We start from the raw sequence: 72,089 nt of genomic DNA on the forward strand, positions 1-72,089 counted from the left end.
TATGTTTTCGGATGTGAATCCTTGCAAGGTGATTCATGTTAATGAAAATTCATGTAATTTAAATCCCAAGTTTGTTCCTATGGAACCAATTTGCAAGAATGTGAATACGAATGTAGTTCAAGCTGCATACTTGAGACAAAAGTCAAAAAGAACTGTAACTTATTCACAAGCGGCTAAACCACATTTGGATTCATTAAACATTAAAACTTCTTGTGAAATTAAAGAGGTGCCCAAGACTGAGGCCTGGGCTGCCTTTTTTAACTGATCATTTTTAATCAATGTGCAGAGTTCATCTAAGACTATTTTTGGTGAAAACTAGATAATGGATAGTGGATGCTCTCGTCAGATTACCGGCGACATTAACCTCTTATCAAATGTCCATCATATACAAGGAGGGAATGTCGCTTTTGCGGGTAATTCGAGTGGAATGATTACTAAAGAAGGAGATGTGTCAAATGGGTGCATCACTTTTGAGAAGGTTAATTATTATGACAAAGTGGTTCACAATTTGTTGAGCGTGTCAAAAATTTGAGATAAGAAATACACAACCGTATTTAATGATAAGGAGTGTTTAATACATTAACTGGAATATGTCATTCCCGAAGATATGGTAGGTATGCGATCTCCTCGATCAAACGATATTTATGTGTTAAATATGACTTCTAAGGTATCTACTTCTATGGATACATGTTTTGTCTCTAAGGAAACAGAGAAAGACCTGAATCTGTGGCACATGCGCATGTGTCATATTCACGTCCGAAAGATGAATTATCTTATTGCTGATGAATTGGTTAATGGTGTTTCCTTGAAACATTTTAAACTAAACGATCACTGTGTTGCTTGAAAAATGGGCAAATAGAAGAAGTTAAACCCTTCTAAGTTAATCTATATCATTGATACTCCACTGGAACGATTTCATATGGATTTGTTTGGTCCTATGAATCGTGCGAGTATTGCTGGTGATTGGTATTGTCTAGTTGTCACTAATGACTATTCAAGATATTATTGGGTGGTATTTATGAGTTCAAATGATCAAAGACCTATTCTGGTTCAAAATCTAATCACGAAGATCGAATCACTATATAAACTGAAAGTGAGACGTATTAGAAGTCATAACAGTACAGAGTTCAAAAATAATGTATTGGATTTCATTGGCATTCAGAAAGGAATTCATCGAGAATACAGTGCTTCATATGTACCTCAACAGAATGGTGTTGCAGAAAAAAATAATCGAACACTGATTGAAGCGGCACGAACAATGCTCGTAGATTCTAAGCATCCTTTTCAATTCTAGAACGAGACTGTGAATACTGCTTGCTACATGCTTAATCATGTTTTGACTGTGAAGAAGCTACAAAAGACAAGCTATGAACAAGAGAAAGCCTAATTTAAAGTATTTGGAGCCTTTTTGGTGTCCTTGTACTATGTTGAAGAAAGAAGCGGGAATATTCGGAAAAAAACAATTGAAGGTTATTTCTTGGGTTATGCATCACCTAAGGAACGTGTATTTAACTTTACTCCGGGTTGTGTAGAGTAGTGTTACCATGTCGATTGTCAACGATACACCACACCTCCTGCTGGTAAAAGACGTGATTGGATCTTCGACTATGAGAGTTTATTTAACTCATTCACTCAAATAGTTGATCAACCAGATGAGGACTTGGCACGTGCTTATTTAGAAGATCAATTTTTACCTCCAAGATCATTTGGTACTATTTATGATGATGCTCCACAATATAATCTTCCAGTAACATCTGATGTGATTTCTATCTCGTCAGATGATGGTCATTTTGTTGATTCATCCTCAGCTCCATTTCCTAAAACACATGAGACTGGTGAATCATCTCATGATGATGAGGAGAATCTAACTAATTTAACTGACAATGTTTTTGTGTCTGAGAATCCAACTGTTCGGATTTATACTTATCATCCATAGGACAACATATTGTGTGCGTATGCCGATATGCAATCCTCGGGAATCATGAATCTCGCAAAATACACTAGCTTTCAATCTCAAGTGGAACCAACGAATGTTCGTATGGCACTTGAGGATCCATTATGGGTAAAAGCAATGCAGGAAGAGTTGCAACATTTTAATCGACTGGGTGTAAGGGATCTTATTGACAAACCACTTAGAGTTAAGAAACTAATTCCGACGAAATGGGTATTTAAGTGCAAGAAAGGCGATCGTGGGGTTATCGTAAGAAACAAAGCACGATTAGTTGTTCAAGGTTTTCATCAGCAAGAAGGCATAGATTACACGGAAGTATATACTCTAGTTACTCGATTGGAGGCTATACGTATATTTTTAATTTATGCGGCTTTCAAAAACATTAAGGTTTATCAAATGGATGTCAAGAGTGCATTTATCAATGAGGAACTACATGAAGAAGTGTCTGTTTTGCAGCCTCCTGGTTTTTATGATCCAGATTATCTGGACCGTGTTTATCGATTGAACAAGTCCATGTATGGTCTACACCAAGCCCTGAGATCTTGGTACGGCACACTTACTCGCCATCTTACCGATAATGAATTCAAGCGAGGAACTATGGACTACACTCTCTTTTACAAGAACGTTGGTGATGATCTTCTCCTTGTCCAAATATATGTCGATGACATCATATTTGTTTCAACAAACGAAAAGCTATGTAAGGAATATGAGAAGTTGATGCAGCCGAAGTTTGAAATGAGCTAGATGGGGGAGATGAATTTCTTCTCAGGGTTGTAGGTTCATCAGTCTGATATGGGAATCTTCGTTTACCAGAGGAAATATGTGAACGATGTCATGAGCTGATTCAAGATAACTGCCGGAAAAATCCCTTCGACGCCTCTTCCCGTGGATCACAATTTGTCACCGAACGAATTGGAGGATACCATAGATCCAACCCTTTACCGAGCAATGATTGGTTCATTAATGTATTTAACTGCTTCTCGTCCTGACATAATGTTTGCAGTTTGTTTTTGTGCCAGGTACAAATCAAGTCCCCGAGTGACTCATCTGGCGGCGGTTAAACGTATACTTCACTATCTAAGGGTAATCCTGACACCGGGTTATGGTATCCCAAGGATGATAGTTTTGAATTCACTGTGTTTTCCAATTCTGATTATAGAGGATGCAAGATCAATTTCAAATCGACTACAGCGGGTTGTCAATTTCTAGAAAGCCAGCTTGTTTCCTGGCATTGTAAAAAGTAGACAACGGTCTCAACTTCAACCGCAGAAGCAGAGTATGTGGAAGCCTTGAGTTTCTATTCACAGGTTCTTTAGATCCAACAACACTAGTGGGATTACGGTTTAAAGTTTCTTATTTCTCCCATCTTTATTGATAACTCTTCTTCTATAATTATCACCAAAAATCTTGTGCATCACACAAAGACTAAGCATATCGAAATTCAATATCATTTTACACGTGATTGCTTTGAAATAAATTAATTTATATTGAGAAAGTGGACACTGATTTTCAAAAAGCCGGTCTGTTTACCAAAGCATTTGATAAAAAAATGTTTTAACTTTATGCTTGGTTTAAATGGGTTAAAAACTCTTGCTGAGATCCTTAAACAAGGATAACTATTTATTGTATTTTGTTTATTTTTCTTTCATTTATTTTTATGATTTGGGTTTTGGGGGTGAAAATGAAAAAAACAAAAATATTGTGATTTTTTTTGTATAGAGAAATTCCAAAAACATTAACAATTTGGAAATTCAAAAAGATTGTTTTATGTATGTACAGAAAAATGTGAAAATCCAAAAAGATTGTGTTTTTGTATATACAGAGAAAAACCAAAAATATTTTTGTACTATTTCGTTTAAATTATGCCAATTACTCAAATTTGAAGGACATATACGTGTATATGTTTGGTCCTGATATTTATTTATAGATGTTCGGGATAGCCATTTACCTGATTATGGAAAGTAGCCGGGGTGACTATTTTGTGTTTTATTTAATTCTCTCACTGAAAATTATGTCGGTTATTTAAGTTTGTGGAACATGCTTTCATGTTTTGGTCCTGTTATCTACTTGTAGATTTAGTATAGGATAGCCATTAATCTATAGACTGAAAGTGACTAGGGCGATTGAATTTATTTTTATGCTCCTCAAAAATGATTTTTGTACCAAAAAGAGAAAATGATAGTACATTGATCATCTAGTCCCATATCCAAAAAGAAATAATCTTAAAAGGCTGCGTGCTTAATTGCATTGGTGCATTGGTATGTTTTAAACAAGCTGTTAGGGTAAAGTATGTGATATAAACTTAAAGAAATGCCAAATTGAAATGAGGGTTAGTCTCTTCCAAAACTCTCGGTAATGACGGCAGAAATGTAATAGCCTATCATACTCAAGCCTTATGTCTATCCGATCACCAAAAGCAAAAGGTTTGAATAAAAAGCATCCAGGTTCTGGACACTATGAGTCTTTATGTTTCTTAATCATCTGGGTATTCATAAGCATGAATATTTCAAAGCTTTTAGAGCAAGCCCAAAGTCATTAAACTTGATCACTGCTGTACATCGTACAAATTGAATTACTGACTTGATCAATATACACTGTTAGTCATACATTGTTCCTCCCTTTCGTGCATTTCAATACCAACAAGAAACGGACCCCAGGGTACACAATGTATGTAAACCTATAGATGGACTCGTGCATACTCATCACAGTAAAGGACTCTTGGTGCATCAATCAATAATATCTATTAAAATTCTAAATTTTGATCGGAAATATAATGTTTTAAATCAAGTTGGGGTGATATGGTAAAAATCTAATTAAGCTTGAATCGAGATTAGAGGCTGATAGTTTCTGATATTCTGTGCTTTAATTAAACATTTAATCATATCACAAAAATGCTTGAATGATTGTTATAAGATTTAAAATGACCGACTTAACGCCAGTCATAATCACGCTGAAATATAAAACTGCGATGGAAAGGCAATTTGGTCAATATGATTCTCTGCTTAAACTCACAAAAACATGTATCGCTTTCGTAAAATAGATTTTATTTGGATTAAAATCATTCAAAAATACAAAAATATTTTGTTTTCTACTTTATTTTTGCTTTTCGGGTTTAAATGTAAATATTAGAAAAGACAAAGAAAAATACCAAACAGATTTTCATTTTTATTTATTTCATTTAAATATTATTTAATTCATTTTATTTTAAGTTAAGTGTCTTGAACACAAAACTCGTTTTTGGTATTGCATCTTACTCCGTCGGATAAGATTTGTAAGGTAAAGTTCATCGAGACACGGGTTCGATGCTGCTGGTGGTTCCTCCGACACCGACTATGATGCCTACTCATCCATTGGACGTCTCATTTATAAGAATCAGCCGTCCTCAGGGTCCACTGCAGCCAGTACCTCTGACGTTTCATTCTTTGACTCCAGCCAATCAGATGGACATGCTCTTAAGTTTGATTCTTCATGTATTCTATGCGGGTGACCTTGAACGTTCCTAGTACAAAAAAGCTAACTTGTGCCCCACGTACAAGTATCTACTACATGTGCTTATACACTGCCTTGGATGAGGATATGGTGGATACGACGAGTGCCTGACCATGTTGTAATCGGCATTCTTCGCTCTGATTTTGAATAAACCGTTCAATTTCTCTAAGTTGATATTATATCATTTGAAGGAAAACTTCTTGGTCAAAAACCGACGCTGTAAATTCCTTATGTATCCACGATTCATACAGCTGATCATTCAGGGTCTTATTCCTGATTTGGAGATTGATTTGACGTTGAGAGACGATGTGCTGAAGTTGGAGAATACGAATGCTGACACAATAAAGAGGATGAAGTCGAATAGACAGGAGACGCCGAGGACTAAACGTTTGATTGGTCATTTATCAAATCCGGCGTATGAATTTCCTTCTAATGATCGTTGGATCCACGAGGATTCGGATTCCGAGCGAGAAGAGGGACCAGGTGGGAATGACGATGGAGATGATGGAGATGAAGGTGGTGATGGTGGAAATGGAGGTGATCCACGATGTACTGACGTTGTTGCAGGAACTTCACATGCTGCACAACGAAAGCGTAAGGGCAAGGCGTTAGCAACTGAACAACCGCCCAAGCGTCATGTGACTCATGGATCTGGTGTTGAGATCAGTCCACGTGAGCCAAGTTCATCTGCTCCTCAAAGTTCGACATTGTCGCTTACTACTAGTACCCCGGAACTCACTTTGACGACCACGCTCACATCTGATCCAAAGCCTGTCATGATTCCACAATCTGTCTTATCTACTTTGCCAAGGCCTACTGCTGCTGGTAGTTCCTCCGACACCGACTATGATGACTACTCATCCTTTTGACGTCTCATTTATAAGAATCAGCCGTCCTTAGTGTCCACTGCAGCCAGTACCTCCGACGTTTCATTCTTTGACTCCATCCAATCAGATGGACATGCTCTTAAGTTTGATTCTTCTATATGAGAATCAAATGGCGACCGATCGTCAAGCTCAAGAGCAAATGGTTATTAATCAATGTCTTATGATGGGTTACGTTTCCTATTGCCAAAAGGAAACGAAATTGCTTCGTGAGATTGCCATGGCTCAAGTGGTGAAAATCAAGGAACGGGAGGATCTCATCCTTCAGCTAACGTGCAAAGACGATGTCCTGAAAAAGCTGAAGAACAATGATGACGATCCTAACGCTCCATGAACTGGAGGTAGTGAGCCGAAACAAGCTCACAGCTCATCCTCAGGTGCTGTACTAGCGGTGGTGAATGCAGTGATAAACAATTGGTGGTTTATCTTGACTAGACCAATGCACAACCTATAGAGTCAATCAAGTGCAACACCATCCTGTTCATGGATTTCAAGAAAGGAGTAGTGATGAGCACTGCTAACATTGACGAGATTGAAGAAGGTCAGTTTGTTGATTAGTCCCTAACGCGAGAACAAATTTCATTACTATTTGGTTTAATGATGAAGAACTGGACGCTTTGGAGGCTGAGGATGACGTGGATGTGGTAAACTATGAGGAAGTGTGATTGGATACGACTATTCCTCATGGGAATATGTCGTTTATTTACGAAAATGAGGAGATTGAGATAGAGGATGTGACAGCAGAGGAATACCTCGATCTATACCAACGATCAAATGTTGATCAGGGTGTTCCTACTTTACTGAAGAACATGTTAACCTGAAGTCCATTTGGAGAAGATATCTAAGAATGAAACCAAGATGTCTGAACGAGATTCTGATCCGACTAAGGCTAATATTCTGGGTTGGTTTGAGTTCCAGAGCAAACTGGCTCGTAAGATTATCGAGGCCTATCGATACATTGACCGAGAACAACAACTGGACACTGTTACACAGGCTAAAGCAAATCAGAAGACCACATTCAAAGCCGTGTCGACTGTGATAGGTGATATTATGTCTTGGTTATATGATTCTGAATTGAAGGTCTGTATCATCAAGTGGGAGAACGGATTTCAGTACTATCAGTATATCACAGACGTTCTCTCCCTACCGTGATGGGATTTCCGTACCCTTGCTAGTCGGCCGTTCATAAATCACTGTGGAGATCGACGAGCAGAATGGTTTAACCAACATTTGATTTTCGAGGTAAACTGTGGTTTTAAGTTCTATAAGCCACAAGTCCCAACCCGTATGCGCATTGACAAGACTGATCCTCGTACGGGTTGGAGAAAACTTGTACTTAATGTTACACCGCCGAAAACGATGAAGCATGTATCGGTGAAGACGTTTCCAGAGAGTCTTCACCTATTGTTTAATCGATAGTACTATGATAATATTACCGGCGAGGCCGTCATTGTACTGGGTAAAGGTTTGAAGACTAGTTTTATTAGAGTTATCGACCCGATGTGGCTCGTTAACTTATCTAAAACCAACAATGACGTGCTGTTCGAGAACAAGATTTTGATCTAGAGCCAATAAGACTACAACCGATCTATGCAATTCCAGCGTGTCATAGGTGTGTGTCACGACAATGGCGTGCTGTTCGAGAACAAGATTGTAACTTCTTCTTATTTTTTTGTGCAGTCTGTTTACAACGTTGTGAAGGTTTTTAAATGCTACACGTGTGATGACACATGCCTATTTCATGACACCTGTCTTATTTTCCCTCTATTGGCATTATGGTCTCTAGTTACCAAGTCTCTCTCATAATCACCACCACATGTGGCCGCTAGCTCCATCTCTATTCCCGGTGACCAACCACCACACCACCATCGGTCCTCATCTTTGTTCACGATGTATGGAATCGAAAAGAAAAGAGATCTCCATCGGCCATGAACCACCGTCACAGGTTGCTTTCTTTCTGTTGCTTGAGAAATCACCAGCCACCGGTGGTGTGTCGTTGTGGCGAAAGTATTACGGTGATTTAGTGGCTCCGATTTCGTCTATTACGGCTCTAATTCTTTTGTTGTCGGGTTCGATTTTTGTCATGTCGGTGATCGGCGACTTTTTGTTTAGGTGGCGGTATTGTTGTGTCGGCAGGATGGTTGTCTCATGTTACCATCTGGGTTTTTGTTTCTTTGTTGTCTATGTTCTGATGATGTTGATGACATTACTGCTGTGCTTATAATTTGCTCGATGAAATGCCTATACTCATAAATTAATTTTTTTTATCTACTTTAGATGACGATTATGGCCTCTGTTGAAGCAATGGCGGCCTGATGAGTTTTGTTCACTGGGTTTGTGATTACATGTTGACACTACCAGAAAGCGGTGGGGGAGGTTATTGACCTACTACTGTCGTGTTTTTTTAGATTCCTTTGGTGGCAGTGGTGGTGCTATGGCCTATTGTTGCCGGAATCTGTTTCCAAACACTAGGTAGAGGTGGCGTCGTCACAGTACGTTTTAAATATTATACTTTTTTCTGTGTGGTAAAGCGCAACACACTTGTCTTTCTTTGTGGTAAAGTACCTCCTCTGTTTAGTTGACATCCCACTCCGTACATTCTGCAATAGTGCGTGTGTATTACCCGACAATGATCATGATAGCCCGCTATTTGGCATGGCAACATCGGTTGTGGCCATTATGGCATGAGCCATGCTTTATTAGTGATGGGTTGATGGCAATGATGTGCTATGTATATATTAGAAGACAACTTTATTGAGCTTTATTTATTTTACCCTTTTCTTATTTTGTTGTACACTTTTGATTGTGCGTACGAATTTCTCGGCAATGATGATGGGCCGCTACTTAGCATGGTAACTTTGGTTGCAGCCGTAGCGGCACTAAGCTGTGGTTTGTTAGTGATGGGTCATGGAAATGACAAACGATGTATTTGAGCCTCTTAGTTTTGTAAAGACTATGATGGCACGTTTCGATATTTTTTTCAAAGTTTGTATATATATTTGTTTTTTGCATTCGCGTTTTCACTAGTGTTGATATTTATTAGATGTTAATGGGAAAACGGGCTTAAAGCGAATTTGATAACGGTTTAGCTTTTGCACGGATGGTATTTTGGTAATTTCTTGAATATTATGTCTGAAACAATTACTTGGATCAGGCTGATTTTCGAAGTGTTCAATGGGGTATGTTATAAAAAATGTGTTTAATATATTGAGATAACATATGGTATGAAATATATATCATTCATGGTATTTTCAACATATGGTATGAAATATATCATTCATGGTATTTTCAATAGCAATTGGTTGTATAGCATATACAACTAACAAAATTTGTGTTTCTGCTAATTAGTGTGTGTTGTAGTTTCTTTTATGTTGTCTTTTATTGGTTGTATGTGAAATATAAAATCATTTTTTCATGTAATAGAATATGCATGTTAGTGGTTTTGCAAGTTATTATAAATAAATAGGGTGAAGTAAGTTCTAGATTTCAAGTGTTTTTCTAAATTAAAATTTTACATGTATTTGGTAATAATTTGTTATTGTTCGAATAGTTATCTCATGTTGTTCTTGATTTTCCTAAGTTGTTTGCTTGATACCAGGTGGGGTTTTGTATATTTTAATCATGTGGATTGATCAATTATTTGGTTGACTTTCAACTTAGTTCCAGTTGTTCAAATGCTTTTAGTTTTGCAGGTTTCAAGTGATTACAAATCAGGTTTTGTTTTGTGATTACAGATCAATTTCAACTTTTATTTTTTCAGGGTTTAAACTGATCATAGTTGTGTGACAATAGTGTTCAGTTGATGAACATGTTAAACTTTTAATCTACCAACAACAAGAAACCTCTTGGATTTACCTTTTAGCCAGATCGGTTAACACAATATCTATAAAACCCTAATAATGTCATTTCTCTGCTATATTCAAAGAAATGGTGTAGGGCTATGTCATTACAACGGCTACTGAGGGAGTTTAGTAGGAAAATTGTTATCTGGATTTTACTTTTCTTTTACAGGTTTTGGTTAAATCAGAGTTAAATTATTTTATTCGACCAATTTTCTTTCTATGAGACATTTTCAAGAAAAATTTTACATCATTGCACATTAGATATGACACTTAACCACAATCGAACCACTCATAAGCGAATGGGTGGTCAAAATTACCCCTCCAGAATTTATGCTTCATCTAGCACTACCAGATGAATCATAATAGACTAAAAAGTTAATATAACTTCTACTTTAACAAGTCTATTAAGGTTAACATGTAACATAAGTTGTTTTTACGTTTCGTTGTACCCGAACTGCACTATAAGGTGGGTCTTGTTTTCATTAATAGAAGCTTATGTTCTTCCTGTATCATGTGTTGGTTTTGGTTACAATTCGTAGTATTTTAAAAATCAATTTATAACAACTTATGACCATTTATCAAACTTTAGAGGCTAGATATGACAAAAAAGCGAAACTACGGGGACTATTATGTCGAATCTGAAACTGTTGGGTCAGTCAGCATCTGCAGCAGTTCGTTTATTCTCGTTTAAGCTCACTTAACTCGATTTTCAGCTCCTTTATGGTTTAATCTTTATCCTAAGTGTGTTATAATTCAAATTCAAGGTTCTGGAATATTCTTAGATGAATTCCTATCCTAAAACATCAATCTTTATCCAGAATTTACAAAGTTTTATCAATAAATTGTGTTTTATCCTATTTATTTTAGGTTTAAAGTGGGTCTATCTCTTAATTCGTGATAAACACGACCTAGATTCGTTTCCTATATAAGCAAGAGCATTAGGTCTTTCATAACTTGCATCTCAACTCTCAAATATCTTCTCCCTAACGAATTTATGTTATTTTTCAAGTATTCTTCGAGGTTGACTTTCGAAGTCAAACAAGTCTAGGTTTAATAAATGAAGTTCTACTTCTAATTTTCAGGCATGTTTATATTTTTTATGAATTGTGAGGAACACGATAACTGATCTATCTAATAGTGGCCGACATACCCTATTCATCATATTCATGAATGTTGCGGGTGCATTCGTTAGACTGAACGACATCACGAGGAACTCGTAGTGTCCATACCGCGTCCGAAACGATGTCTTAGGTATGTCTGCCTCTTTCACCTTAAGATGATGATAGCCTGATGTATGCTCTATTCGTGAGAACCAACTCGAACCTTGTAGTTGATCAAACAGATCATCAATCCTTCTACTTATTTAATGGATATGTGTTCTTCACCGTAAGCTTATTCAACTCACGATAGTATGTACACATTCTCATACTTCCATCCTTCTACTTAACAAACAACACTGGTGCGCCACACGGGGAACGACTCGGCTTAATGAAACCTTTGTCAATGATTTCTTTTAGTTGGGACATCAGTTCTTTTATCTCGGACGGCGCCGCGGTAAGGTGCTTTCGCGACGGGTTGTGCTTCTGGTATTGAGTCTATCTGAAGATTCTCAGGGAACACTTCAGGGTAGTCACGCACAACAGGAACATTTTTCACTTCTTTCGTCCCAGGCATAGCTTTGACAACATACGCCAAGTAGGCACCGCAGCCTCGCCTTAACAAACCTTCGGTTTTATCATCGAAATGACATTAAGCCCTGAGCTTTCTTTATCACCATAAATTGTCACCGTACCACAATCCAAGGTTTTTAACCTTATTATCCTACTCTTACACACTATATGAGCCTCAAAGTCAGATAGCCAGTCCATTCCCAGAACCACGTTGAACACCCTCCTAAGGTTACAACATACAGGGTAACAGGTAACTCACGTCCTTCTAATTCTATCTCTCAATCCTTAACAATTCTCATTATCCTAACCGAGGTTTCACTAGAGGTTTCTACAATGAAAGTTCAGGCACACGCCAACATTTCATTTTTGCTAACATACTAAATGGTGTAGCTACGAAACTTCTATTGGTACCTGAATCAAACAATACGGAAGCGGAAATACCATTTACTATGAACGTATCTATCACAACATCTGGTATCTGCTTGGCCTGCTTATGGGTCAGCATGTAGTCCTTGGCCTCGACTGATCGACATCCTTCTTTCTGCTTCCTCCAGCTTCACCATCAGTGCACTCCCTTGCCATATGGCTTGTCTTACCACATTTGTAACACACGGGCTTCGCATTGCATTCATTGGCATAGTGCCCCACCTTTCGACACTCATAACACACATTCGTCCCAAGCCTGCATTCTCCACCATGATCTTTCCCACACTTATGACACACATCAGAACCAATACCCCACTTTCACTCGCCACCGTGCACCTTCCCACAAGTCTAGCATGTCATTCTTTCCCACACTTTCTACTTCTTATCCCTAGGGTTCCACAACTTAGTATCTGGTCGTTAGACAGGAGCAACCCATTTCTTATCTTTCTTCTCTTCCACCACCACATCGTCCATAGCCAAGTCATCGTAAACCATCTCTGCGAGTTTCACAGTAGAATCAAAAGTAGCAGGTTTACTAGCCCTGACCAAGGTGCGAACATTATGTGGCAGCCTCCTTAATGTAACACTTGATTTGCTTGGCTTTGGTTTTCACCAAGTCGGGAACCAACCTCGACATGTGGTTGAATTCAGTAGTGTATTCATGGTGTGTCATCTTTCCGGTCTTTAAATTTAGAAACTTCATCTCAGCCCTCTCAACCTCAACGTCAGCATAGAATCGCTTCATCGCAAATTCCACCTGGTCAATCCACCTCATAGCATTAATCTCTTCTCGGGCGTTTCTCTGTTCCACAGTTTTCCACCAAATTTTAGCCTCGCCACCAAATGACTAGGTAGGATAGCCCACCGCTTGGTCAAGACGACACTCGCTGATTCGGATTACCCTGTCCATTGCGGTTATCCACTAGAGAGTAGGGATTGCATCCCCTAAACCAGTCAGCTTCAGCGGGTCGCAACTTTTGAACCACTTGTAGTTACACCCACCTCGGCCCCTCCTTCCCATATCAACTTTCATGGACCTAACCTCACTCGAGTCACCTTTCTCATTTTCGTCTTCCTTCTTACCATTCTCCCCTGTCCTCTGACCGGTTCTTGCATGGCTTTCCGCGGACTTACTAGGTTTCAGGTTCTTCCCTACAGCAGCTACAGCTTGAACAATGGAGGCCTAAACAGTTGATCCAGTTGATACCCTTCATTGTTGCCCTGATCTCGCACAATATCACTTCCTTCCTCCCTCGTGTTAGTAATTGGTTCTTCAGAATGTTCTCCGACAATATGGGGCCTACCACGCCATCCAGTATGACCTCCTTGACCAACAACCTTTCTTGCACCAACCTTTCGTATTCTATATGGAAACACAAAAATCGTTACTCAAGGAACTATTTAGTACAAGGATAGTAAGGCTAAAAGGTAATAACAGTGGCCAGGTTTGATTAGCTGATCACGTTACTTTCCGTGTCCTATACACTTCCCTTTGTGAATCCATTTGTGCTAGTTCTAGTTTTAAACAGCTAAACAATCAAATAGTTCATATAATCATACACTTCTATCTCTAGCAATTAAGCTAACATCCTTACACATTCTTACATCATATATGAAATTAATCATGTACTTTACCTTTACTTAGCTTGCTTGAGTGACACATGACTCTCTTGAACTGGCATCTTCTTTTTTTTTTCTTATCTATGTCCCATTCTTTGTTCGAGTCTAAGTATGTATGGTTGTTGGTGCATGATGTCAGTAGTTCAGTGTCGAGTGTCTGTAATCGTGTTAGTTAGATTTGAATTTTGTATGTAAGCGAAGTTACTAACAAGTTCGCTTATATGGGCGAACTTGTTAGACAAGCGAAGTTAGGGACAACTTCGCCTGAACATGCCAGGCGAAGTTGTCGTGTCTATATAAGCTAATTGTTTACGGCTTATTCGAAAATCAGAGTTTATTCGTGTATTCGAGTCAGAGAGTTTTGTATCAGTGATCATAGTATCACGTGTTTACGGTTGGAATACAACGTGTGTTTGGTTATCGTATCGTGTGTTAGCTCGTATTGTTTTCTATACTCGTAACGTCTTACGTAGGGATTCCGCACCTACGTAGAACGCGATATCTTTTGTAGATCCGGCTGGGAACCTACAATTGGTATCAGAGCTTTTGCTCAATTGTGTGGTTCGGGATTATCACGCGGGTATAGAAATCGTTCCGTTCGACTATTCGCGGGACGAGTCTTCTGAGTTTTTATGCTATACTCTCCTACTACAATCATAAACAACCCATAACACTTTCACAAACCTCGAAAAACCCAGAAATCTAATCTGCAGAAAGTTCGTGTTCATCAGGCGAAGTTGCCGTCACTGTTAGTAGGGTTTCGGCGAAGATATAAGGTTAAGCGAAGTTATCCACAACTTCGCCTACCTCTTCAAGTTCGCTTACCTCAAGCGAAGTTACCCACAACTTCGCCTACCTCCCAAGTTCGCTCAACTTAAGCGAAGTTATTCTCAAGTTCGCCAATCCGGCGAATTTAAGAAAGTGAGCGAAGTTACAAATTCACGCGAAGTTAAGTTTTAAGCGAAGTTATCCACAACTTCGCCTACAGTGCTGTTTGAAAATAAAATTTTTATTTTCGGATTTCTTTGAGTTTAGAAAAAGATGTATTCGATAAACATTACCGAACTGGTAAAGATGGAAGTAGAAGCGGGTTCGGCTACAAAGGCACCTAAGATTCTTAAGAAAACTGATTATGTGGCGTGCAAAGATCGTTTTGAACAATATGTCAAGTATCAAGATGCCAAGATGTGGGTGTGCATACAAGATGGTTACATTCCACCTACTGCTGAGTATGAGGGTCGTGATCAGATCAAGAAATACAAAGAGATGGAGGAAGAAGAAAAGAAAATGTATGAGGCAGAAAGCAAAGCTCATGCAGCAATTACAATGGCTCTTCCATAAGAGATACTTCACACCTTCCGAAAGTATAAAACTGCTAGAGAGCTTTGGGAAGCACTTGAGAACCGGTTTCAGGGCAATGTGGGAATTCGTGCCTCGAAAATTAAACTTCTAAAAACCCAATTCTCGGTCTTCAAGTATCTGAAGAATGAATCACTTGATGATATCATCACTAGATATTATCATCTGATGACTGAACTCAGCAACTATTCAATTGCTTACAAAGAATATGAGATAGTTGAAAAGCTTCTTGATGCTCTCCCACCGAAATGGGAGATGTATACTGTGTTGATGAGAGAAGACAAAGACTTTGCTGACTATGACCTGGAGACAGCAGTTAACAAGCTAAGAACGTTTGAACTGAACATGGTACGAAAGGAGACACCTACCGATCAGGTTCAAGATCCGGGTATGTATGGTGTAAAGGTTAACTCGGGAGCAAGTTCGAAAACTGAATCATCTGCTTATTACTCTAAGGGAGAGTCAGGCGCTAGCTCAACACACGAAGGACATGTATCTCTCAACATGAACGGTGATGTGTGCTTTGTAGCTGGAGGATCAAATGCTTCTCAACCTCAAGCGACCAAGAGTAGTTTTTCCCCAAGTGTGTCAAACAACAACTACTCGAAGATGCCCATGAGTGTTAAATCTGATGAACAGCAGTTTGCTCTCTATGCATCTTTTATTGCTTCGTATGAGAACTACATTCAGGGTAAGATTGTTGATCCTGCAATTTTGGATGAAGATTATGATCAGATCGATGCTGATGATCTGGAGGAGATGGATCTGCAGTGGCAGATGGCTATGATTGTCAAAAGAGTTAAGAGGTTCATGAAGAAGACTGGCAGGAAGTTTTTCGGAGAGAGGCCAGGGTTTGATAAGTCGAAGGTACGCTGTTACAACTATCAGCAGAATGGCCACTTTGCAAAAGAGTGCAAAAATGAACGTGTAGAACGCAGTCAAAACAGATCTACACAGCAGAGTGGTAGTGGTAATGACTATAGAGCCATGATTTCCAGACAGAACGAGGAGTACAACTGGAATCTGCATGTTGAAGAAGTATTTGAACAGGCCAATTTGGCAAAAATCGAAACTGCAGATAGTGAGAAGGGAACTGGCGAAAATGAAGCTTACATGGCAGATGTAGCAGACCAGCTCTCCGAGGTAAGTACCGAACTCCCTTGTACTAAGTGTGAACATCTGTCTGAACAACTGACAACTATAACTGATCAGTTTGTTAGTTTGGATGCGCAATTTAAAACTTTAAAGAAGATCATCATTTCACTAAAGCTAGAGAAAATAGTTACAAAGTAAAAATTAAAGCTAGTGAGAAAGATAATAAAAGTCTTAAAGCAAAGCTTGCTGAAAAAATTTAAGTGATTGATCTTAGCTATGAGGTTCTAGAAGAGAAAACCAAACTAATAGCTGAAAGGGAAAAACAGATAGCTGATCACCAGGTAAAAGTGGTGGAACTTAACAGGAAACTTGAACAATTCAGAAATTCCTCCGCTATACTTGATCACCTCATTAGTGATCAAGGTTCCCCAAAAAGGGGAGGAATTGGTTATCATGAAGTTCCACCACCTTTCAATCATAATTACACTTATGACCCTAGTAATCAGAAATCTGTTGATGTTGACTATGGTCAGACAGTTCCAGTTCAAGTTACTACTAAAGAACCAGAAGTTAGTAAGCCTGTTGCAAGTGTTAAGATTTCTGCTCCGAGTCCTGTCTCATCTAACTCAGACAAGTCCTCTGAGTCGTGTGAGACAAAACAAGAGGAAGTGTTACCGAAAAGTGGAGAGAAAAATAGAACACCTGAAAAGAAGTCTCCACTAAACCCGTATGTCCCACCATATGTGAGACAAACGGGCAGTAATACAGCCTCAACATCTAAGACAACTATAGATAAGAAAGTAGAACACAGGAGTTTTTTTAGATGTAATCAAATAGGACACCTTGTTGCTGATTGCCCTCTGAAGCAGAAATTCAGAGGTGTGAGGACTTCAAAATCTGAGAAAAGAACTAACGCTAATAAATACAATGGTAAAAATGAAAACCCATCAAATTTCAGAAAATGGACTAATCCAGGTTTTCAAAAAAATAGATCTCAGTTTTACACTGCTAACAACCAAACCTTAAGTAATAATTCTCTTAATTCACGAAGGTTTGGATGGCCTCATAGTCAATCCACAAGAAGGTATCCGGTTAGGACTCACAGAAATTATTATGATACTAACTTTGGACAGCCAAGGTACGGAATGTATCGACCCAAGACCAATCGGTCTTGGGTCCCCAGATTTTAATCATCTGCTTTAATCGTGCAGGAACAGTTGAACAGGGCTGCCAACAATCAATGGGTTGTGGATAGCGGCTGTTCCCGGCACATGACGGGTAATAAGAAATTGTTACACGACTTGAAACCTGTTCAAGGAGGAAGAGTGAGTTTCGCAGGAGAAAGCGGTGGAAGGATTACAGAAATAGGGACGGTGTCGAATGGAAAGATGACTTTGGAGAAAGTAAATTTTGTTGAAGAACTGAAGCACAATCTGCTGAGTGTTTCGCAGATTTGTGACAAACACTACACCGTACATTTTACAAAGAATGAAGCGATTGTGTTGTATCCTGGTTTTAAGATACCAGAGGATTGGATTGTTATGAAGGCTCCAAGAGTGAAGAATACGTATATCATGGATATGAGATCGACTGAGATGGCCACAGAAGAATCGTGTCTTCTGTCAAAAGCAACTGAATCGGAGTCCGAGTTGTGGCATCAGAGGTCGCCATGTGTCAGGAGTTTGAGGCCGTCATGAAGAAGAGATTTGAAATGAGTGCTATGGGTGAACTAACCTTCTTTTTAGGATTGCAGGTTGATCAGAGGAAAGATGGGATGTTCATTCATCAGACGAAGTATGTCCATGAAGTTCTAAAACGCTTCAAGATGGAGGACAGCACTCCATATGATACTCCAGTCTGGGTCAATCACAAATTGGGTACTGATTCAGACAACGATGCAGACGTGGACCCAACCCAATATCGGGCTATTATAGGTTCTTTAATGTACTTAACTGCTTCTAAACCCAAAAGAATCTCATTTGAAGGGTGCGAAGAGGATATTGCGGTATCTCAAAGGCAAGCCGAAGCTGGGGTTGTGGTACTCGAGAGGAGGAGACTTGGAGCTAGTCGCTTACACAGATTCTGATTATGGAGGGTGCAATCAGAGTCGGAAGTCTACAACTGGTGGATGTCAGTTTCTTGGTGGCAGACTAGTGTCGTGGCAATGCAAGAAGCAGACCTCAGTCGCAATTTCAACCTGTGAAGCAGAATACATGGCAGCATCCAACTGCTGCTCCCAGGTTCTTTGGAATCAACAACAGTTGCGCGATTATGGTCTGAATTTCTCACTTACTCCTATTTGCATTGATAACACTGCTGCTATCTCAGTAACTAACAATCCCGTGAAGCACAGTAAAACTAAACATATTGACATACGTCATCATTTTATACGGGATTGTGCTGAGAAGAAACTGATTGAGCTCGAAAAGGTTGACACGTTAGATAATTTCGCTGACTTGTTCACGAAAGCATTTGACAAAACTAGATTTCAAAACCTTGTTGAGCTGAATGGGATGATCAATCCCGAGTAACCATGCCATATGTTTGGTTAAAAAAAAAAAAAAAAAAAAAAAAAAACGTCACTATCGCTTAGAATTATGTCGGTTGCCTCAGTTTGAAGGACATGTCTTCGGATATGTTTGGTCCTCATTTCTACTTGTAGAATATGAGGATAGCCATTAACCAGATGACTGAAAGTGACCGGGGCGGTTTATGATGTGTTTTTATTCTTTCGCTGAAAATTAGTCGATCATACTTAGTTAGAAGGACACATACTAGTATGTGGTCGGTCCAGCTGATCCATTGGATCTTCGGGATAGCCGTTTACCTGAAGACTTTGATTTGGTCGGGGCGATAGAAGTTAAATTTTTTTCTTTTTATCCGGGAGATGAAATTATTTTTCAAGTCTACTACTTCGTAAGAAGTTACTTTACTATGATTAACAGAAAATTGATCCAACCTTGGAAAGTGATAGATATACTGATTCTGTGTGCTTAACTAGTGAAGTTATTAGGCCTAAAAGACATTAGAACAGTCATTGTATGACATGGTAGCTTTTTATGGTGCGTAAAAGTAGAAGTGATACTAACTAAATCTACTCGATTTTATGTGGAAACTCCTTAAGAGTTGTGCATGTCTTCATACATATCTTTCCGAATGATAGGCAGAAAAGCGATTACCCAGTCATACACGAGCCCGTGAGTGTTCTGATTCCCGTGAAGATAGAGTGTCAAGACGCTGCAGTGATCCAGATTCGGGACTTGCAGTTATTTTCTACTTGAAGTTGTGTATATACATGTTTAAAAAAAAAAAAAAAAAAAAAAAAAAAAAAACTTCTAGAGTTCATAATGTTAATGATTGTCAATCAAGACGCAAGAAGATGAATAGGAAGCAGAGTCTAAGATCGAAGAGTAATTACTACTTAATCAGACACTACGGGTCGAGGTCAATTCGGGGTGACTTGGGGAAAGCCAAATACGCCTTGAGAATAGATAGGAGGCATCATAATCTCTGAGTTGTTGCCCACTTAAGTTTTTGAGCTTAATTGAACCTAACTCGTATCACAGAAACGATGAAAACCATTTTAAGTAGATTACCTGCTTACAACCTGTTTCTTTATGTCATAATACAGCTGAACACGGATCTGTGTGACAGTCACGTAATTAGTATGATTCCTGTTCGGATCTTCTCTAAAACATGGTAGTCCCTGTCGAGACTGTAATTTGATCCCGTGTACTTTAATTTTTCAAATTTTCGTTACTTATGTAGTGGTATGATTTTATACGTGGTTACTTGGTCTTGATCGTATCATTTAACGCTTTAAAGGATGTTTTTAAAACTTTATTGAAAATTGTTAAAAGTATAGGGGTTTGTTTTGTAAATACAGGCGAACTTGTTCATAACTTCTCCTGGAATAGGCGAAGTTATCGATAACTTCGCCTGTACTAACTTTGACCCTATATAAAGAAGTTTATAGGTCAAACAGTTTCATTATTTCAAATTCAGCGAAGTTATACTCTGAAACATCAGCGAACTTATCGATATCAATCATCTGTTTTTGTTACTTCGATTCTAATCAAATTCAAGGTGTGTAGGGTTTGTTTATCATATTATCAATGTCTTTTGAGGATAATCATCGGTCGTTTCGACTCGATTCTCGACATCGTCTTTCGAAACCTTTAACACCCGATTTCAAACTTGTTTTTACGTGATAGTAAACTACATGAACGTCTAAAACTTCATAAAATCATGTATTTCGGAGTCCTCGATCTCCGAAATCATCATCTACAAGTCGTTCGTAAATCCTAACTGTTGCCGATTCGAATTCGGCGAAGTTACAGTTTAGGCGAAGTTATCCGTAACTTCGCCTGAGGTTTAACTTCGCCTGATTATTAATTTTTGAAACAGTTTATGAGGCGATGTTGTGATTAGGCGAAGTTATCAGTAACTTCGCCTGGACCATTTTACTTAACTATTATCAGACGAAGTTCAAGTTGAAGCGAAGTTGTTTCCCAACTTCGCCTCACCTTTAACTTCGCCTATACAGAATTGATCACAACTTCGCTCATGGTAACAGGCGAACTTGTGATTCGCTTTGACGTTTATCTAACTTAACCTGTTTGTTGCAGATATGGCTGCTGTTGCTGGAGCAGGTGGTGCAGGCGGTGATGACGGAGGTGATCACCAGAGACAGTTCTTCCCGGGTCATAACATGTACATTACATTAGACCCGGAGGCGAGCGGAGTTGATGATTTCCGCGAAATCATCACATTTCTTTTACGCTAGAGGATATTCCACGCGATTACAACAACTCTGCCAATATCCTTGCCCAATATTGAGGATTTCTGGCAGACCGTGGAATACGACTGTAGTGTCGAGCCCCCGGTGATGCGCGCAACAGTCAACAATCAGATTGTTCAGTTCTCTTCTGAACAAATCCGGGCGGCTTTACGATTTGGGAATGAGACAAGGGATGACCCAACAGAGTTTGTAGCTCCTTTCCGTGATGGAGTGTTTTTGAGAATGGGATACTCTGGTCCCTTGGGGGATACGCAGAGGAGGAATGGCTTTTTACTTGACCAGTGGCACTTTCTCATGCATGTCATGATTGTATGCATGTCAGGGAGAAAGGCGGGCACTGATGGCATGGGTGCGACCATGCAGTCAGCGATGACTGCTCTGACTTACAACAAGCGATTCAGCTTTAGTCAGATGGTCTTTTATGAGATTGATCGTCAAAGAAGAGCCATGGCGCGTGAGCGATTCATCATGTATCCAAGATTCCTACAAATGATCTTGAATCATGTTGCTCCAACGCTTCCTCAGCGCCGTCCGATCCGATACGTTGAGAGTGTGAACAAACGGATCTTCGCCCAATGTAGATCCTCCAGTGCGAGGAGCAAACCTGAGCTCCGTCCTCGGCATACTCCACTCTTTGGGTACTTGATCAACCCGAGGTATGTGCCTGCACGAGGGGACGAGTTTAGGGACCCGGCACCACAACAGGCAGGAGCACCTCAAGTTATACCTGCTGCACCTGTTGTGTCACCGGAGGAGAACGTGGACCTTGATGCAGAATTTGGTGTTCAAGGCTTCTTTGATATGGATCGGGTGGATCCAGAGGAGAACGTACAGGTTCCGGTTGAACGTGCTTCGACTGTGAATGTTACTAGGACAGCTGCTACGCTGGCTGGTTCTGATTCTGATGATGAAGTGGCAGAGGCAAGAAGGATTATGGTAACTCGAGAAAGACTACATGGGAAGAGAAAGAGAACTGTTGATGACAGCGAGTCTGATTATGAGGAAGAGGTACAACAGTTGATCCGGAGGTCAAGAAGGGAATGGATAGGTGCAGGATCAGGAGCCGGTGAGAGCTCTAGGGTGGTACGTTTCACTCCACCAACACTATCCGGTATGACAATGGTTCCCTCATCACTACAGGTTACAAGGCCAAGCGCTACGGGTGTTCCCGTGGTGGCTACCTCGTCTACTTTTGGCCTCCCACCCACTACCTTCCAACTTTCGACTCCTGAGATCGTTTCATTGCCGCCTCCGACCGTTACTCCATCGGAGGTCGTGGCACAATTTATAGAGTCGACTGTTGTGGCCACTGCAAGGCTATCGGTGACGATACCACCTGCGGTTACGTCTATTTCTACTTCTGAGGTCCCGGTGACATCGGAAATCCCTCCTCAGTACACTCAAGATATATCACATATGAGGTTCGATTTCGATGCAACCCTATCAGACTCTGAACGAATAGCAGCACTGGAACGGGTCGTGGCAGAGCAGTCAAGGATTAATCTTATCCAGACCCAGGCTATTCAGCGCCTAGTTGCAGAGAATCAGATGCAGTCGTCCCTGCTGGTACAACATGGTAAAATCATAGATGCTTTTAAGGAGTTCTTGGCATCTCAGGGGGAGACGAACTGTAAAGGCGATGAGTTGAGGACCAAGAGACGAAAGGATAGAGACGATGATCCCAATGCATCGAAAGATGCAGGTGGTGAGTTGCCAAGAACTGATCAAGCTCTTGGAACTTCCACAACTCAGGGGGAGTCGACAACTGCAGCTGGTGGTGATGATGTGGTGGTGGTGGACGTAGAGGAGATGGATGATGGTTTGGTTGGTGATGATGATGTACTACCGAGTGATGTGATAGAGAAGATTGGTGAAGAGATTGTGATTGATACATAGATAGAAGAGGGAGAGATAGTTGAGGAAAATATTGAGCATGACATTCCAGATGTTAAGAAAGCAGATATGAGTAAAGAGATGGCAAGTGATGAGTCTGAATGGGAAGAGCAGCCTAGATGGAAGGAAGGCTATGCTCAGTGGTTCGTCAAAACGAAGAAACCGGCGGTTCCTACAATGTTTAAGAAGAGTTACAACATTAATGGCTATGCTGAAGCGAAGAAAGGAATTATTTGCTGGATATATAATGAGCAGTTGAGGCTCTTCGTGATTAAAAGGTATGACGGTGTTCAGTACTTTAGAAGGATGTTAAGATCGTTGAATACACTGCCAGAATGTGAAGTGAAAGACTTAGCCAGATTGGTATTGATAAACAGAAGTGACGATAATATGGCTAGTCATTGGGAAAATTGTGTGGAAAGAGAGTATAAAAGAGAAGAAATTTGAGCTGTTGAAACCACAAAAGGGAAAACTTTTTGAAGACAAGGATAGAGGTTTGAGAGCTGACGGAAAGCCTTGGATGATTATGAAGTATAAACCGATCCGGTGTTTGAAAGAAGTACCGATGAAGCTAATGCCCAAGGATGTGCTTAAAGACCTGAAGTGGTGGTTTGTAGATTGTGAGACAGCTGAGGCAGTGATGGAAGACGAAGATGAACAAGAGGTTCTTAGAGTGTACGATTCGATGCACTTGGTAAACTTATCGCAAGCTGATTTGCAGGTGTTGAATGACAAGAAGATATTTTATATTCCTGCTTGGAAAGACGAAGCGAGGAAATATCATAGAGTTGTCTCGGTTTGTGTTCGAGAAGGAGTGCATGCTTGAAGATAGAAGATTGAAGATTACAAGACACGTGTTTGAAGCTAAAGAGATGAAGCTACTGCCAAGGGGGAGTCTGTTGGTGCATGATGTCAGTAGTTCAGTGTCGAGTGTCTGTAATCGTGTTAGTTAGATTTGAGTTTTGTATGTAAGCGAAGTTACTAACAAGTTCGCTTATATGGGTGAACTTGTTAGACAAGCGAAGTTAGGGACAACTTCGCCTGAACATGCCAGGCGAGGTTGTCGTGTCTATATAAGCTAATTGTTTACGGCTTATTCGAAAATCAGAGTTTATTCGTGTATTCGAGTCAGAGAGTTTTGTATCAGTGATCATAGTATCACGTGTTTACGGTTGGAATACAACGTGTGTTTGGTTATCGTATCGTGTGTTAGCTCGTATTGTTTTCTATACTCGTAACGTCTTACGTAGGGATTCCGCACCTACGTAGAACGCGATATCTCGTGTAGATCCGGCTGGGAACCTACAATGGTGCTTATTTCTCTCGAATTTATGCTCTGATACCAACTTGTAAGGTCCCGTTTCCGGTGCCCTACTTTAGCTTTAGATTTACTCATAAACACAATTTTAAATATCAGAGTTAATAAAAAACTTTTTGCAGAATAATAAAAGTCAACCATTTAATAAAAAACATCCAAATTTTGTATTTAAACATAACATAAAAAATTAAACATCATGACAATGCTTCTTCAGATGCCAGCCTCTTCAGATCATGTCATGTGTCTCCCTCAAGCCAGCTGCTTTAATCTATTTACCTGCGTGCATACAAAAAGCCAGATACGCTGAGTGAGTTCTAGTTAAACAAGTAACATACTTTACATTCATGTACTTACATATATACGTATCCGAAGATACATATAACATTCTTTACATTAATATATGTGTGCCTGAAGTTACGTATTACGTACTTAATATAATTATCATTCTTTCATATATACACTTACATTCTTTCATCCTTTCTTTATTTAACATACTTAGTACATTCATAACTATTCTCACATTATAAAGAGCATTTCGCTCTACGTACCTCGGATATTGTTACGGTTCGGTGCCCTCCATCCTCGAATATTATTAGGGTCCGGTGCCCTCCATCCTCAGATATTACTAGGGTCCGGTACCCTCCATCCTCGGATTTTATAAGGGTCCGGTGCCACTCTTTCCATGCAACCATATCATCAATCATTCATGTCATTACTTACATATTTATACATACTCTTAACATTTCCTAAACCATTCATAGATTTATTCATAACTCATTCATATATCATTTATATGTCAATCATAAAACATTAACATATCATACACTTACCACTTAAGGTAAGTGTATTAACTAATCATATCTAGTATGCACACAGCCCCGAAAACATAACGAGGAAATGGAACAAGAAACTCACATGTAAACGATTCCTTTCTGAATTTACGATAATGCCCTTCTTAAGCTATGCACGGCTAACAGGGTATCAATAAATAAGCATCACTTAACTGCTCCTAATTATATCGTATTTCTACGTAATTTCCCGTTTTAAATATTACCTTTCCTTATGAATTGGTTCCTTTGCGTATATACCGTACAAGTCCGTATTACTCGCTCATATACATATACGTCATACATAATATATGTCATCCATATATATATATACCTATATACGGCATACGTACATACACATCATTCATACATAGACGTCCTATATACATATACGGCACATTGTACATATACGGTATATATACATGGCATGCACATATACAGGTTATACATACATAGATACATACATACATACATACATAAATATATATATATACACGTTATATTCGTACATATATACACATACACGGCATACGTACATGGTGCATATACATATACGGCATACACGTTACATACATACATATACGTGGTGTACACATACACGTTACATGCATACATATACAGTATACACATAAATGTTACGTTATATACATACATACATATACGGTATACACATACATGTTACATACATACATACACGCCTTATACTTATACGGCCATGTTCATACATATACGCCTTACACTTATATGGTCTATGCATACTTATACAGCCATATAGTTATATGGTCAATACATATACACGTACATACTTATACCCCTTATATGTGCAGACCAGCTTTCCATTTCGCATTTGTAAGGTTTTTCTTCGATTCTGGCGCCGTCAGCCACCAATAAGCACCATGTTTGGCCCGAGTTTGATCTTTTATGACCCAGATAGCTTCGTGGTGTCCACATCTGAGCTAACATGACCTTTAAGCTCGTTTTTGGTTAATTAAACACCTGAATAAAGCTTGATCTAGATTCAAATGGCTCATTCGGCATCCCGAGGCTACGGCGTCGAGTTCTAAATTGTTGGGTTAGCTGAGATAAATGATTTCTTACTTTGGTTGGTCTTGGATCGATGAATAGAATAGTGTAAAGTTTTTGGCTTAAGTGTTTGTTTTTTATGGTGTAGGCTAAGATGTAGAATGATGGAGATTGAAAGGATTTAGGGTTTAATGGGTACTTATACTCCGTAAGCTCATGTACCTTAGGCCCATCTTCATCTTAAGTCCACAATTAATTCCATTTATTTTAGCCTACCATTCTTGTCACACCCCGAAAAACTTTACTTAGCAGCGGAAGTCTTATTTAAGACGTTCGAGTGGTGACAAACGCCGATTAGCCATACAATATTTAAACACACACCATTAATGTACAAGTTGGACATTTATTATTGAAAACACAAGTTTCAAGTCATCAGAGTACTTATTATAAAAAAACATTATGTCCAACTGTCGGGATCTAAAATCCCGCAATTTTCCCACGTTTTCTTCACGAAGCGCCAGTTTTTCCATTACCTGAAAAACACATTTAAAATATACGTCAACACAACGGTTGGTAAGTTTTCAATAATATAAAATATCCTTTTTCATTAAATTTCACTTTCTCCATTTCGAAAATATTTTGTCCATTCACAAACAATATCTATAGTTTACCCTGACCCCACGGGACCAAGGCCAACTTACACGAAAGTTGTTTAAAAATCATATAGTCCTCTCAACGACAAACCAAATGGACTCCTTTCTTATTACAATGATAGTTCTCGAAATAAAATTTTATTCTTCAACATTTGTGATAGTTATAAACTAGCAAGGAATATAACAAATGTAGTGCTACTAAACCGATAATCAAAGCGTACAATAATTCAAAATATTTGCCCCTAACATTTAACCAGCATGACTGGTTGGTAGGCAGGGCGTTACCCGATAGATCTATCAATATTTCTATGCCTTTTTACAGTTAATGATTATAAGACTGCGATAATCATAATTTCCCTGAATATTTATTCTAGTTAATATTTATTTTAGTCAGCCCGACCATGTTAACCAACGTCGGTCAAATCTAAAGCCCTTACAATATCACAATTGGTAAGATAATTAAAGGAGTTTTGACATAAATGTGTTTCCTCCCCGAAAACATTTATAAATCATTTAAAATATTTAAAATGGTGGGGATTTCTGAGAAACTCACCTTGACTGCAACTGTCGGTTTCATTCACTTTTCGTTTCCTATTCATTTAGTACACGCTTTTAATAATTTATTCCCACAATAATCTTAAGTTGTTCTTTAAACTTAAAGTGTTCACACCACTATTTCAGTCCTTCCAAAATTGTTTAACTTGTTTATTAGTTTTAGTGTTCAACGACCCACTGACGGCTTTGATTTGGTTAAATACATATCATATATTCACTCAAGTACATAACATCTATATCATAAGCATATATATATACATACACATATATTTTATATATCTACTTCTTATATTACTACCATATATATTTTCATACCTTATCATCAATTATGCAATTAAAACACTTAAGTACTTTCTTAAAATTTTTTATTGATTATTAAATTAATATTTAAATGTAATTATAGTAAAACCTCTTTTTCATTTCTGAATTATTTATGTCTTCCAAAAGTTTTACAATACTTATGTTAAGTTGTCATATTTTACCGGTTTGTCTGTTTAACGTTTAACGGTGAATTGTTTAATGTTTTTATGGAAAATTAATCTTTTTAAGTAAAAATATAGTTTTTATAGCTGAAGTAAATGCGTTTTATAATATAGTTTGTAAAAATATATTTGTTGTCGGTTTAGTTTAAATTTGGTAAAAATGATCATTTTTAACGTTTTCGCGTCGTATTTCGCGACGTCACTCGCTTATTGTTAAGTTTTATCATCTTGACCACTTTACACACCTTATATGGTGTAATATATATGATTTTTTATATTTTAGGGGCTGTTTTATTTCAGCTCCAAAAATCTTTGTCGGTTAGCTGTAAAAAGCCGATTTCTCGGCTAGTTAAGTAATCGACACTCATTTTAAAGCAAATAAAGAAAGTATAACATATAACACATCCAATATATTTATAATAAACATGCAAAAATATATAAATTTCCAGAATTAATATTTTGTCATAAAAATTGTATTTTATTAACTAAAAACATGTATTTATTTCATATCATAAGTTTATTATGTCAAACATTATTAACTATACTTATGATATTAAATTCTAATGATTTGTAACATTTAATAAAACTAACAAAATCAGATTTTATTTTATTCCTTTTGTAGCCTATTTATTATTTTTATTGCATATATCAAAGTGTTACTTTTCCAAGATTTGTCATTGCTTTTTATGACAACTTTTTGTATACTTTTACTTTCTTGTTTTTAAAATTATCAATATTATTTTATAAATCCATGTCAACCATTTTAAAAATAATATTAACATGTTTACTAGTAACAATTTAGATTTAAACATAAAAAACTTAAGTAGATTACATGCATATATAGTCTAGGTGTTTTCATTAACAAGAACATATATCTAAGTTATTATTATTACCAATCCTGAATTATTATCATATCATTCTCATTTTTCTCAAGATTCATATATCTATAATCAATTTAACATGCATATCATTATTTAAGCTTAAATCATCAACACATGTGTATGTAACATTAACCATTTGAAAATATACATATTCATACTCTCTCTCTAACTCACGGCTCTCTCTCTCTCTATCTCTTTGTATTCTCATATTTTAATCTCATTTTAATCCTTTAGATCTTAAAATCACCAAACCAAGCTTAACCAATATGAATATGGAAGTGATATACATGTGTGTATGCATGTATATGTGGATTCGGGTTCCACATACACACACACATAACCCACAGGTCATACATGCATACATATACACTTTGAAATCTTCCATTTTCACATAAGTTTAATGGTTTGGTTGTTTGTGTGAACCCTTTTAAGATGCAAGAACAAGTATTTTGCATCCAAAACTTAAAGAATGAAACTAGGGTTTCGGATTTACCTTAGGGTTATAGAGAGAGGTACAAGAAAATAAGATGGATGGTCTCTTGGTGTATGCTCAAGGCTTGAATCTTCCTAACTTTGTTTCTAACCCATCTTTCTTGATTTGATGCTAGGGTTTTGATTGTTATTTGGATAATAATATGAAAATGAAAGAGAGAGAAGGGGTGGGGGTGGGGTTCGGCCGCAAGAAGGCGGAAGGGAGGGAGAGAAAGGTGTGGTGGTCTATGTTGGAAGATGGAGTATTAATATGGTGATAATGTTGGGACAAGTGGAAGTATAGGTTTAGGTGTTGTGCAAGCATGTATGTAGAGTGATGAGAAAGCAAACCAAGAGTTAGGGTAGTGTGAAGGGTGGACGGCTAGGGGGGGGTGTTGTGTAAATATCTTTTTTTTTAATTAATTAACAACAAGTATTTTATTTACCCGTTTGATCTTATTTTATAAAATACAATTAGTTAGGATTAGTTTTATGTAAAATCAATCACATATCTGAATTCTTTGTAAAATTAGCTTCGAAACCATATAAAGATGTAAATTTTTGGAGTTGACTGGTTTCGGGTCCTTACGGTGAGCAGTATTGGCTTCTACTCACTTATTTTCTAAATTTCGCATATCGAACATTCTAAAATTATACTTATGACCTAATATTTATATATTTACTGTATTTATATTATTTTAGATCATTCCCGACGTTTAGGAATTTATTTGAACTTTTAACCTTACTCGGGTCGCTGTTTGTGTCAGTTTTGAGTAGTATTCAATACGCGCCAAAACTTAACTTTTTGAACACAATAAAATATAATATTCATATTCTTAGTGTCATAAGACTAAAATATTATTATTTTATTTTCCATAATACGATATTACACAATAAACACGGATTACATTAGCATAGGATTAGTCTTAAAAAGCTCGGGTGTCACATTCTCCCCTCCTTTAAGAAATTTCGTCCCGAAATTTAGTAGGTAGCACTAGCGTCGGACACAACAGGGAACAAGTGAGGGTATTTTCTTTCTATTTGATCTTGACGCTCCCAGGTGAATTCCGGGCCCAACCTGGAATTCCAACGTCCTTTAACCAGTTTAATTCGGTTTCGTCTTAGTTTTTGAATTTTCCAATCCATAACCTCAACGGGTTCTTCGAAGAACCGAAGCTTATCATCTACTCGAACATCACCCACATAGATGATTAGGGATTCTCCAGACAAGCATTTCTTTAGGTTTGACACGTGAAACACGTCGTGTATTCCACTGAGTTCCTGGGGTAGTTCGAGTCGATATGCGACAAGACCAACTCGACCAATGAATCTAAAGGGACCAATATAACGAGGGCTTAGTTTTCCTTTCTTTCCAAATATAACAACTCCTTTCCACGGTGACACTTTTAACAAAACTCGATCTCCAACTTGGAATTCTAACGGCTATCTGCGATTGTCGCCGTAGCTCTTTTGTCGATCAGCAGCTTCCTTCAAACATTCCTTGACCTAAAGAATTTCAGGTCCAGTCAGCTGTTTTTCTCCAACTTCTGCCCAACAAAGTGGGGATCGACATTTTCTCTCGTATAAAGCTTAAAATGGTGCAGCTTTAATACTAGAGTGGTAGCTATTATTGTAAGAAAACTCAGCCAAAGGCAGGTGAGTATCCCAACATTGGCCGAAAGCGAGAACACAAGCACGTAGCATGTCTTCTAAAGTCTGAATCGTTCTTTCACTTTGACCGTCCGTCTGCGGGTGATAGGCAGTACTCATATCTAGAAGAGTTCCTAAGGATTCATGCAATGATTGCCAAAAGCGTGAGACAAAACGACCATCCTTATCAGAGATGATTGAAACAAGTATACCATGTTTTGCTACAATTTCCTTAAGGTAAAGTCTAGTTAGGTTTTCCATACTATCTTTTTCTCGGATCGGAACAAAGTGTGCTGACTTAGTCAACCTATCCACAATTACCGAAATAGCATCGTGGTTTTTGGGTGTCGATGGCAATTTGGTTACAAAGTCCATTGTGATATTATCCCATTTCCATTGAGGAATCTCAGGTTGTTGAAGCAATCCAGGTGGCTTCTAGTGTTCAGCTTTAACTTTTGAACATGTTAGGCATTTGCTGACATAAACGGCTATGTCTCCTTTTATGTTTGGCCACCAATAGAGTTCTTGGAGATCTTTGTACATCTTTGTCAAACTTGTGTGAATCGAATATCTAGACTTGTGCACTTCGTCTAGAACCAATTTTCTCAAGTTCCCATATCTAGGCACCCAAACTCGATTGATGAGATACGAAGTACCATCAGATTTGGTGACAAATTCACCTTCCAGGCCTCTCAATTTCTCAGCTCTTATATATCTAGGTTTTAGGGATTCGCGTTATGCATCATGTATTCGAGTCATGAGACTTGTCTGTATCATTAGACCTAGTGCTCGAACGTGTAATGGCTTTTCTCTTTCTTTTCTACTTAACGCATCTGCACGACATTTTCTTTTCCTGGGTGGTAGCGAATATCGCAGTCATAATCGTTAATCAATTCGATCCGACGTCTTTGTCTCATATTGAGATCTTTCTGATCGAAGATGTGCAGGAGGCTTTTGTGATCAGTGAAAATCGTACACTTGGTACCTTATAGGTAGTGTCTCCATATTTTAAGTGAAAAAATAACATCTCCCAATTCCAAATCATGAGTCGTGTAATTTTTCATGCACTTTAAGTTGTCGGGAGGCATATTCTATCACTTTATCTCTTTGCATAAGCACGCATCCAAGACCTAATCGTGAAGAATCGCAGTAAACAACAAATCCGTCTGTTCCTTCTGGAAGGGATAGAATAGGTGCACAGTACAACTTTTGCTTAAGCAACTGAAATGCCTCTTCTTGTTTCTTGGTCTAATCGTACTTTTTATCTCTCTGAGTCAATTGCGTTAAAGGTTGCGCTATTGATGAGAAATTCTCGATGAATCTCCTATAATACCCAGCTAGACCCAAGAATTGTCGCACTTCAGTTGGAGACTTTGGTGCTTCCCAATTCTTAATAGCCACGATCTTCGAAGGATCAACGTGTATTCCTTTCTCATTGACAACGTGTCCAAGAAAGTGAACTTCTCTAATCCAGAAATCGCACTTCGAAAATTTTTCATATATATTTTCTTTCTTTAGCAGTTCCAAAATCAATCTTAGGTGTTTTCCATGCTCTTCCTTGATTCGCGAGTAGATAAGTATATCATCGATGAATACTATCACAAATTTGTCCAAGTATGGCTTGCAAACCCTATTCATCAAGTCCATGAATATAGCAGGAGCATCTGTCATTCCTAATGGTATGACAAGAAATTCGTAGTGGCCATAGCATGTTCTGAACGCTGTTTCGGGAATATCTCCTTCTGCTACTCTGAGTTGATGGTATCCAGAACGTAAATCGATTTTTGAATAATAGTTGGATCCTTGCAACTGATCAAACAGATCATCAATCCTCGGTAGTGGGTACCGATTCTTAATAGTTAGTTTCTTCAGTTCCCGGTAATCGATACACATACGGAATGATCCATCCTTCTTTTTAACAAACAGTACTGGAGCTCCCCAAGGTGAAAAGCTAGGTCTAACAAAGCCTTTATCCAGTATTTCTTGAAGTTGATTGGACAGTTCTTGCATTTCTGACGGTGCTAATCTGTACGGAGATTTGGCTACCGGTGCAGCATCTTGAACAAGATCTATCCTGAACTCAACTTGTCTTTCTGGAGGTAAACCAGGCAAATCTTTGGGAAATACCTCTGTGAAATCTCGAACAAATGGAATGTCTTCGAGTTTACGCTCCTTGGCTTTTGTGTCAACTACAAGTGCTAAGAAAGCGGGGTATCCTTTTCGTAAGATCTTCCGGGATTTCATTACATTAACAAATTTCAAATATGTGTTGCTTTGATCGCCACGGATTGATAGAATTTCTCCATTAGGAATGGGTATACGAACTAACTTCTCGGAACAGACAATTTCAGCCTGATTCCTAGATAACCAGTCCATTCCTACAACGATATCAAAGCTGCCTAATTCAACTGGCAAAAGGTCGATCTCGAATTTTTGATTTTCAAGTTGTACGGTACAAACTTGAATGATTTCACCGGTTTCTATAAGCTTTCGGTTGGCTAATTCTTTGGAATATTTATTTTCTAACTTATTGGGTTTAATGCCAAGTAATGGCTTGAATTTTTTGAGATGAAACTCAAATCAGCACCCGTATCGAAAAGAACATAAGCATAGTGGTTATTAACCAGAAACGTACCAGTTACCACATATGAGTCCATACGAGCCTTCTTTGTGTTCATCTCAAATGTTTTCCCCTTTGAAATCTGACCCTTAAGCTTTGGACATTCGTTCCTATAATGACCTACAATAACATCTCCTCCTACTGGGATCCGTTGATCGGTCATAACAGTCTTGGGTCAAGTGTCCAAATCCGTTGATCGGACATCTTTTGCAAGCACCATAATGGCTTCCACCGCAAGTGTTACATTGAGGTGTTTGATTAGTGTTACTAGCATTAGCAACAAACAAACGACCTGATCCTTGGTTCCTTCCTTTCTTAAATTGACCTCCTGAATTACCCATCCATTTCCTTTTGTTATCTCCAACATTGAAAACCTTCTTTTTCGATTCCCCTCCATCTCCAGTAGTTTTCTTTCCGGCATCCTTTTTAACCAAAATACCTTTACGAACCGCATCGTCAGTGAGGGTTTTTGCTAAAACACGAGATGACTGAATCGTATCAGGTTTAGAGGAAGTCACCATCCCTCTAATCTCTGGTGCTAAACCCCATATGTATCTTTCGATTCGAACATATTCCGGGTTAACCAAACGAGGTACCAGTCTAGCGAGTGCATTAAATCGTGACGTGTAGGTATTAACGTCAGCTCCCTCCATGGTTAAATGCCAGAAATCATACTCAATCTTTTGAAGCTCGTTTCTAGGACAATACTCTTGTAACAACATATCTTTTAACTGCTCCCAAGATAAACCGTACGCTACCTCTTCTCCCATATTCTGGATTAAAGATTTCCACCATTCTAAAGACTCATCTTGGAAAGAACAAACACCGTATTTGATTCTTTCGGCTGAAGAACAGTTACTAATCTTCATCACAGATTCCATCTTTTCGATCCATCTTATAATCGCTAAAGGACCTTCGGCTCCCGTAAATGTTTTAGGACCGCACCCTTGGAATGTTTTGTAGTTACATCCAAGTGATTGACTTCCTATAGGGTTACCCCTAGCAGTTCCAGTACCCAACGGAGTACCGTTCCCGATTTCGTTTCCCGTGTTTCGACCTCGGTTGGGGTCAGTACCTCTGTTATCATTCTCCTGTTCCATAGCCGCATTAACATGTTGTGCAATTAATTGGGCTAATTCCTCTGGCGTTGTGGAAAAGCCAGAACCTCTGGCGGTGCTTTGCCAAGTCCTTGGTGGCATTTTCTTTTTAAATAATAAAGAAATATTAGATTATGCACAATTAATATCACAATAAATATTTAATTAATAATCAAGCATGATAAATAATAACACAATACACATTCATAAAGGAAATTCTTAATATATTAAACATCCAATATTTGGTACCGATACATATTGGTACCTATATTGTCTTAGAATCTTCCCAAACACAGTACAAATAAGCCTTAAGTGCCTATGAAACATACCCAGGAAATAAGAAAACAAACAAACATCAAAAGAACCTAACATTCCATCTTCATCAGCATCACTTCCCTTAGCTACTAGTACCCATTGCCACCCTCATGGACCTGGTGGTGGCGGCAATCCCGATACCCTCCTAATGTGAGTCATGTGAGCCTCAACCTTCCTAAACCTCTGCAGAATAGTGGAGAATGTCTGGAAATCGACGATATCCGTCATCTCCAAATGGGTTATGCGACTACAAAGGTGATCCATAGTAGAGTCTTGAGTGACTAGTCTATCCTTAATGTGGCTCAAGTGACGATCTCAAGAAGAGCATCGTTCCACCGCCTGAGTCTTATCCATCTTTGGTGAAGATCCACCAGCAGATGAAGGACGAGTACCACCTTCCACAGGTCGCTTACCCCTTCGGGTGTACACCTTAAGTGGTTTAGGTGTCACCGGCTCAGGAGAAGGGTTCACGGTCGATGGTGGTGGAGCAGGGGTAGCAGTGACTAGTAGGTGTAGTAGACATAGGCAGAGCTAGTACAGGCTGTGAGGTCACTGGGGATGGATTACCAGTAGGTGCGGAGGCAAGTACCGCTGCCTTAGCGGCTTCCACAGCAGCTAGAGCCGCCATGGCCTCCTCAGACAAAGTGAACTCAGCCCCAAAGGTCTCAGCTCTCCAGAAAGAGTCACCAGTCTCCATGGTGATCTGTCTGAATTTGTTGGCTGGGGGTAGGGTAACTGAGGGTGTAATAGCCATAACAAGTGGAGGTGCCCCTTCGGCTTTTACCCAGCCATTGTTTGAACAAATTGCTGAAGTACTCATGTGACCGAAAGCGCAAAAGTTGCCCGGTGGGGGCGGGTGAGTGAGCTGTCGGAATGCAGCTTGTGCCATTTCTAGTTGCTGCTCTAGTGTCTCCCCTAGTACTGACTTCGGGGAAGGTATATCCCTCGCCTCGTCATCAGAGTCAGTGTCGGAAAAAGATATTCCTAGGTTCAGACATCTGTGACTTAAGACCAAAAATTTGCGCTAAGTAACCATATAATATAATCTATAATTAAACAAAATGAAATTTAACTTTTTCATTTATCTTTCCCTCGCTTCGTGAAGTGGGAAAATTAATGTTGCGTTTAAATATTCAAGTTAAAGTTTAGAAATTTTTTTCACCAAATATTTCTAATTCGCTATAAACGTTGGCTCTGATACCAACTTCTGTCACACCCCGAAAAACTTAACTTAGCAGCGGAAGTCTTAATTAAGACGTTCGAGTGGTGACAGACGCCGATTAGCCATGCAATATTTAAACACACACCATTAATGTACAAGTTGGACATTTATTATTGAAAAGACAAGTTTAAAGTCATCAGAGTACTTATTATATTAAAACATTATGTCCAACTGTCGGGATCTAAAATCCCGCATTTTCCCACATTTTCTTCACGAAGCGCCAAGTTTTCCTTTACCTGAAAAACAAGTTTAAAATATACGTCAACACAAAGGTTGGTGAGTTCTCAATAATATAAAATATCCTTTTTCATTAAATTTCACCTTCTCCATTTTGAAACTATTTTGTCCATGCACAAACAATATCTATACTTTACCCTGACCCCGCGGGACCAAGGCCAACTTACGCGAAAGTTGTTTAAAAATCATATAGTTGCCTCAACGACAAACCAAATGGACTCCTTTCTTATTACAACGATAGTTCTCGAAATAACATTTTATTCTTCAACATTTGTGATTGTTATAAACTAGCAAGGAATATAACAAATGTAGTGCTACTAAACCTATAATCAAAGCGTACAATAATTCAAAATATTTGCCCCCAACATTTACAGTTAATATTTCTATGCATGTTTACAGTTAATGATTATAAGACTGCGATAATCACAATTTCCCTGAATATTTATTCTAGTGAATATTTATTCTAGTCAGCCCGACCACGTTAACCAACGTCGGTCAAATCTAAAGCCCTTACAATATCACAATTGTTAAAATAATAAAATGTGTTTTGACACAAATGTGTTTCCTCCCCGAAAACATTTATAAATCATTTAAATATTTAAAATGGTGGGGATTTTTGAGAAACTCACCTTGATTGTTACTGTCGGTTTTTGTTCACTTCTCGTGCCCTAATCATTTAGTACACGCTTTTAATAATTTATTCCCACAATAATCTTATGTTTTTCTTTCAACTTAAAGTGTTCACACCACTATTTCAGTCCTTCCAAAATTGTTTAACTTGTTTATTTGTTTTAGTGTTCAACGACCCGCTAACGGCTTTGGTTTGTTAAGTCCATATTATATATTCACTCAGGTACATAACATATATATTATAAGCATATATATACATACACATATATTTTATATATCTACTTCTATATTACTACCATATATATTTTCCTACCTTGTCATCAATTATGCAATTAAAACACTTAAGTACTTTCTCAAAATTGTTTAGTAATTATTAAATTAATATTTAAATGTAAATATAGTAAAACCTCTTTTTATTTTCTGACTTATTTATGTCTTCCAAAAATTTTACAATACTGATGTTAACTTGTTATATTTTACCGGTTTTGTCGGTTTAACGTTTAACGGTGAATTGTTTAATGTTTTTATAGAAAATTAATCTTTTTAAGTAAAAATATTGTTTTTATAGCTGAAGTAAAGGTGTTTTTATAATTTAGTTTGTAAAAATATATTTGTTGTCGGTAAAAATGTTCATTTTTAAAGTTTTCGCGTCGTCTTTCGCGACGTGACTCGCTTATTGTCAAGTTTTATCATCTTGACCACTTTACACACCTTATATGGTGTAATATATATGAGTTTTTAAGTTTTAGGGGCTGTTTTATTTCAGCTCCTAAAATCTTTGTCGGTTAGCTTTAAAAAGCCGATTTTTCGACTAGTTAAGTAATCGACACTCATTTTAAAGCAAATAAAGCATGTATAACATATAACACATACAATCTACTTATTATAAACATGAAAAAATATATAAATTTTCCAGAATTAGTATTATGTCATAAAAATCATATTTTATTAACTAAAAACATGTATTTATTTCATATCATAAGTTTATCATGTCACACATTATTAACTATAATTATGATATTAAATTCTAATGATTTGCAAAATTTAATAAAACTAAAAAAATCAGATTTTATTCTATTCCTTTTGTAGCCTATGTATTATTTTTATTGCATATATTGTTGGGTCAAGAAATTGACCTAAATGGAGGTTGGAATCTTCTCAACCTCCTCTGAATTTGGCAAGTAATGGATCCGAGCACACCTTAGACCTCCGAGCAAGCTTTTACTTAGCCGAGTACGATATTTTGCCTACCGGGCAAGGTTTACTTCAAGTAGCCTTCTTAAGTGGATATCCGAGCAGGGTTTGCAAATTAGTGCATTGCCGAGTAAGGTACACTAATTTATGTAAATCCGGGCAAGGTTCACTTTATCAAGCAAGTCTGTTCTTCAGAACCAAGTATATTACTCTTCCGAGTAAGGTTTGGTTAACCAAGTCCAAGAAGCCAAGTGATTGGAAGACCGGGCAAGGCATTCATTAATAAGTATGATCCAAGTATGCTTGATAATCTAAAGGAATATCTCTAAGTAATATCGGGTAAGGTTCATCTCGAGCAAGGAACAGTACTCCCGAGTACACTTTGCTAATAAGTTATTTTATAGCAAAGAGCTGAAATGGATCATTGAAGAACAAGGTTGCTCGTAAGGAGTTGTCGGGCAAAGTCTGGCAAATTCTAGAAGACTGAAGTCTGCTCGGTGAGTATTTTACTTAGTGAAATACTCTTTAAGTAAAGTCTACCCGGAAACTGATCCCGAGCACACTTCTATGTTACCAAGTTTTGAAGGATGGCCGAGCATACTCGGAAAGACAAGATTGATGCAAAGCCAACCCGGAAGACTTGTTTTACACTTAGTTTATTTTGAATATGTAATTTGAATATGTATGACTGTATTTAGGGTTTCTAGAAGGAATGACAGCTGTCCTAGGTTGACAGGCCTATAAATAGAATATTTAGGGCACGCCGCCAAGAAGAGCACAATACGGATAAGACAGACACATTAATTGAGAGAATATTGTGTGACGGCTGTCTTAGGATTCCTAGAAAACCCTAAATCGATTATCCTTTTGTATGAATAATATTATATAAATGGAAATCTTTTGAGTGAATCTTAAGTGTGCATTCTACCTTTGATTATTCATTGCAACCGTATGTTTGTTATTGATTCCGCCTTTAACAAACGGATATCTTTCTAAATATAGCAACCCGTCATTAACTCTCTTGTCGACACATCAATCTATGTGAGTTATGACATGATTAATTAAGATCCAGGTGAAATCGAAGGGACCGACAAGTGGTATCAGAGCTTGTTACTGCTATTTTGGAAAGATTGTTGCTGATTGAAAATTTGAAGAAGAATGACGTAAGCAGACCTCTGTTCCATTGATTTGTGACGTCAGCAGCCCTGTTTTTCATTTTTCTTCCAGATCTACAATCTACCGGTGTTTTCTCTTCCTTATTTCAATTAAAGTTCTAATCTTTATATCTAAATCTTGTTTTAATCACATCAGACACATCAGATCTGAGCATTCTATTTTCAGATCTGATTATTTTAAAATTTTTTTTAAAGAAACTGATTTTTTTTTAATTTCTCAAAATGTCTGGATATGAGGAACAAGAGGTGTCTACTAACAAGATACCAAGGTTGTATGGACAGAAAAACTTTATCAAATGGAAAGTACTCTTTGAAGCAGCCGTATGCTACAATGATATTGATATGTGGAACTCCATCAAGAATGGTCCACAAACTGCTGTTGAAGAAGGTGCAAATGCTACTGCAACTGCCGCTGTAAGAGAAAAAATGAGAAAGGTGGATGACAAAGCCTTAGCTATGATTAAGCTAGGTTTGTCTTGGGAGATTCTGACCAAGGTGGCTCATAACACAACTGCCAAGCAAATGTATGATGCCATCCTTGAAATGTATGAAGGGAATACTGAACTAAAGAACATAAAGAAGCAACAGTTGGAAAGATTCAAGTATAGGGATAGAGAAATGTTGAAATCAATACTAGAACGTTTTCTAAGTATTGTGAATGAGTTGAGGACAACTGATTATGTAATGACTGTCTTTGAATTGAATACAAAGTTACACAACTCAATGCCAAAAGAATGGTATATTGCTTGCAAGTTCATCATTCAGAAGCAAAATTTCAATGAATCGAAATTGGATGATGTGGTATGCTTTCTTCAGGCTTCAGAACTTGAAATGATAGAGAATGAGATGATTAAGGAAGATAGACCCTGCTTCAATGTTTCAAATGCATTGATTGCACCCATGGGAAATCTGTCTCCAAGAACCAACAGCAAATTCCCATTATTGAAAAACCAGCTGAACATAATGTTGTTACTCCAAAATCTTTCATTGGAGGTAGCACAAGTAATCAAGGAAATCAGCAGAGGTTCAATGTGCAACTGATTGATGATACTGATTCTGCCTCCAAGCCAAGTGGAAATGTTCCTAATACTGGCACAGGACATGGTCAAAGCAATGAAACACAAGCTTTTTTGTCTATGTTTACTGAGTCATATAATGCATTTGTTGCAAAGAATATAATTCACACAAGTGTGTTACAAGATGATTTAGAACAAATTGATGCAGATGACTTGGAAGACATGGATTTGAAGTGGCAAGCTGCCATGTTGGGTTTGAGAAGTAAAAGGTTGTATAACAAAATTGGTAGGTCTCTGGTTTCTGGTCCTAATGACAGGATTGGATTTGACAAGTCAAAAGCAATATGCTACAATTGTCAGCAACCTGGTCATTTTGCAAGAGAATGCAATCAACCAAGAAATTTTCAAATGAATCAATTCCAGAATCAACAACCAGGAGGTCAGCATCAATATCAACAAAATTAACCAAGAGGTCAGCAGCATTACCAACAAAATCAGCCAAGATTCAACAACAACAACAGTCAAATGAACAACTTTAACAATAACAACTTCAATCCCAACAACAATTACAACCCCAACTTCAACAACTTTCAGCCTCAAATGAATAATCAACAACAAAGTATCCAACAGACTCAAGGTTTTCACATGAATAACAATCAAAACCTTCAAGCAGCTCAAAATGTTCCAAACAACAATGTTCCAGCAAATCAAAATCAGATCAGAAATCAAGGAAATGTGGCAGTGAGTACACAGCATGAAGGAAATTTTGATTGGAGCAATCATGTAGAGGACATTGCAGATGATATCAGGAAAGCAAATGTGGCATTCATGGCCATAATTGAGAAAGAAAAAGGATCATCATCTCAGGTACACTCTGCTCCTACAGTTGATTTAAATGAACTTATCATTGAATTGAATACAAAAGTAGGAAAGCAGGAAAGTGAGTGTTTTAGAAAACAAAGCATCATCAATGAGTATGAGGCAAGTGATTTGATCAGTGATGAAAAGATTAAAAGCCTTGAAGATGATTGCATGATCATTTACAGAACTCAAACTAGATACACCACTGAGATTGATGGATTAAAGAAGATGTTGGTTGAAGAAAAGGTGCAAAACACAAGACTGAAGGTTGAAACTGAATTTGTGAAGAATTTGATCTCAACAGGCAACATATGCGGTATACTGAACCAGGTGAAGGAACAAGACAAATACAAAACAGTACCACCTCCATTCAACAACAACTTCATGCCAAAAGTTGACAAAGAGAAAAGAGATGCATACTTGCAACAATTCAGAGATGTCTTTCAAGACAAGGAAGAATTTGTTGATTTGTACAAAAAGGTAGAAGTGAATGAAGAAGGAGAGTTTGTGATTAATAAAGAAGCAAAAGAGAATAAGTCAATTGGAGTTCAAGTCTCTGACGATGACTTTAATTCAGTTGAGTTGGATCAAGATGATTTGAGTGATTTGAGTGATCAAATTACTGAAAAGGAGATCAAAGCTGCTGAAAGAGGAAGAAAATATAAGAAACCTGAATCTGTTGATAAACTTCCAAAGTATCCACCAGTCCAACCAAGATTGAAGAAACAAAATGATAAAATGAAAAGAGAACATGTTTCTTTTGATATTTGTGAAAGGTGGAAGATAAACTACAATGCAGTCAGACCACCAAGCAAGGCTGTATTGAGTAAGATAAAACAGAACAACAAAAAGAAGATGCTGACTGAAAAAGTTGATACAGAAAATTTTATTCCAGTTTATCCAATCTTTTCTAGTCATGAGGTGTTGGATGTTGGAGAAGTGGAAACTATGGAAGAGTATGAGAAAAGACAGTCAAGGGTTAGAGAAAGCAGTGATGAAGAACCTATGATTATGGAGAAAATTGTCTTCGTCAAAAGCAAACTTGAAAGACAAGACATCAAGATTGAGGAATTTGTTCCTTTTTCAATTGATTTTGATGGTTTAAAGAATCAGAAGACTCTAGGATTCAAGACATCTAAGCCAAGTGAAAGATACAAGAAACCAAAAGAACATGAAATATTCAAAGGCAAGGTTTGGTGCAAAAGGTGTGATGAATATGGTCACCACATAGATTCATGTAATGAAAGATTCAAATTCAAACCATTTTATATACCAGATGGAACAAAGTATGGGCAAGACTTTGTCCTATACAAAAAGAAGTATGATGAATATCTGGGAAAAGGAAAGGTGTGTGGAAATGAAACCATGAACAAAGAAGAGAAGAAATCCGAAAAGGAGACAAGGATTGAGAAGAAAGTGACTGAACTAGCAAGAAGAAGTAAATCTCTTAAGAAGAATGAGAAATTGACCAAAAAGAACTATCAGTCTGTGAAAATCAAGCAAGATACTCAATCAGTCAAATCGATAGCTCTCAAGGATCATTAAGCAGTGAGAAGACAAGAAGAAAAGATGCACATACTAGAAATAAACCAACAGAACTCACTGGTGATGAGAAGTTTCTACTAAGACTTGGATATAAACCACATGGTTTCCTTTGGAAACCTAAGACTGAGAGTAAGGTTGAGCAAGTTGCTGATGTGAGAGACTACTCTGAGAAGAAGGACTATGTGATAAAGGAGTATGCCACTGACTCAGATGAATACCATTGCCCAACCTCACTTGTCAAAACTCCAAGAGAGTGTGGTTATGAAACTGATCATTCAGACAACTTATAATTGGCTCATGAAGATCCTAAACTAACAACACTCACTTCCCAAGCTGTGTCTCAAACGGAATCTGATGAACTAAAAGTTGATAAGGCTTGCACTTCATCACTTAACTAATCAAATTTTCTTTGTATGTGCAGGAACAGTCCACTCCTCTAAATGACATATGGTATATGGATAGTGGTTGTTCTAGGCACATGACTTGTGAAAAGAGATCTCTTGTCAATTATGAAGAGAAGTATGAAGGTCCAGTAGCTTTTGGGAGTGATGAGAATGGTGGAAAGATTGTTGGAAAAAGAATCTTAACAAATGGGAAAGTCTCATTTGATAATGTATTTCATGTTGAAGGTCTTCAGTACAATCTGCTGAGTATATCCCAAATGTGTGATAAGGGTTACAAAGTCAGTTTTGATGATTCACACTGTTTCATTTTAAAACCTGAGTTTGTAATTCCACCTGAAATGATTATGATGATGGCACCAAGAAATGGTAACTTGTATGAATTGAATATGAAAGAAGCTTTTTCAAGAGGAGGTGCATGTTTTGTTTCCAAAGCCACTGAAAATGAGTCAAAATTGTGGCACAGGAAAATGTGTCATGTGAACTTGAAGAGCATGAATAGACTTGTCAAAGGTGAGCATGTCATAGGCTTACCTACAAGAGAATTCAAGTTGGAAGATCATTGTGATTCATGTCAAAAGGGAAAACAACAAAAATCTACTCATAAGCCAAAGCTCATCAGCTCAATTGATCAAGTACTTGAATTACTTCACATGGATCTCTTTGGTCGTGTGAGTGTACCAAGTATTGGGAAGAAAAGATATTGTCTGGTGATCATTGATGACTATTCAAGATACACTTGGATTTATTTCCTAAGTACCAAGGATGAGACTACAAAGTTGATTAAAGGTTGTGTAACAATGATTGAGAACAAGTTGAATAAGACAGTCAAGATGATGAGAAGTGACAATGGCACTGAGTTCAAGAATGGAGTTATGCAAGAATTCTGTGAAGCAAAAGGAATACAACAACAATTCTCAGCTCCTAGAACTCCTGAACAAAATGGTGTAGCAGAAAGAAGAAACATAACACTTATTGAAGCTGCAAGAACCATGTTAGCAGATGCTAATATGCCTTTCACTTATTGGGCTGAAGCCATAAATACAGCCTGCTATGTTCAGAACAGGGTACTTGTCAACAAAAGGCTTAACAAAACTCCATATGAAATATTTCACAACAGAAAGCCTTACATTAAGTTTTTCAAGCCCTTTGGATGCAAATGTTTTCTACTGAACACTAGAGACTATTTGAACAAGTTTCAAACAAAGTCCCTGGATTGTTTCTTTGTTGGATATTTTACACACTCAAAAGCCTACAGAGTCTATGTAAAAGATAACTTGAGTGTTATAGAATCTTCTGACATCATTTTTAATGAGAATCAATTCAATATAGTTGATGGTGCAGCATGGCTGTTTGATCATGAGAAGTTAATAAGGTCTTTCAAGATTTATCCTAAAGACTTTGATGAATCTTTCTACAAGACCAGTGAATTTGAAGAGAAAAAGAAGAAGTCATTGGACTTGGAAGAATTATGGAAGAAGGTTGCTGAAAAGGAAAAGGAATATACTTTTGTGAAGAACTCCTCATGTGATATTGGTGAACCTAATCAAGAAAACGATCACAATGTTGAATATAATCATACTGAGAACAATCTGGACAATCAAGATGCACAAAATGATCAAGTTCAGAATGAGGGTGACACAAGCAACCAAGCAAGTGGAGAAGAAGTTGCATCTACAGCAAGAGTTCAAGATCTATTTCAAAGATTGAACTTAGAAAATAATGGTGCTCTACTTCAAGACAACATAATGATGAAGCACAAGAATTTCATGATGCAGAAACTGATTTGATCATTGAAGAACCAGAACTCAATGAGTCAAATCTTGACACTACTATGTCTACAGATATGATTGTTCAAACTCCTTATGTGGAAAAGAATCATCCTTCTGAAAACATCATTGGTGATTTGCATGAAAGAGTTACAAGAAGTCATTTAGCACAAGCATTAATAGATAATAGTTGGGTGGAAGCAATGCAAGAGGAATTGGCCCAATTTAGAGATCTGCATGTGTGGGATCTTGTTAATAAGCCATTTGACAGATATGCAATTGGAACCAAATGGGTTTTTAAAAACAAAAGGGATGAAAGGGGTTTGGTGATTAAGAATAAAGCTAGACTTGTAGCACTGGGATATCTTCAAGAAGAAGGAATAGACTTTGAGGAAGTCTTTGCACCAGTTGCAAGACTTGAAGCTATCAGGATTTTTCTTGCATATGCTGCCTCAAAGAACATTAAAGTGTTCCAGCTTGATGTTAAGTCTGCATTTCTAAATGGAAAGATTGATGAAGAGGTGTATGTTGCTCAACCTCCAGGTTTTGAGGATCCAATGTATCCAAACAGGGTGTATAAGTTAAACAAAGCCCTTTATGGATTGCATCAGGCTCCTAGAGCATGGTATGATGAGCTGTCAAATCATCTTCTTGAAAATGGTTTCAAAAGAGGAGCCATTGACATGACACTCTTCTACAAAAGAAAGGGATCAGACTTGCTTCTAGTACAAGTGTATGTGGATGACATCATATTTGGTTCTACAAATGAACAAATGTGTATGGAGTTGGAAAGGGTAATGAAGTCCAAATACAGCATGAGTTCTATGGGAGTAATGAACTTCTTTCTAGGATTGCAAGTTCAACCAAAGGCTGAGGGGATTTTCATTCATCAAAGAAAATATGTGCAGGACATCTTGAACAAGTTCAACTGTCATGAGTACAAGACTGCTTCAACTCCAATGGACACCAAAGAAAAGATGATTGCAGATGAAAAGGGAGAGCCTATAGATGAACATGAATATAGAGCCAAAATTGCATCTCTGATGTATTTGACTGCAACAAGACCAGATATCATGTTTGTTGTATGTGTGTGTGCAAGATTCCAATCAAGTCCAAAAGTCTCCCACATGAATGCTGTTAAAAGAATATTCAGATATTTGAAGGGAAGACCAGACTTAGGGATTTGGTATCCAAAGAACCAAGTTTTTGATCTGATTGCATATACAGAGAGTGACTATGATGGCTGCAACATGAGCAGAAAGTCAACCTCAGGAGGATGTCAATTTTTGGGTGAAAGGCTAGTGTCATGGCAATGTAAAAAGCATACTACAGTTTCAATCTCTACTGCAGAAGCTGAATATGTTGCTGCATCTGCTTGCTGTACACAAGTTCTATGGATTCAAAATCAGATGCTGGACTATGGTTTGAATTTCTTGAACAACCCTATTCTTATTGACAATAATGTTGCATATTTTACTGTTAAAAATCCTGTTCAACATTCCAAAACTAAGCACATTGAAATCAGACATCATTTCATCAGAGACTGCAGTGAAAAAGGTTTGATTGAAATGCAAAGGGTTGATACAAGTGACAATTTGGCTGACCTATTCACCAAACCACTTGATAGAACCAGGTTCAACTTTCTTCTGAAAGCCCTGGGAATGATCAACTCTGATGAAATCTGATTAAGGATGTGTGCCTGGTTGTGTGTCTCTCTGTGATAACTGATTATTTTATTAGAGATTACACATACTGAATGTTTATTGAATATGTTTTGAATATGTTTTAACTGAATGTTGATTGAATATGTTTTGAATATGTTCCAACTGAATGTTGATTGAATATGTTTTGAGTAAGTTTCAACTGAATGTTGATTGAATATGTTTTGAATATGTTTCAACTGAATGTTGATTGAATATGTTTTGAATATGTTTCAACTGAATGTTGATTGAATATGTTTCAGCTGAATAATGAATGAATATGTTTGAAGTTAACTGATAGGTGCTTAAGTAACTATCTGTGCAATTTGTTTGAGATTGATGATAATTATTGACAATCAAGTTAACTGATCTGATGTTATGATAAGTAGTTTGATCTGTTTGGGTGAAATTTAATGCTTATCTGATGTCATGAGTAATCACATGTTTATGGTTACTTGAATATGTTCTTTATCTGATCTTCTGATGTTGTTAAGTTAGGATAGACAATGAATGTTAGTACAGTCTGTTTTTCTTGATGATGTTAAGAATGATTAAGATTTGATTATGTGATGCAATTGTTTATGTCAAAATGTGTTTTATGTCAACATTAAGTGATTCAATGAATTTTGCATAAATACTTTATTTTGGTTAAAACATGAGCAAGTTGATTAATGGTGTAGAGATATGATAAGATTATTCAGTTCAAGCTTTTAAGAAGCTTAAAAGAAGGATTTTTAAAGAGAAGTCTCAAGTAGTTGTGTTTGCTGAAAACTATGTCATTTACCCAGTTGGAAGGACATGCGCTTGTGTATGTTTGGTCCTTAAATCTCTCAGATTCAAAGGATAGCCATTGACCTGAAAACTGAATGCATTTGGGGCAATTATGGCTTGTTTCTTATTCCTTCACTTAAAACTATGTCAATAGCTCTGACTTTGAAAGGACATATATTCACATGTATGTTTGGTCCTATTGACCACTTTTGGTCAAACAGGATAGCCATTAACCTGACAATGAAGAGATATTGGGGTGATTGAATATTAAACTGTGTTTATTAGGAAATGATAGTACATTGACTACTTAGCTGATCATATGGAATTAATAGGCTAAAAAGACCTTAGTATAGTCATTAACATGTATGGTTGCTTTCCCATGATGATGTAAAATCTAAGGTGATATAAACATAATGAATATGCTAATCTTTATGTGGAGATGCATAGTTGTCTTTGCATGTCTCAGGATAAATCTCTCCGAATGATATGGCAGAAAAGTGATTACCCAGTCATACACGAGCCTGTTGTTATTTGGTCAACCAAAAATGAAACATCTTTAAATATGACAAGGAACATACTTTTAGAAAATTTGATAAAATATCAAAAACAAGGGGAAGAATGAATAAATCAACCAAAAGTTGATAAGTGTTTTAAATATTTTATCAAACAAGAGGGTTACAACAAGAACTACAAAGATGTTGGCAAATTCTGTCTCATCTTGAATGAAAGACATGTTGCTAACTGTAAGTCCAACGTTCAACCTCTATATATGTTTGAATCTAAAAATACTAAAATACAATAAGTTCTGTCATACAAAAACTATTTTTGACCAAATACAGAAGGTTGGAGTCAAATTGGGGTGATCTGGGGAAAGCCAAACAAGCTTTGAGAAGAGATATGAGGCATCATAGCACAGTGTTGACCATTAATGCATTATGCTTTAAATGAACCTAAATCATATCACCAAAGAGATGAAATTCATGCTAAGTTTATACCTGCTGTTAACCTATCTATGTTGTCATAATAATGCTGAGAGTGAAGTATTGAGATAGCTACTTAGTCAATATGATCCAATTCTTGAGATCTTTTCAGTAAATGGAAGAAACTGTTTTGAAGAGAAATATAACTGAAATTTGATCTCTAAATGCACCATTTGCTCTTAAAATATGATCTGAAAAGAAAAAATAATATTTTGACAAAGTGGTTTAAGTCAAAAAGTGTTGCATTTTGCCTAAAATAGGTTGAATATGTAAGTTCGGGTAAGGTTTGATACCTTATAACCTTCCCGAGCACAAACTGTTTGATTATATATTTTCGGGTAAGGTTTAATGAACTACAACCTTTTCGAGTACAAAACAGTTGATTATGTGTGAATATGTTGTTTCGGGTAAGGTTTGATAATTTTCAACCTTTCCGAGTAAGCTTAGTCATTTTTGACTAACTTTATGATTTTCGGGCATGTTTTGAAGTGTTTACACTTTCCGGGTAGAGTACACTGTTGTACTCATTTCCCGAGCAAGCTTGAAGTCTTGAGATGATTATGTGTTGTTATAGCTAGCTTTTAACAAGAAATTCTTGTTTCGGGCAAACTATGCATGTTATATGCTGATTGTGATTCCAAGCGAACTTTATGAACTTTATGATTATGTGTTTATGAACTGATTGCTGATTGTACATCAAGTAAGATTTGTGATTTGTGTGAATATGTCGTTAGGAAAGGTTTGTTAATCTTTCCGGGCATGCTTAGATATTACTATTTAAGTTTGTCATTTTTTCGGGTATGGTTTGGCATGTTGAAATCCCTCGGGTAAGGGCATACCTGATGATTGAATGTGTTTATCCTAGCAAGCTTAGTGCTAACATAGGATTTTCGGGCAAGCTCTATGAAATTTAGACTATAGAACACTTAAATGTCTATGTGTTTTAATTTCATTCCAAGCATGTTCTGTGGTATGTGTGTTTATGATTTCTTTGAAATTACTAGTGTTTTCAGGCAAACTTTGTTTTCCGGGCACACTTTATATTCCGGGTACACTTTTGTTCCTTCAATATACTTGGTAATTTCAAAACTTAAGTTTCCGAGTACACTGTCTGCTAGAATTCCTTTCCGGGCACACTTTGTACTATATGAAGGTTATTCGGGTATACTTTGCATAAGATTGTTGTTCGGGCACACTTTACATCAGAAAGATTGCTCGAGCACACTATGTTTTTCAAGTATGCTTGATTGAATATGTTAGTTAGTATGATAAAATTGATTATGATTCTTATTAGGGTTTATGCTAGATAAGTTTTAATTTGAAATTGAGAAATCTATGTGGGGATCTTAATTGATTCTTAGTAAGGATGTTTATTTGATGATTATACTTGATTATTTTCCTTGTGATTAATTTTTCAAGAAATCTAGTATTTCGAGTAAGCTTTCTTCATCATGTCTTAACTTTAAATTAACTTAGTTGATCGAGCAAGGTTTATAAATAGAAGAATTCGGGCAAACTTTGTATATTCAAAATGAAAATTTTCCAAGCAAAGTTTGACCGGGTAAGGTTTGTAAGTGGAAGTATACCGATTAGACTTTGGATATATTAATCTTTCGAGTAAGGTCTTATGAACTTAAATGAAATTAAATGTTTAATATATCAAGTGGATAATGTTACTGGTTGACAGCTAATAATTCACAAAAGGACAAAGAGCATTTAAAACCCACTTTCATAAGGTATAAAAGAGGGAGTTAGGCAAAATTTTTTCAACATTATTTCCCTCTCTCTCCTCCCACTGCAAATCCTTACTCTCAAAGAAACACACTTTACCTTATCTTTAAACACTTTTAAATAGATAAGGAATTTATAAGCTAAAAGACAAAACACTTTTCAAATTTCTCACTTTACCTGGCATGTAAAAGAAAAAGGCAGAAACAAAAGAACTTTATCTGCAATTTTGGCAAAAAAATTGCAGATATGTACTTTACATTTGTCTTAACCCTCATTAAAAGAAGACCTGCAAATGCTATTCAAAATTGAAACTTCATATTTCAAGAGTAACTTACATTTGTGTTTTTTGCAGATTTCTACATCATTCAAGACAACGGTTTGAATTGAAATATTATTTATACCTTAATATTTTTTTATACTTACTTTGAGATCTAACTGATAATTGTGTGTTCATTGATGTAACAGAAAATCAGCAATGGATCCAACTCCAACTAATTCCAATTCCTACAAACATCATCTTTCTGAAGAACTGAAGAAAGCATTGCAACGAGTTCAAACCCTAATGTCTGAGGTTGAGAAGATCTCAGCTGCCCCAAAACAGGGGGAGAAATCACTGAATCAGGGGGAGAATTCGCTGACGCTTCTCTCCATTTATGAAAAAACAGTTCAGATGATGAAACTGACAACATTCCAAAAGATGAAAAAAAAGAACTTGAGGAAAGTAAGAAACTAAAAAGAAAAGAAATTGCTCTGGAGGATGATAAAATTCAGACTTTAAATTCTCAGAAGGAGAACACAATGGACTCAGAAATGAATGAATCTGAATCAAAAGCCAAAAGAGTCTATGTGCAAAGAATGACAGAAATTTATGACAGAGAATTTCTGAGTCAAATGATGTCTGATAAAGACTTGGAAGAACAAGAAAACTTGATGAAGCTGTTTGAAGATAAGAGAAAACTAAGAGATGAAGTGAAGAATAATCAGAGAAAAGTCCCTCAAGAACTGATTGAAAAATGTTTGAATGATCAAGACTTTGAAGAACAAGAAAACTTGATGAAGCTGTTTGAAGATGAGAGAAAGCTAAGAGATGAAGTGAAGAATAATCAGAGAGAAGTCCCTCAAGAACTGATTGAAAAATGCTTGAATGATCAAGAAATTCCAAATGGTGTGGTAGTCTCTCTGCTCAAACTAATTAAGCAAGAAGAACCAGAGAAAGAGATAAAAGAGAAACTAGACACTGTCATTGATAAGATTTCAAAGGCTTTAAATGAAGAAAAGACTGTTCAAGACAAAATGAAAGATGAATTGGAAGAAGATGAATTGGTAGTGTCTCCATATTTTAAGTGAAAAAATAACAGCTCCCAATTCCAAATCATGAGTGATGTAATTTTTCATGCACTTTAAGTTGTCGGGAGGCATATTCTATCACTTTATCTATTTGCATAAGCACGCATCCAAGACCTAATCGTGAAGCATCGCAGTAAACAACAATTCCGTCAGTTCCTTCTGGAAGGGATAGAATAGGTGAATAGTACAACTTTTGCTTAAGCAACTGAAATGCCTCTTCTTGTTTCTTGGTCTAATTGTACTTTTTATCTCTATAAGTCAATTGCGTCAAAGGTTGCGCTATTGATGAGAAATTCTCGATGAATCTCCTATAATACCCAGCTAGACCCAAGAATTGTCGCACTTCAGTTGGAGACTTTGGTGCTTCCCAATTCTTAATAGCTACGATCTTCGAAGGATCAACGTGTATTCCTTTCTCATTGACAACGTGCCCAAGAAAGTGAACTTCTCTGATCCAGAAATCGCACTTCGAAAGTTTTGCATATAGATTTTCTTTCTTTAGCAGTTCCAAAATCAATCTTAGGTGTTTTCCATGCTCTTCCTTGGTTCGCAAGTAGATAAGTATATCATCGATGAATACTATCACGAATTTATCCAAGTATGGCTTGCAAACCCTATTCATCAAGTCCATGAATATAGCAGGAGCATCTGTCATTTCAAATGGTATGACAAGAAATTCGTAGTGGCCATAGCATTTTCTGAACGCTGTTTTGGGAATATCTCCTTCTGCTACTCTGAGTTGATGGTATCCAGAACGTAAATCGATTTTTGAATAATAGTTGGATCCTTGCAACTGATCAAACAGATCATCAATCCTCGGTAGTGGGTACCGATTCTTAATAGTTAGTTTGTTCAGTTCCCGGTAATCGATACACATACGGAATGATCCATCTTTCTTTTTGACGAACAGTACTGGAGCTCCCCAAGGTGAAAAGCTAGGTCTAACAAAGCCTTTATCCAGTATTTCTTGAAGTTGATTGGACAGTTCTTGCATTTCTGACGGTGCTAATCTGTACGGAGATTTGGCTACCGGTGCAGCATCTTGAACAAGATCTGTCCTGAACTCAACTTGTCTTTCTGGAGGTAAACCAGGCAAATCTTCGGGAAATACCTCTGTGAAATCTCGAACAAATGGAATGTCTTCGAGTTTACGCTCCTTGGCTTTTGTGTCAACTACATGTGCTAAGAAAGCGGGCTATCCTTTTCGTAACATCTTCTGGGATTTCATTACATTAAAAAATTTCAAATATGTGTTGCTTTGATAGCCACGCATTGATAGAATTTCTCCATTAGGAATGGGTATACGAACTAACTTTTCGGAACAGACAATTTCAGCCTGATTCCTAGATAACCAGTCCATTCCTAATTCAACTGGCAAAAGGTCGATCTCGAATTTTTGATTTTCCAGTTGAACGTTACAAACTTTAATGATTTCACCGGTTTCTATAAGCTTTCCGTTGGCTAATTCTTTGGAATATTTATTTTCTAACTTATTGGGTTTAATGCCAAGTAATGGCTCGAATTGTTTTGAGATGAAACTCAAATCAGCACCCGTATCGAAAAGAACATAAGCATAGTGGTTATTAACCAGAAACGTACCAGTTACCACATATGAGTCCATACGAGCCTTCTTTGTGTTCATCTCAAATGCTTTCCCCTTTGAAATCTGACCCATAAGCTTTGGACATTCGTTCCTATAATGACCTTCAATAACATCTCCTCCTACTGGGATCCGTTGATCGGTCATAACAGTCTTGGGTCAAGTGTCCAAATCGGTTGCATCGGTGACATCTTTTGCAAGCACCATAATGGCTTCCACCGCAAGTGTTACATTGAGGTGTTTGATTAGTGTTCCTAGCGTTAGCAACAAACAAACGACCTGATCCTTGGTTCTTTCCTTTCTTAAATTGACCTCCTGAATTTCCCGTCCATTTCCTTTTGTTATCTCCAACATTGAAAACCTTCTTTTCCGATTCCCCTCCATCTCCAGTAGTTTTCTTTCCGGCATCCTTTTTAACCAAAATACCTTTACGAACCGCATCGTTAGTGAGGGTTTTTGCTAAAACACGAGATGACTGAATCATATCAGGTTTAGAGGAAGTCACCATCCCTCTAATCTCTGGTGCTAAACCCCATATGTATCTTTCGATTCGACCATATTCCGGGTTAACCAAACGAGGTACCAGTCTAGCGAGTGCATTAAATCGTGACGTGTAGGTATTAACGTCAGCTCCCTCCATGGTTAAATGCCAGAAATCATACTCAATCTTTTGAAGCTCGTTTCTAGGACAATACTCTTGTAACAGCATGTCCTTTTAACTGCTCCCAAGATAAACCGTACGCTACCTCTTCTCCCATATTCTGGATTAAAGATTTCCACCATTCTAAAGACTCATCTTGGAAAGAACAAACACCGTATTTGATTCTTTCGGCTGAAGAACAGTTACTAATCTTCATCACAGATTCCATCTTTTCGATCCATCTTATAATCGCTAAAGGACCTTCGGCTCCCATAAAAGTTTTAGGAACGCACCCTTGGAATGTTTTGTAGTTACATCCAAGTGATTGACTTCCTATGGGGTTACCCCTAGAAGTTCAAGTACCAGTACCCATCGGAGTACCGTTCCCGGTTTCGTTTCCCGTGTTTCGACCTCGGTTGGGGTCAGTACCTCAGTTAACATTCTCCTGTTCCATAGCCACATTAACATGTTGTGCAATTAATTGGGCTAATTCCTTGGGCGTTGTGGAAAAGCCAGAACCTCGGGCGGTGCTTTGCCTAGTCCTTGGTGGCATTTTCTTTTTAAATAATAAAGAAATACTAGATTATGCACAACTAATATCACAATTAATACTTAATTAATAATCAAGCATGATAAATAATAACACAATACACATTCATAAAGGAAATTCTTAATATATTAAACATCCAAAATTTGGTACCGATACATATTGGTACCTATATTGTCTTAGAATCTTCCCAAACACAGTACAAATAGGCCTAAAGTGCCTATGAAACATACAAGGAAATAATAAAACAAACAAACATCAAAACAACCTAATATTCCATCTTCATCAGCATCACTTCCCCTTAGCTACTAGTACCCATTGCCACCCATCATGGACCTTGATGTGTAGTGAAACACACTTACTTTCCGTATCATTTTTATCATGTTTTAATTACCTTTTAGTTTAATTATTAAGTTTTATGGTTTGTTTATGCTTGATATTACAAAGATGATTGTTTTCTTGTAGGTGATGAAGTTTGGTGGAAAAAAGAGTTAAATTGAAGAGTTTAGGGGCTTAATTGTGCAACTTTCTAACTTACAAGTCAAGGCCCGACCCAAGCACACATCTTAAAGGCCGTATATAATATTATATTAAGTTAATTAAAAGAGTAACCAGCCATTATCTCATCATAATACCGAAATACACAGCCAAGAACCCTAAACCCTAATTCTGCGATCGGAACAGCAGCCGGGCAGCAAGAAAAAAAGAAGAAAAAAAGGAAGAAAGGAAGCGGCTGGTGCCCTTGGACGGCTGGAGAGGGAAGAGGAACCTTGGGGCAGCAGCTAGGGGCTTCAAAAAATCATAAATATCAGCCATACTTGATAGTAATTCATCCTTAAACTTTAATTATTGTTCAAGAACCCTAACTTTATTAATTTGGTCTTTTGATTTGAATTGTTTTGCAATTGATTGATAGTTTGACTTATAATTGATTGTGTTTGGATCTTGAATGAGTTTTATAATGTTTATGATGATGTTTATGGTGTTTTTCTTAAGTATGCATGGCTGTCCAAAAATGATGAGTAGCTAAACTTATTGTTCTACCTAGGATAGATGATTGTCGAGTGGTTTTAACTTGTTTAATGGATTGTTGATGTTCAAGACTTAAATTATTGATGTAAAGTTTAACTAAATCGTAAATTAGATTGTGTGTGATGGCTGTGTTTTATTTGTTAAAACTTATAATCCTCTTGCATTAGTTAATTGAATTGGTTTTGATTAATTGATTGCTTGTTAAACTCTTTACTTGGTGTTTTGGGTTTATTTGCAGGGTGTACAACCGTAGGGATAAGTGGGTAATATAATAATCTAGAATCAGTTAAAATACACCTTCTTTGAGACCGAGAGGTGATAAGAAGTAATATTGTCTCGTTGCTTTTACTTGTTAGAATTAAGATCGCGCGAGAGCGGGTTTTTGTCTTGTCAAGTTTGAGTGTTTATGTGCAATTAGTTGGTTTAATTTGGGTTAAGTTAAATTGTTCCTCTATCCTTGGTTGCGTAGTATTCGTTTCCATTAGGTTAGTGTGTCGGTGAGACCGAGAGGTGAGTCGGTATTTGAACACGTTAATAATTGTTTGTCCGGTTTATTCTTTAAATTCAACTAAAATAAGTTAGAGTTTGTTAGAGAGACTGAGAGGTAATTTGACTTTCTTAAACAAATTTTAGTTGTGTCATCTTTTATAACCGGTGTCTTGAATATTTTCAATCCGTTGTCTTGTTATTTCTATCAACATAATTCATTCCTAGGTAGACGTTTTTATCACTGCAGTCAAAGTTTTCAAAGTTTTGTTAAAAGTTTTTATTTAATTAAGTTAAGTAGTTTAATCAATTTTAAATATTAAAAATCATTTAAATATTATTTTGGTGAGTCTTAGTTAGAGTTTAGTAATTAAAAATGTTTTCACGTGTCTTCGAGTTCGATATCCGGACTTTCCTTATCTGTGCTATACGCAATCGGTACACTTGCCGTTTGTGTGAACTAGGATAGATTGTTTGTTTTTAAAGCTTAGTTGCGACTTGTGTTTTATTTATATATATATTTTCGCACATCAAGTTTTTGGCGCCGTTGCCGGGGACACGGTTAGAGGCGTATTAAGAACGACTCGAGTTAAGACTTGCCTTGTTTACTACTTGTCTTTCTTATTTGTTTTGTTTGTTAGTTTAAAATAGTTTAGCTAATTATAATTTCTTTTATTTACTACTTGTCGTACAAAACCGTCTTCCAGTTCATCTACATCCGTCGGTAATACGTTCTCTTCTCCTACTTTTTCTGAACCCGTCAATAGGGATAGGATTATGGGCGACGCGAATCCACTACCGAGGAGGACAGTTGCAGACCGGGCCCGTCCGGTCGATGCTGGCGCGAGATCCAGCATCGCTCCACCAGCTATAGGAGTTCAAACGACTTGGCAGATTCCATCTAACGTTCTGAACACGATTGCTCATTCTGCTCAGTTTCACAGGTTGCTCCACGAGAACCCGCATTCTCATCTCACTCGTATTGCACGTATCTGCGACACGTTTCATCTTGCCGGCGTATCTGAAGACGCCATAAAACTCCGAATCTTTCCGTTCTCACTCGTTGATCATGCGAGTCTGTGGCTTGAGTCCCTCCCACAGGGATCCATTGCTACTTGGGCTGCCATGCGGACCCAATTTCTTGAAAAATACGATCCTCCGGCTAAGACCGCTCGTTTGCGTAACCAAATTCATTCTTTCCAGATGGAGGACACCGATAGCTTCTATGAGGCGTGGGAAAGGTTCGAAAATCTACTTGCTTTATGTCCGAACCACAGCCTACAAGACTGGGCGGTTGTTGAGAAGTTCTACAACGGAGTGACGTACGCAACTCAGAGTATGCTCGACACAGCTGCAGGAGGTAACCTACTGACGACGAAGGATACGGATGAGTGCATTGCCTTGTTTAACGGTTTAGCCATGAGTGGATACCAGCGACCACCAGTTAAGAGTACCAAAACCGTTGATTCCCTATCACGCGGCATGCATTCGGTCGACACGAGCACCGCACTTGCGGCACAAGTTGAAGCGTTAGCAAAGATCGTGAAGGACTTGCAGGTGAAAAGTAAGTTATGCGAGATCTGTAGAGGGGGACACGATACCGTTCAATTCCCCATAGGTTTCCAGGAGGAGGCAGTCGACTTCGTTAATAATCCAAACCGAAATCAACATTCTTTCAATTCTTATAATTCGGGGTGGAGAGGTAACCAAAACTCAAACTGGAGGAACGGAAATCAGTCCGGCTTCCAACAACGTCAGAGCCTATTCCAGGATTCCGGTGAGGGACCGAGTAGTGGAGAGAAGAAGCCCACGTTAGAGGAGATGATGGCACAGCAGACACAGATGCTGTCTCAACTCATGACTCGAGAGGACTCCCGTCACAAAGAAACTCAAGAAAAATTCCGGGAGCACGAGTCATTCATGAGAAATCAAGGAGCGTCAATTCAAAATCTTGAGCGTCAGATGGGAGAGATAGCAAGTCGTCTAAATGAAAGGTCGCCAGGTACACATCCAAGTAACACTGAACAAAATCCGAAGGCGTTCGCGAAGGCTGTGACGACAAGGAGCGGTGCATGGGCACGCAGCGAGCCCGTGATTCAAGAAGCGACGAGAGGAGTCGTTAACAAACCTGCGGTAGATGTAGAGGAGCAGGTAGACGAGGAGATTCAGTTGGAGTCTCCACCGGCCAGGGTGCATCAGAGGCACAGCCCAGGAAGTACAGCACAGGCCGAGAACCAACCACTACCCAGCACACCACCGAGAGTCTACAAACCTAGACTCCCATATCCCGGGAGAGTCCGTAGGGATAGAGACGAGGAGCAGAACTCCAAATTTCTTGATCTTCTGAAGCAACTTCATCTTAATATACCTTTCCTTAAGGCACTTACGCAAATGCCCAAATACGCAAAGTTTCTTAAGGATATTCTTTCGAACAAAGAGAAGTTAGCCGAAGTCTCTTCCATTCCTCTGAGTGCTGGTTGCTCTGCAGTCTTGCAGAGAAAGTTACATGAAAAGATGTCCGATCCTGGGAGTTTCACAATTCCCTGCATCTTGAGTGATAATACGGTCGTCCATGCGCTGGCAGATCTTGGTGCCAGTATTAATCTCATGCCGTATTCCGTGTATCGCAAGTTGGGTCTAGGCGAACCGAGGCCTACCCGTATGAGTATCCAGCTTGCTTATCGTTCAGTGAAATACCCCCGAGGGGTGGTCGAGAACATGCTTGTTCGTATCGACAAGTTCATCTTCCCGGTGGACTTTGTCATCCTGGACATGAACGATGACGATAGTGTCCCACTCATCTTGGGCCGACCATTCCTTGCCACTGCACAGGCGTTGATCGATGTCTGCGAGGGTAAATTAATCTTAAGAGTTGGGGATGAGAACGTTAGTTTTGACGTTCGACAGTCAATTAAACACCCTAAGTCTGCTGATGACTCCTTATACTTCATTGATACCATCATGGAGCATGTCGGGGAGTTTCTCAGCGAAATATGTGGAGGATCTGCCTCCGACACCCAGATTATCGATAGGGAGATTCCAGAGATTGAGATGGTTGCCGTAACTAATCAGTCCTTTGATAACGACACCGAGTCGCATAACCCCGAATCTGGTGTGTCTGCTAAGATCGTACGAGACGATCCGATTGACCGACCTTCGGTTGAGATTCCTCCTTCTTCCTTAGAGATTAAGGATTCGCTTGCCCATCTTGAGTATGCGTTTTTAGATGAAGAGAGGAAGCTGCCGGTTATCATTGCATCTACTTTGACGGAGGTCAAGAAGGCGAATGTGGTTATCTTTGATATCGAGGGTTGTCATGAAGAGCTTGTGGAGGATACCTCTATGGAATTAGATGATACGCAATTTGACCCGGGAGGTGACATTGAAGAAATAGGAAGATTAATTTTCAGGGAGACATCACAGAAGAGAGAACATGTATACTTGGATCAAACGAACTTGAAAGTGAGGATACAACATACGAAACAAAATAAAAAGTTGACACACAGCAAAGATGACATCCTCCTTCATTACACGACTCGTATAAAGTTTGGTCCGGGCAAGTATAAGTCTTGGTGGTCCGACCCGCTTCAGTTTTTCAAAATCTCTTTAAATTTTTCTGGTATGTTTTTCCTGACTACTAGTAGACAAATAAAACGAAACGGGTCGAGTGGAAAACGGATAAAGGAGAAGGCACCTGATTGAAATTGAGATTTGGGGTCAGGCTAAGGACCCGTTAAACTAAGCGCTCTCTAGAGACAGCCCGAGTTGTAGAGTTTGTATTATGATTTTCTTTATTATTTGTTTTTATTTGTTTTATTTTTATTTATATTTATAAATACAAAAAAAAAATAAAAAAAATAAAAATAAATAAATAAATATTTAATAAAAATCAAAAAAATTAAAAAAATTCAAAAACACAAAAATATGTTTATTTCTTATGTTTCTGTTTTCTGTTTTGTACGCCGCTACATGCGAGCGAGTTTGAGTTGTTACAAGTATTATTATGCGCATGGTAGCTCTGATGGCGTTTTGGAACTGGTTCACCCGAGGTTGCGGCCGCGAATGAAATGCTATACGGTCGTTCGTTCGAATCATACACAGCTGATGAAGAATCTGCATCTAAACCAGGGGAGTAACCCGTTCTCTATTTTAATTTCTGTTCTTTAAAGTTTTTATTTCATGCTTTACGTTTTATTTTTATTTTATTTCCTTTCCTTGTTCTCATCGAGGACGATTTCATTCTAAGTGTGGGGACGGAAATTTATTTTACTTAGTTGTAGAAGAAAAAATAAATTTAAAAAAATTAAAAAAAGTTAAAAAAATAAAAAAAGTTTTCACTTGTTTTTCGTTTTCGTACGTTGTTCAAGTTTGATAAAAAAAAAAGAAAAAAGAAAAAATGTCCCTTGGTTTTAGCTTCTTTTGCGTTAAAGTCGGAGATGATGATTTTATTCGAAAATCGGTTTTTCAAACTACTAATAATATAAGATAAATTAAAGAAAACGCACTTAACTTGGGATGTGTCGGTAGGCTCAGCCTTGAAAATGAAAGGGCAAATTCGATAAAACGGTTAAACGGAAATCTTTTGTGGGTAAAGCGTTTTGTCTGTGGAAAAAAAGCAATGAAAGGTCGGGCCATACTCAAGCCTCAAATTTTGGTATGAAAAAGTGGAAATATCATGAGTTTTTAAAAATCTGAATACGTTATCATACGATGCTTGGGTAGGTTTAACGTTCGAGTATGCCGTGTAGCCTGTGATATAAAGGCATGAGTTTAGGTGGACAACAATATCGATGATCGCAGTTTTTGCGCTTTTCTGAGCTTTAAAATATAACCTATATGTTTGATTTAACTTTGATTTTCCGATTCTGATCCAACTGCATTAGACTTTTTCAGGGACGAAAAAGGTTTAAGTGTGGGGATGTTTGATGTGTAGTGAAACACACTTACTTTCCGTATTATTTTTATCATGTTTTAATTACTTTTTAGTTTAATTATTAAGTTTTATGGTTTGTTTATGCTTGATATTACAAAGATGATTGTTTTCTTGTAGGTGATGAAGTTTGGTGGAAAAAAGAGTTAAATTGAAGAGTTTAGGGGCTTAATTGTGCAACTTTCTAACTTACAAGTCAAGGCCCGACCCAAGCCCACATCTTAAAGGCCTTATATAATATTATATTAATTTAATTAAAAGAGTAACCAACCATTATCTCATCATAATCCCGAAATACACAGCCAAGAACCCTAAACCCTAATTCTGCGATCGGAACAGCAGCCGGCAGCAAGAAAAAAAGTAGAAAAAAAGGAAGAAAGGAAGAGGCTGGTGGTCTTGGACGGCTGGATAGGGAAGAGAAACCTTGGGGCAGCAGCTAGGGGCTTCAAACAATCATAAATATCAGCCATACTTGATAGTAATTCATCCTTAAACTTTAATTATTGTTCAAGAACCCTAACTTTATTAATTTGGTCTTTGATTTGAATTGTTTTGCAATTGATTGATAGTTTGACTTATAATTGATTGTGTTTGGACCTTGAATGAGTTTTATAATGTTTATGATGATGTTTATTGTGTTTTTCTTAAGTATGCATGGCTGTCCAAAAGTGATGAGTAGCTAAACTTGTTTGTTCTACGTAGGATAGATGATTGTCGAGTGGTTTTAACTTATTTAATGGACTGTTAATGTTCAAGACTTAAATTATTGATATAAAGTTTAACTAAATCATAAATTAGATTGTGTGTGATGGCTGTGTTTTATTTGTTATTACTTATAATCCTCTTGCATTAGTTAATTGAATTGGTTTTGATTAATTGATTGCTTGTTAAACTCTTTACTTGGTGTTTTGGGTTTATTTGCGGGGTGTACAACCGTAGGGATAAGTGGGTAATATAATCATCTAGAATCAGTTAAAATACACCTTCTTTGAGACCGAGAGGTGATAAGAAGTAATATTGTCTCATTGCTTTTACTTGTTAGAATTAAGACCGCGCGAGAGCGGGTTTTTGTCTTGTCAAGTTTGAGTGTTTATGTGCAATTAGTTGGTTTAATTTGGGTTAAGTTAAATTGTTCCTCTATCCTTGGTTGCGTAGTATTCGTTTCCATTAGGTTAGTGTGTCAGTAAGACCGAGAGGTGAGTCGGTGTTTGAACACGTTAATAATTGTTTGTCCGGTTTATTCTTTAAAATCAACTAAAATAAGTTAGAGTGTCAGGTCGCGCTTAGAATCGGATCTTAATCAATCATGTCATAACTCACACAAAATTAATCGTGTTGACAATAGAGTTAATGACTGGTTACTAAGTTTAGAAAGATGACCGTTTGTTAAAGGTGGAATCAATAACAAACATACGGTTGCAATGAATATTCAAAATACGAGGACACACGAAGGATTCACTCAAAAGATTTCCATTTATATAACGTTAATCATACAAAAGGATAATCGATTTAGGGTTTAGGAGGAATCCTAGGACAACTGTCACACACACAATATTCTCTTCATTAATGTGTCGGTCTTATCCACTCGTATATTCTGTCTATTTCGTGTCTCTGGCGGCGTGCCCTAATTATTCTATTTATAGCCCTGCCAACCTAAGACAGGCTGTCATTCCTTCTAGAAACCCTATCCGATAGTACATACTCAATTTACATATTCAAAAATATACTAAGTGTAAAACAAGTCTTCCGAGTAAGCTTTTCATTAAACTTCAGTCTCCGAGTACGCAGTGTACTCGGCCTTCCTTCAGACTTGGTAAACATAGAAGTGTACTCGGAATCAGTTTCCGGGTAGACTTTACTTAGAGAATATTTTACCAAGTAAAATATTCACCGAGTAGACTTCAATCTTCTTGGACTTATCAAACTTTGCTCGACAAATCCTCACGAGCAACCTTGTTCTTCTATGATTTTGTTCGGCTCTTTGTTAGTTGAATAACTTATTTGATAAGGCGTACTCGGGAGTACATACCTTACTCGAGCAGAACCTTACTCGATATAACTTAGAGATATTCCATCAACGCATCAAGTATACTCGGACCATAATTATTAAATAATACCTTGCCCGGTCTTCCAATTACTTGGCTTCTTGGACTTGGTTGACCATACCTTACTCGAAAGAGTAAAATACTTGGTCTTGAAGAACAACCCTGCTTGACAAAGTGAACCTTACTCGGATATGCCAAATAGATGAACCTTACTCGGAAATCACCAAAAAGCATACCTTGCTCGGATATCCACTTAAGAAGATTCTTTGAAGTAAACCATTCCCGGAAGGCAAAATCTCGTACTCGGCTAAGTAAAAGCTTACTCGAAGGTCCAAGGTGTACCTAGATTCAATACTTAGCAGTTTCTGAGAAGGTTGAGAAGATTCCAATCTTCAATTATCTTCAATTAGGTCAAATCTTCTCATTTGGGTCAAACTTTTGACCCAACAATCTCCCCCTAGATTGGAACACCTCAGCTGAACCAAAACACTCTATGGTTACTTACACTTAGCAAAATACACATCAAATTTCGTAATTGAATTACATAAGTAAAAAAAAATTACATAATCAAAGGTTTGTCCGAAGACATTACAAAGCAAAGCCTATTCTATCTCATTTTTCTTTTCCTCTCATTGTAGGCTGCTTGTCTTCTCAGCTGGATCACAGATGCTGCCCTTTCTCTGAATATATTGAGCACTTGGTAGTGAATGTGTCCTTCTTGTATCACCAAGTCTCTTATATCAGCAAGATCATCATTATATAGGCATGTCAGATCTGCATCCTTCTTAATTGTTGCCAAGGCCTTCCCATCTGAATTCCTCAGCACATAGTGGCCAGTGTCTTCTTTGTATTCAACTTCTGTAATGACACCATTTTTCTGCACTGTGTAATTCGGCCTTCTCATCCTTCTTCCCAAGCTTATACAAGTCTCCATGTTGGACAGAGGATTTTGATCTCGGACTCTCATCTGGAAGTCAGCTCAGCCCTGTCCATTTTCTTCAGTTTTTCTGACCTCCTTGACTTGTGAAGTTGGATCAGTCTCCAACTTCTCTTTTCTTTTAAAAATTTAAAGCCATCAGCCGCCTGTTCTTGCAGATACTTAGATAAGTCATTCATTTGTCTTCCTGCTGATCTGTCTCTGTCCCTGAAATCATATAAGTGAAGTGACTCCATTCTTCTTAGTTGTTCTTCTTTGTATTCTCTGAAATCACTTCTTACAACAATCTCCCTTAACTGCCTACTTTCCATTATGACTTTCAAAGAATCAGTAACTGAGTCATAGTAAAGCTCTCTTGGTAGATCCACATCAGACTGTGGTCCATATGATCTTTGTTGCGCAGAGCTACTTGACTCACCTCTTCCACCATGACCTCTTCCTCTAGGGAATCTCTGATGAAATGGAGGTCTAATAGGAATTGACTTTCTTGGCTTTTCAGGACCCAAATTAAAGAATTTTCTGTACGTGGCCTCCACCATTTCAGTTGGTAAATTTTCAAGCTCTCTCACATTCACCCCATGCTTGTGAAGCTCATTTAACATCTTTGCCATCCCCACTGTATTTGCTGATCTTGCTGGTACAAACCTGCCATCTGCATAATACCTAGGGTTTTCACCCTCCTTTAAGGCCTTTTCCCATTCTGCCTTCTGGATATAAAATAAGTCTTTCAGATCAACCTTTTCCAGGGCATTGAAATCAGCTTCAGTCATGCCTCTTTGATGTATCATTATGTTCCTGAGGATGTTTATCATTTCCTCATTTTCCCATGGCAAGACTTCTCTTCATCAGACTCAGGCTCAGGCTGTTCTGGCTGAGGGATAGGAGTTTCAGCAATTTTCTCTAGTTCCTTCTCTTTCTCACTCACAGTCCTGATTCTTCTTCTTTTCACAGGTGGCTCATCATCAGTTTCTTTCATAATTGAGCTCTTAGTATAGACCCTTTTCATCTCTTTCTGTTTCAATTTGGAATATTGGTCAAATACTGCATCTTTGCTTAAGTTTCTCACAACTTCAGGCTTTATCCCTTTCTCAATCAGATAACCACACATTCCATCATACTTTTTCTTTAATTCTTCCAGCTCAACCCTGTCATCCTTTTTAACAAATTTTTCTGACACTTTCTCTTTCTCACTTTTGTACAAATCTTCAATTTGATCAACAGTGTATCTTTCTAAAGCAGCTTCAGGATACCCTCTAACCTTCAAAAGATTTTATAGTACTCAGTGTTTTTCCTTCTTTTCTCAACCTTCTTTAGGACTTCCTCTGCATTTATTTCAATTATGCCCCTTTGAATATAAGTCATTTCAGCTTGAGGGGTCTCAGCATTAGAGCTTGTGTCAACTTTCTCACCTCCTTGATCAGGGTGATCATCACCCTTTCCATCAGACTCCTCAGAGTCATCCTTCCCTTCATCTGGTAGATTATTCATGGCATCTATCTTTGGTTCATCAGAGGCAGGATGCTCTGGTTCAACAATATCAATATCATGAACCTCAACCTCAGGGACATCAACATCAGGAACCCCTGGTAATTTTTCTCCTGGTTTCAGTGTTTTCAAAGGGATTGCCCTGATTGGTTCATCAACAGTCTGTTCAGCAGATTTCTTTCTTCTTTGATAGGTCTTTTCATATCTTCTTTCTCCCCAGTTACTAGCAGGGTTCTTCTTCATGTCTTCTTTTACTTGATCAACCCATTTCTTAGCAGCTTCAGACGCAATTGACTCCCCAATCTCTTCAGGTATAATCATGTCAGTGTGAAGATTGGTTGATGGTTCAGCAGTCTGCTCTTGTTGCTCTTGAAACTTGTTAACCACCTTTCTCAAAGAGTCATCAACCTCTTGAGTTTTGTTCATATTCACCAGTATTTCAATAACCTCTTGATCTGCCACATCTTGAAATATTTCTTTTGCTACATTGGCTTCATTGATCAATAGGTCCTGTTGTGCCAACTCTTCTTCAGTCAAGGAATGGGCAATTGCTTCCCTTTCCATTGACTCTTTAATCAGTCTTTCTCTCTCAGCAAGAGCAGCAGCAGCAGTATCAACAAAGGATACATCTTTCTCAACATATACAGCAGGCTCATCCTCTGTTGCTATCATTTTACCCTTTTCTTTTCTTCTCATCACCTGTTCTTCATCCTCTTGTTCATCACTTTCAAACTCATCGATCTCTTTGAATAAGTCTTCCAATTCAGAGTCATGCTCTACCCTCTTGGAACTAGCTTCTTGATCATCAATTGGCTCGTGTATTCTAGTTCCTCAATAGCAGCATTCACTTTCACATTCTCAACAGTCAGTTCTTCATCAATAATCTCAGTCAACTCTTCTGTCAGCACATTCTCAACATCATCATTCACATTCATTACAGATTCATCACTTTCATCATATTCATTCATGATCCTCATCAAACCATCAATATTTTCAGCACTTTCAGCATCAGTCTCTTGATTCATATTCTCCCCCTGTTTTGGGGCAGCTGAGGTCTTCTCTACCTCCTGCACCAGGGTTTGAATCATCAGTTCAGCCTCAGCTAGCTTTTTCAACAATATTTCATTTTCATTTGTCAGTTCTTCATTCTTTCTACTCAACTCAGCATTTTCATCCCTAACCTCCTCAACTCTCCTCTTTAGCTCATCATTCTCCAACATTAGTTCAATATTTCTTTGAAGTGTGTTTTCTTGTTGGCTTGAAGGTGGGGTTGTAGGTAATGGTTCATAAGTGGGTTGTTCAGTGATGGATGGGGATTGTGTGTGTTGTGTGGAGGTTTCTGGTTGTTCTAAGTTGAAAGATTGAGGTGGTGTTTGATGTGGTGAAGTATGTGGTGGTGATTGTGGTAGTGTAGGGATAGGTTGTTCAAATTCTTCATGTTGCTCCCCCTGTACTTGTGCCATAATCTCCATATCCAGACCATCTCCCCCATCATTTCCATCTTCAACATCATCAGAGTCTCCTCCAGCACTCTCATTATCATTCCCTTCTTCCTCCTCTGAGCTCAGCTCAGGTACAAGCATAACAGCCAAATCATGGTTTAACAACCATGGCAGAATTTCCAATGGAATACTTGCATCAAAATTTTTAGAAACACCAGGATTCTTTATTCTCTTGTATGCATCGGGATCTTGCAGTTTGTGGGTGGTTCCAATTGTTGGTAAATCATGCAGTGTGCTATTAAATATGATCTGCAGGAATCTCGGGTACTGTAAAAATCTTTTGCTTTCTGGTTTCTTCAGATTCCCCACTAGCCCATCAAAAATCATCTTGGAAAAATTAAATGGCAGATCAAAAATTGTAGCAACGGTGGAATTTGCTAGATCAAGGCTCATCAGAGTCCATGATCCCTTTCTTGGAGCAAATCCATGAATAATGTGGTGAATCAGAAATCTGTACAGCATCGGAAATAAACCCTTCTGAAACTGTCCCTCATGAACATTTCCTTGATACCCCATTGTTTCTCTGAAAATCTTTAACAGATGCTTTGTATCGAAGCAGATGTGATTGTGATCATCGTCATTCAGTCTTAAACACCTTCTTATCATCCTTTCAGTAATCTGAATCTCTTGTCTGGCCACGGTCGCCTCGATTCGTCTTTCATTACCGTCTTCAACAAGCTCTGCTGATCTCTAGAAATCCAAAGAGTGATTTCTGTTGATAATCGGGCATTCAGTTAGTGCAATGCTAATGTTTGACCGTGCCATCCATAGGATCATCCGAGCCATCGGTTCATTCTCTGGTGTTACTTGAAGTAGTGCGCACATATTGTGCTTTGGCTCAAACACATACTTCGGCTCATTGTCTCCCATATCTGTAAAACATAAACAAACATATTCAAAGTGAAATTAGACCTAAAGTTTAAAACTTTAGACAATTTCAAGTTATAAAAATGAAGAAGAAAGATAAAAATCTTCAAGAACCTGTTCTTCGACAAATTAATAACCTAAACACATAAACAGAGTGTTAGTACTCGAATACATAATCAAGTCACAATCACAATCTAATCGTGATCGGAAAACATAAAATTGCATGCTTACCGAGTCGGAAATTAGTGGCTGATAAAAATTAGGGTTTGGATTAATCTTGAATTCGATAAGTCGATTAATTTTCTTAGTAAGACAGATTTGCAGTGGAAGGAGAGAGATAGAGGGAAATAATGTAGAAGAAATTTGCCTAAGTCCCTTTTTTATACATTTTGAAAGTGGGTTTTAAATGCTTTTTGTCTTCTTGTGAATTACTAGCTGTCAACCAGTAACATTATCCACTTGATATATTAAAAACATTTAATCTCATTTAAAATCATAAGACCTTACTCGAAAAATTAATTAATCCAAGGTCTACTCGGTCCTCTTCCACTAACAAACCTTACTCGGTCAAACTTTACTCGAAAAATATTCATTTTGAATATAAAGTTTGCCCGAATACTTCTCTATTTAAACCTTGCTCGATCAAGTAAATTAATTTAAAGTTTAAGATATAATGAAGAAAGCTTACTCGAAATACTTGATTTCTTAAGAAATAAATCGCAAGACAAATAATCAAATATAGTTATCAAATAAACATTCTTACAAAGAATCAATTAAGATCCTCCAAAAATTTCTCAAATTCAAATTAAAACTTATCTAGCATGAACCCTAAAAATCACAATCACTAACATATTCAAACAACGTATTCATGCAAGTATGAGTCTAAACAATTTTATCATACTAACTCACATATTCAATCATTGCATTCATTCAAGTATGCTTGTATGAAAATTGTGCTCGAGCATTCTTTCAAATGTAAAGTGTGCTCAGACAATAATCTTGTGCTAAGTATACTCGAATAACTTTCATATAGTACAAAGTGTGCTCGAAACCAAATTCTAGCAGACAGTGTACTCGGAAAGTTGGGTTTTGAAAATTACCAGGTATATTAAAGGAACACAAGTGTACCCGATATATAAATTGTGCTCGGTAAACGAAGTTTGCCCGAAAACACTTGTAATTTCAAAGAAATCATATACAAACATATCAAATAGCATGCTCGACATGAAATTAAACACAAACATTTACGTGTGCTATAGTATAAAATTTCATAGAGCTTGCTCGAAAATCCTAAGTTAGCATAATGCTAGCTAGGATAAATTCAGACATCAGGTATGCCCTTGCTCGAGGGAACTTATCATATCAAACCATACCCGAAAATGACAAACTTAAACAGTAACATTTAAGCGTGCCCGGAAAGATTAACAAGTCTTTCCTAACAACATATTCACTCAAAGCTTACTCGGTACACTCACTTAAGTGCACAAAGTTTGCTTGACAACACAATCAGCATATTACATGCATAGCTTACTCGAAGCTAACATATAACATGCATAGCTTACTCGAAACAAGAATTTCTTGTTAACAGTTAGCTATTTCAACACATAATCATCTCAAGACTTCAAGCTTGCTCGGAAAGTGAGTGCAATAGTGCAAACATTTCAAAGCATGCCCAAAAATCATAATGTTAGTCAAAAATGACTAAGCTTACTCGGAAAGGTTGAAAGTTGTCAAACCTTACCCGAAACAACATATTCACACATAATCAACTGTTCTGTACTCGGAAAGGTTATAATTCAATAACCTTACCTGAAAATACATATTCAAACAGTTTGTGCTCGAGAAGGATTAGAAATCATCAAACCTTACTCGAACTTACATATTCAGCCTATTTTAGGCAAAATGCAACACTTTTTTGACTTAAACCACTTTTCAAAGACATTTCAAAGTTATGTATCATTTCAGAATATAGTTTAAGAGCAAATGGTGCATTAAGAGATCAAATTTCAGTTATACTTCATTTCAAAACAAATTTTTTTATAAACTGAAGAGATCTCAGGAATGGGATCATATTGACTAAGTAGTTATTTCATTACTTCACTCTCAGCATTATTATGACAACTTAGATAGGTTAACAGCAGGTATAAACTTAGCATGATTTTCATCTCTTTGGTGATATGATTAAGGTTCAATTTGAGCATAATGCAATAATGGTCAACACTGTGCTATGATGCCTCATATCTCTTCTCAAAGCTTATTTGGCTTTCCCCAGATCACCCCAATTTGACTCCAACCTCCTGTATTTGGTCAAAAATAGTTTCTTATGACAGAACTTATTGTATTTTTGGACTTTTTATATTCAAACATGTATAGAGGTTGAACGTTGGACTTACAGTTAGCAACATGCCTTTCATTCAAGATGAGACAGATTTTGCCAACATCTTTGTAGTTCTTGTTGTAACCCTCTTGTTTGATAAAATATTTAAAACATTTATCAACTTTTGGTTGATTTATTCATTCTTCCCCTTGTTTTTGATATTTTCGCAAATTTTGTTAAAGCATGTTCTTTGTCATATTTAAAAAAATGTTTCATTTTGGTTGATCAAATAACAACAGGCTTGTGTATGACTGGGTAATCACTTTTCTGCCATATCATTCGGAGAGATCTATCTTGAGACATGCAAAACAACTATGCATCTCCACATAAAAATTAGCATATTCATTATGTTTATATCACCTTAGATTTTACATCATCATGGGAAAGCAACCATACATGTTAATGACTATACTAAGGCCTTTTTAGCCTATTAATTCCATATGATCAGCTAAGTAGTCAATGTACTATCATTTCCCAAATATACAGTTTAATATTCAATCACCCCAATACCTCTTCATTGTCAGGTTAATGGCTATCCTGTATTGACCAAAAGTGATCAACAGGACCAAACATACATGTGAATATATGTCCTGTCAAAGTCAGAGTTATTGACATAGTTTTAAGTGAAGGAATAAGAAACAAGTCATAATTGCCCCAAATGCATTCAGTTTTCAGGTCAATGGCTATCCTTTGAATCTATAGATATTTAAGGACCAAACATACACAAGTGCATGTCCTTTCAACTGGGCAAATGACATAATTTTCAGCAAAAACAACTGTTTGAGATCTTTCCCTTTAAAAATCCTTCTTTTAAGCTTCTTAAAAGCTTGAACTGAATAATCTTATCATATCTCAACACCATTAATAAACTTGCTCATGTTTTGACCAAAATCTAGTATTTATGCAAAATTCATTAAAAATTTCATTGAATCACATAATTTTGACATAAAACACATTTTTGACACAAACAGTTGCATCTCATACTCAAATCTTAATCATTCTATCATCATTAAGAAAAAAACAGACTGTAATCTCATTCAATGTCTATTCTACCTTAACAACTTCAGAAGATCAGATTAGGATCATATTCAAGTAATCATAAACATGTGATTACTCATGACATTATATAAGCAATTAATCTCACCTAAACAGATCTAATTACTTATCATAACATCAGATCAGTTAACAAGATAGTTAAGTATTATCATCAAAATCAACCAAATTGCACAAGTAGTCACTCAAGTACCTATCAGTTAACATCAAAGCAGTGACATAATCAAAACATATTAAACAACATATTCAGCAACATATTCAGCAACATATTCAGCATGTGTGACCTCTTTTAAAATATTCAAGTAGCTCATAGAGGTACACAACTAAGCACACATCCTTAATCAGATTTCATCAGAGTTGATCATCCCCAGGGCTTTCAACAGAAAGTTGAACCTGGTTCTATCAAGTGGTTTGGTGAATAGGTCAGCCAGATTATCACTTGTATCAACTCTTTACATTTCAATCAAACCCTTTTCACTACAATCTCTGATGAAGTGATGTCTGATTTCAATATGCTTAGTCTTAGAATGTTGCACAGGATTCTTAACAGTAAAATATGCAGCTGTATTATCAATCAGAATAGGGGTGTTTAGAAAATTCAAACCATAGTCCAGCATCTGATTCTAAATCCAGAGAACTTGTGCACAGTAGGCAGATGCAGCAACATATTCAGTTTCTGCAATGGAGATTGACACTGTTTTCTGTTTCTTGCATTGCCATGACACTAGCCTTTCACCTAAAAACTGACATCCCCCTGATGTTGACTTTCTACTCATATTGCATCCATCATAATCACTATCTGTGTATGCAATCAGATCAAAGGATTGGTTCTTTGGATACCAAATCCCTAAGTCTGATCTTCCTTTCAAATATCTGAATATTCTTTTCACAGCATTCATGTGGGAGACTTTTGGATTTGATTGGAACCTAGCACATACACACACAGCAAACATGATATCTGGTCTTGTTGCAGTCAGATACAACAGTGATCCAATCTTGGCTTTGTATTCATGTTCATCAACTGGCTGCCCCTTTTCATCAGCTATCATCTTTTCTTTGGTGTCCATTGGAGTTGAAGCAGCCTTGT

At 37.5% G+C, this 72,089-nt stretch overlaps 1 protein-coding gene across 1 annotated transcript; it reads right to left on the minus strand.

Moving 5' to 3' along the window:
* Positions 1-36,305: 36,305 nt before the first annotated feature.
* Positions 36,306-53,248, minus strand: LOC143581096 (uncharacterized). Its single transcript, XM_077063958.1, has 3 exons — positions 52,829-53,248; positions 52,448-52,696; positions 36,306-36,380 (listed from the first exon to the last, which is right to left on the minus strand). The coding sequence occupies exons 1-3, from the start codon at positions 53,246-53,248 to the stop codon at positions 36,306-36,308; spliced, it is 744 nt and encodes a 247-aa protein (XP_076920073.1).
* Positions 53,249-72,089: the final 18,841 nt, after the last annotated feature.

This window comes from Bidens hawaiensis, unplaced genomic scaffold (assembly GCF_021521415.1).
Source record: "Bidens hawaiensis isolate Kalapana, Puna unplaced genomic scaffold, B.hawaiensis_p1.1 tig00030805_1, whole genome shotgun sequence".
Classification (NCBI taxonomy): Eukaryota; Viridiplantae; Streptophyta; class Magnoliopsida; order Asterales; family Asteraceae; genus Bidens; species Bidens hawaiensis.

Excerpts from the sequence above, each read along its gene's own strand:
- LOC143581096 (XM_077063958.1), bottom strand. The coding sequence starts at position 53,248 with ATGACCGATCAACGGATCCCAGTAGGAGGAGATGTTATTGAAGGTCAT. Across the intron at positions 52,697-52,828 it reads CTAGGAATCAGGCTGAAATT|CCCGCTTTCTTAGCACATGT; the intron begins GTCTGTTCCGAA and ends CGAAAAGGATAG. Across the intron at positions 36,381-52,447 it reads AAATACTGGATAAAGGCTTT|GTAAAGGAAAACTTGGCGCT; the intron begins GTTAGACCTAGC and ends CTTGTTTTTCAG.